This window comes from Pollicipes pollicipes, unplaced genomic scaffold, assembly GCF_011947565.3.
Source record: "Pollicipes pollicipes isolate AB1234 unplaced genomic scaffold, Ppol_2.1 Scaffold_5724;HRSCAF=6776_pilon_pilon_pilon, whole genome shotgun sequence".
Classification (NCBI taxonomy): Eukaryota; Metazoa; Arthropoda; class Thecostraca; order Pollicipedomorpha; family Pollicipedidae; genus Pollicipes; species Pollicipes pollicipes.
Genome location: NW_023596746.1, coordinates 36,265,189 through 36,319,085, shown reverse-complemented (window position 1 = coordinate 36,319,085; position 53,897 = coordinate 36,265,189). Strand labels below are relative to the sequence as shown.

The window sequence follows — 53,897 nt, the reverse complement described above, 5'->3', positions numbered from 1 at the left end:
GCGTGCGACACCAGAACACCATACACCGTGCGTGCGACACCAGAACACCGTGCGTGCGACACCATGACGCCGTACTTGCTTGGTGCGTGGACAGACAACGTCACCGTATATCCTCTCGGTCGCCGGAAGCCGTTTGCGGGCATTGGGAAATAGCGGAGCCATCCTGGTCTCGGCTGCAGCGTGCCATGCCGCGGGACGGGCGCGCTGGATGTTGCTCGCCACATCAGCGTGCCACGCTACGGGACGGTCGCGCTGGATGTTGCTCGCCACGTCAGCGTGACGCGCTACGGGACTGTCGCGCTGGATATTGCTCGCCACATCAGCGTGCCACGCTACGGGACGGTCGCGCTGGATGTTGCTCGCCACGTCAGCGTGACGCGCGTGTCTAAATCGAGAGCCTTATTAACGGCTATTGTCCAGATTGCTGCCTTCCTGCTGCGCGTCTGCCTGCGCGCCCTGTCCTGCGGATTGGTGCTGACCCACCGGAGCCCTCGCGGTGTCCAACAGCGGTAACTGATGACTGGCACATGCTCCTATCAGTTTTCCACGGCAACTCTGCGCCCAGGGTAAAGGCCACTTATGGCAAAAAGATGATACAAGTGGGGTCACTTGCTGGCTGCGTATGTCTGAATGCTCCAACCTTTATGTTTTGACATTCGACCCGCATCACAGTTTTTTTCCAAGCCGAACCGCCGAGGCCTGTCCCGTATTTGCGTCGAGTTTTTGGCGGCCGGCTGCGCACCGAGCTCCGGCCGGCCGAACTCTTCGCCCCGGCTCACCATCAGCGCCCGCCAGAGCCGGGCTCTGGCCGCGCCCCTGTGCATGGAGCCCCGCCGACCCGCCGCGCCAGTGCGTCCAGAGGCCGGATCACACCACGGCGGCGGGATGAACGCTGGCGCGCGCGACGACCGACACGTGAACTGTCAGTCAGTGTCAGTGTCAGTGAACCGTGGCCGGCTCTCAGGCCATCCCGGCGGTCGCTAGGTTCGAGAAGAAGGTGTGGGCGCGAATGTGGCCCCCATCCCCACCTCCATCCCTACCCCCGAAACCGGAAGCCGACGCCGGCAGACGAGAGTGAACGCCAGCAGTGCGGCGGCAGCGTGGAAGGCGTCCGCAGCGAAGTGCTGAAGAGAAGTCACCTGGGCGAGCTGTGTGTCGCATTTGGCTGGTGCTTGCAGAGATGGCCATACTGAAAACCTCTGGCATGGTGGCTTGCGGCACGAGAATCTGAGAATGAGTGTCGCAGTGGAAAGGAGGTCTAGACCCTATTTGAAACTCTTCGGCTATTGACACCATTTGGCAGGAACCAATGCTACTGCGTCGAGGGCAGAACTCTAACTTCTAGGCTAGTGAGTGAAGCCTAGCGTCCTTTCTGCGATTTGCCCAGCCAAGCGTGCACTGAAAGGCCTCCAGCAAACTGTGAAAACGCTACGAGGACTGCCCAGATGGATACCGTAAGGCTGCTTAGCTCCGCAGGCGAGCTGAACACGTCAGACAACGGTGAGACCAGTGAGAGGTGGCTTAGTGTGATACATCTAAGAACGATCCATACCGCAGGCGAGCTGAACACGTCAGACAACGGTGAGACCAGTGAGAGGTGGCTTAGTGTGATACATCTAAGAACGATCCATACCGCAGGCGAGCTGAACACGTCAGACAACGGTGAGACCAGTGAGAGGTGGCTTAGTGTGATACATCTAAGAACAATCCATGCCGCAGGCGAGCTGAACACGTCAGACAACGGTGAGACCAGTGAGAGGTGGCTTAGTGTGATACATCTAAAAACGATCCATGCCGCAGGCGAGCTGAACACGTCAGACAACGGTGAGACCAGTGAGAGGTGGCTTAGTGTGATACATCTAAGAACGATCCATACACTACTTCGAAATATCGGAATTTAAGAAGCAGCGTCAGCCAGGTCGAAGGATAATGGCCGAGACGTTGCACGGGAACGAATCGACACACCAGACGAGGACGACACTTCGGACAGTTATTCCATGCGTGACACTAGTACACTACCTCAATCTTCCCGTCAAACTTGAAATGAAACATCTCGTGTTACAGTGGGATTCATTGCAAAATTGTCTCAATGATCTCCCAGGAAAGATGTCATTTAGCGACTTAAACGCACTTGTGACCTGAAGATAAACGCTTCGGTCCTCTGGTTTCTTTTGTGATTTGTATCAACCACGCCTGCAAATATAATTGCATTATATCACTCAATTGACACAGAACTTAATGGCAGAAATGGCTTCAGGACGTGTAACTACAACATTTTTACCCATTTGAGCCAAATCAGCCTCACCAAAATGACCTAAGCTCATCAGATTTACACACAAGAAAGCTCGTCGTAGTCTGACCTTCGCTGTCAGCATTATGTTTCTAGCATTTATCTATGCTGAGGTAGTTGGAAAAGGGTGGGGATTGTCAGTTCTTTTCCAGAGCGGCTGTTTTCCGAGGACTTTAGAGCCCGCGTTTTGCTCTTTAGAACTTCGTTTTGCGAACAGTAATGTGGAGATTCAAGCAAGTCAAAAGCCTAGTTTGAGGAGGTCCATGCAACTTGACTTGTGAGTGCTAACAGTAGGTAATGATATCACCGTCTCATCGCATTACTGGCTCAGTCCACCATAAGGCAACTCAAACTTCCAAAAAACCTAACTCTTATTCTTCTTATCTCCTAATAATGGATATGTAGCGCTGTCGTAGGCCCGGATCCGTGACAACAAAAAATCCAAGAAACGATTCCCAGGATATAGCCTCACGTAGCTTGCAAAGGCAACATTATCAGTACTTTTTTGGCATTCCGTCATTAAATTTATATATTTTACACCTATACCTTGAAATTAAAATGGGCCGAGACACATTAAAGCTGTCCTGGAATTCTACTTTTCAAAATTTGATCACGTGGCTTTGTAACTTAATTTTCAAAGTGTGGCCTTGGCCTGATGGCAGACGAAAGCTGGATTTTTGTTTGGAGGCGATTTAAGCTTTACCGATGTCTTTTCAGATAAGGAAGCTAAAGAACATGGCTTTCTCCCTTAAAAAATTATTCCTGAGCCTCACAAAATAGGTTGTAGGTAGTGCTGGGGTCACCTGATGGCATATATTCGACTTGGAGGAAGGTGCCGAGATGCAGTCTGGGCTAGACAATGATTCACGATATTTTAGGTGTAAATTGAGGCTTTTTTGAGTACCTTAAGACTTTTTCATGTCAGGTCAAGATGAAATTAGAGTTTTTCTGTTTGGAAGCATTTGATGAATACTCTGTTCTCGACCCTTGCAATAAACACTGCGATCTTTCCGCGTTCTAGCGCGGCACACACAGAACCTTGGGTTAACAACAGTACAAAATGAAGAGTCGCGTCACTTGCTATCAGTAAAAACAAACACACAAAGTGCCCAGATGTTCTACACCTAAGGTATCTGGTATTTAGGTTTCATATACGCATTGTTAATTGAATAATATTTTCTTTGCACTTGGTAAGACAGCGAGAAATAGGCCAAATCAAAGCCTCATCCGGGGAGATACAACGAAGACCGAAAAATGCGGTGAAACCGAAAAGTGAGGAACTTTCAACGGCTTGTACTAGGAGGAAATCTTCCGTGCCGGAGGGACATGCCCTTTAAGATCACAACCTCAAACTGGCTTATTTTGCACCATAGCCCACAGAAGTATTTTCGTAATAGGTATTTTGTGGGTATAATGTGCTTAAAAACCTGTCTTTCAGTGGGTCAACACCAAAACGTTGCAAACAAAACGAAATGCAGCCCAGATCACCACGGCAGTGCACATACTGACACCGAGCCTCAGCCCCAATAACATATGCAGACCGCACTGATTTGCATTCCTCCGACACGCAACACAACAGAGCTGTGTTACCCGAATACAACTTCACCAGCAGCCTTATTAAGCTGATTTTTAAGTAATCTCGCCAACACAGCTTTCAGTAGCGCCACCGGTGACCCTGACCCTTTACCACTTTGACCTCCCTGCTTTCGCGATCTTTCGACAGCTGATGCACTCAGGTTGGGGTCCGGTCCACCAGGCAGAATTGGTGGTATCTCAGTGGTATCAGTGGTATTCGTCGTATCCCTCTTACGGTCGCCGCGTTGGCGAAGGGACCGCTGAGGTCTGTCGCGGCCTTTGCAACATCTTTGACACGCACATGAATTTTATCGCGGTTGCAAACTCGCCATTCAAAACGTGGACTTTACTTACAGACTGCTTCCTCGGAAGTGAGAGGCAGGTTTGATGCGGCGCGCGCGCCGGAGGCTTTACGGCAACGTGGCACGCTTTTTCGCCACCCCAATCCCATCGCATGCACCCTTTCGGTGTGAAGTAGCGCGAAGGAAGTTCCACTTCGTATTGTTCACACCTGAGAAGTCAGCGCTATGACGTCACCACTCGTATGTCACACCTGACGAAGTCAACGCTTATGACTGTACACACTCACGAGTCCCACACCGAACATGTCAGCGCTATGGCCGCGCATATTTGTTATGTTAGAAGTGCTTTTGTTACTGAAACCTGCACACCATCGCCAAAATAATAGATTTGTCCAACGCTTGCACTTGGTTCGGTTGATCGCCGGCATCAAGCGTCGTGGAACGCACGCACCGTAATAATTGCGTCCAGTTTTATATGTTACAGAAGTTATAATGGTTGCTCCTCGCCGTCCTTCCTCTAGCACAGTTCCGGAACGGGTGCACTGTGCACTGATTTGCGTCCCTGGAGAGTTTTGCACAGCACGAACGAAATTGATCCAATAGATCTCCCTGTACCAACACTTAACCCTCCTACACCGTCTGAGATGAGCAGAATGTGCTGACTGCACTTTAGGCTGATAGTGGAGGCGAGTAGGCTTAAGAGTCCGCTGACTGGGCTTTCTGAGGCCTTCACTCCAAACCCACCATCGCATCCTGAAGAGTACATCGATCGGTGCTCTCGAACCGTTTGCATCGAATCTCAACGGCGTCATTGTCATCCTCACCTGCATTGGCATGCGTCAGCATCGACAGAAAACCCGTCACTCCCTCCTCATCGGGACACCGGTTACATTCCCCATCATACAATCTCGGCTATCCAAGTCGCAAACCACCACATCAATAAAATATTCGCACTTAAGGCCAGGCAAGTCCAGGGCGGTGACGGGGATGGCGGAGTTCTGGTGAAGAGCATTTCTTTCGTTGACAACTATGTGGTCCTTGCTGGCTGTACTTCTGCACTGGTCACAGAATAGTTGGACGTTCCCGACACCAGCCTGCCCGTGCCGCACCCCGGTCCGCTCCCCGTCTTTGCGGCCCGGCGGGCCCCGTTGCTGCACTCGCCTGTCACGTGACCCGACTTAGCTCAAGTATCTGAACACTCTGGACTGGAGTGCGGGAGACCGCTGCCGGACATCCGTTCAACACCCGGCACGTCTGGCGATGATCAAAACGCGGCCCACCTCACAAAACCTGGGGTGGATGAAGTCGATAGTGTTGTCGGGATGCCATTTCGGTAGGTATGTGCGCTCCACGGAAAACCTCGCCGGTGAAAAATTTGGGATAAATATGGTCACGACCCCGATGTCACGTGACCTTAAGTAAAATAAATTTACATATGCAATACCTAAGGCCTACTAAATTTTGTTGACCGCGTCTCTTAAGTTAGTCTTCAGTTCGGGGAACTGCTACTGGTAGTCATCAATGCTGCTTACAGTAATTTTTTTTAAGCTCAAAAATACGTTTGCCGTGCGAAAGCCATTTTTGCATTTTTTAGCTTGAAGGACATTAGTAAAACGTAAACCACTTTTCAGCCAAAAGTCCAACGTTCACTTCTCAAGCGGTCACGATGTGTTAAAGCTAGTTCACAAAGTAAGGTCATAAATGCTTGAAAAGTGGAATTCCAAGAAAACCAACATGCTCCTTGATCAAATAGGATTGCGATGAATTGCGGACTTATTTCGGTCAGGCTTATAGTTTGTGAATGATAGACAGCCAAACAGGTGCTTTTAGTGTGACCTACGCTAATTGTTCGAGACTATATCTCGGAAAACATTGCTCGGGTTTCTTTCCGTTGTCACAGCTGGCTTCTGCGCATGTGGTTAACCCACCGGCCGATTCGCGTGCGATCAAAAGATTTGAGGTTTTTAAGTCATAGATGTCTTATGGCGGAATGCCCCTACTGCACTAATACTTGAAAACAACGGGGATCGCTAAGCGTACAGTCATTGGTGGTAGGTTGCAAAAGTCATGCCTTTCTATTTTCTCATTGACATATATCCGCTAATACTGATGGAGTGACCGCTAAGGGAGTAACCTTACATCTAAGCAGCCTTACACATCTTATTAGAAATTCGTCAGCAGGTAAAGAAACGATCAGCATCTAGCTTTAAGCGACATTTAAACTTTAAACAAACAAAGCCCTCAAAAGTGGTGGTGTCGTTAACGTCAAACTAATCGTGAAATTTTAACTGTTGCATCGATGAAACGGTCAGAAGGGATATCAAAAGCCATGTTCATTTACATCGACGCCTTACCTTAACACGTGCTCGAGTGGGGGTCAAATTACCCCCCCCCCCAAAGGTTTTTTCAGAATAGTTTCCGAACGGCATGACGAAGCCGCGCCCAATTTTGGATAGCTGTAGACAATTTAATTGCAGACCGTCTGACATCGAACATTTAGATGTACCTAGTAAGGACACTGACCTATGACAGGTCAAAGTCAGGCTATGGTTTCAGCAAGGGCGATTTCTAGAGAATCGCCAATCTGATACCACACCGGAGTGTTTGTCAAAGCCTTACATCTCTGAGATGCTTTCTTAGGCAACAAAAATATTAAATAAGCAAATTACGTTGACCCAAGGTCAGGTATGAATGTCAGACCAAGGTCAAAGCCAGCCTGATTTATTACTCTAGGGCTTGCTGTACGGGGTATTTTCTGGTGCTCATTTCGAATTTATTGACAGCAGGAATTGCATTACACATCTTTCCATTGACTTCTTAGAGGTCATAACATGTCATTGACCTAAGATGACCCGGGTCGACATTTTGCTTTAGGAACATACTGCTTAGCGTAATCTTTGTCCTTTATTCAAATACAAAGCTCAGAACAGTCTTGTATCATTTTGGTCACTATGACCTTCAAAAGGTCAAACAAGTTTACTGACCTCAAATGGGCTTGTGACCTTTTGCTCAGAGACAGTTGCCTTGGTTCTGGGGCACTTTGGAGGTCATCCTGGAACTTGACTATGTTTGACCTTATTAACCTGAAGTTCATAACCTACGACGCTCAAATTTTGGCCTAAGTGAGCTTACGTACAGGTTAAGACACCCTGTAAATTTGGTGTCTCTACCTTTCTTAGTTCCCGAGATCTCAGGGGGTTCAAATGGACCCCTCACCCGAGTGAAGGGTATCTAGCCGGCCACCCGGGCGCGTGTTAACACTCACGTAGTACCCATTTAAAGAAGCGTCCTGAGGCAAACAGAAATATCCTTTTTGAGAAGTATTCAATCTAAGCCATTCCGTGCCCGCCAAAAGAGACATGCTAATGCTAACTAAATGTTGCATTAACACAGTGAAAATGACACGCTTAAACGTCGGGCATGACTGTATGAAATAGAGGCACCCAACGTGAGCGCAGCGCAACACCAGCCAGAAGCTACCAAATGCATCCGTGACATGGGAGGGTGCACGGTGCCTTCATAGCAGTTGTGCACATGATGAAGTGTGCCATATTTGGCGGCTCCAGCTCGATGTCCAGCTCTGCTCAGCTCTATGCTCAGCTCAGCTAAGCTTACTTACCTCAGCCCAGCGGCGGCGCTACCGATTTTTGACATCCGGACCAGGTCGTGAATCCATCACGACACTTGAATAAAAGAAATGAATGACAAATCATGGGTGTAATAACTGACGTCGTCGTAAACGATCATACCTATACAAAGTCCTCATGTATCTTGAATTGCGCCACCGCAAGACATGACGCAGGAACCGGAGACAACGGCAGGGGCTGACTCACAAGTTTCTAAAACTAAATTTAGCACTGGCGCTCGGACGTTGACCCGAAAAATGATTCAAATGGCCACCATCCCATCGCACTCTCAACGTGGGCGGACGCCCGTGCCGGCGGAGATCGCACAGGCGTAGTTTTTACTCAGCACAGTGCATATCACGGACACCAGCTAGCCATATAATGTATCGTTGTATAAACGTGTTTACGTACAGTTGCAAAATTTTTGCGTGTGCTGTTTCGTGCATTCTGTACCCCGCAGCTGCGTTTGTGGTTTGGGAGCCTCCCGATTCCAGAACTGTTTTGTGTGTTACGGGAACAATGACACATAATAAATCTAAATCATTAATGCGGTGTCGGAAAAGACAACATCCCGACAATAAATCAGCTTGAGGATCACCGAGCTCCACACATTTCTTTAGCTTTGCTCACGCCCTTTTGTGGTGCGAAGCTCCAGCGAACCCAATTTTATTTGATTTCATTTGTTTAAGCGGCAAAGGGCCTGTGGCATGAAATGGATTAATTTGATCCCGGAGAAGGGAAACTGGGTGGATATTCTGCTGCTACGTTGATCCTCCTCTGTGCGTGTCATTAACAGGGAATGTTTGATAGTCAAAAATACTGAAGCAAGTGTCAGATATGATGACACAAGCTCACTGATAATTAGTGGTACCCTTTTCGAGTGAAAAACACTGCTCTAGACAGCACAGTTCTATGTTAAGGAAATATGCTCCTCAACTTGTCATGGTTTGATTACGTCATCGTGCCTTGCATATTATTGAGAGCTAGGGGACGGCCGCTATATCTGGGAACCACACTCACGAACGCTAGATATGAACGCCTCGACCATTATATTTGTCTTGGCCCTGATCGTCGCACGACTTATGGAATGACAGCATTTGAGTGACAGAATTATGACGTTATGAATGTCAAGGTCAATTTGAAACGCTCTCCCCAATATACCTAATTAGAGGGGCTTAGCTCGTAAGATGGGCTGGATTGTTGACAGCACCGGAAGTTTTTCAAGAAGGCTTTTTCAGTTCAAAACCCCATATAGATGTGGAACGCCCCTTTAAACCCATCACACTGCAAATGTTAACATGATGGAATCTTAAAGATTAAACAAATCCAGTAAATACAAATGTAACACATAAAAGGGCACATCTGCATCATTCACCAAATATGTCCATACCTAGCCAAATAATGAGAGTTCTAACTGTAATATTTGAACCTGTCTAATCTAGTCTCGGACACCAATCTAATCTAATCTCGGCTCGGCTAATCTCGGCCAGCGCAGTGACTTGCTTTAAGCTTCAAAATTTTCTCCGAGTACAACACGGATGATAATAAAACAGGTATGCAAGATTTAACGTTGCTCCGTTCTACCTTCGAGTGTGTGCGATTTTGTATTGCTTAGCCCCAAAAAACTTTGAAAGGAAGGGTTACTGCCCCCCCCCCCCCTCCCTCTCCTCCTTCTTTTCCGCCTTCGTCGTCGTCATTGGCACTCAACGAGGCACTCAGCTTCTGGGGCTGTACGGCTTCGCCTGCCTCTCACCCTGGTAGGAATAGCTAACACCGCGGGGACGTCCCTCGGCCAAGCCTGGCTGAGACCTTGTCTTCATTTCAAATAGAAACTTAATCACACCAGCACTGATGAAGAGACGATTATTCAAAGATACGATAATATTGGATAAAAGTGCACTTTAAACAGCCAAATTAACTCTAGTCCCTCTAGCTTCTGAGCTATGCGTTCACGAAATTGTGGAAAGGAAAATCTGGGAGAGCATATCAGAGACACCTTGGCATTCATGACATCGTAATGACGTCATTCAAATCTTGACATTCCATGAGCCATGCGGCGCTCAAAACAAAAAGAAAATTGTCGAGGCGTTCCTATCTATCGTTCATGAGCGTGATTTCCAGATATAAGGGCCGTTGACTGACTCTCAATTAATACTGTGCAAGGTGCAATGGCGTAATCATACCATGACGCATTGAGGAGCATATTTACTGAGCAGAAAATTATACTGCTTAGAGCAGCATTTTCCACGTGAAAAGTATACCAATAGTTATGAATGAGCTTATTTCATCATATCTGATGCTTGCTTCATATCTCCAAATATGAAACATTCCCTTTAACGTGCCGTAGTGCTCGGCACAATCCGTCCTGCCCTTTATCATCTGATCTTTAGCGCCACCGCTGCCAGCGGCCGCAGGCCATATCTGCCCAGGAGAAATAGCGAGGACCTGGAGCGGCTCGGGCACACCCCGCTACGAGTGGGTGGGTGGGAAGTCAGGCGCTTGACCAATTTAGCCAAAAACTGCAGGGCTGTATCTATTTGTTTTCTAAAGCTTCTGCAAAAACGCGACGCTGGAAGTGGTAATAACACGTCATGTTCATTGACGGAGCGTACGGAAATAGCAGTAGCACCTGGGGAATTAATTAGCCCGCACCCAGCCGGCGGCCTGAGACAACCGCACACGGCCGGGGGAAGTTGACGTCACCCCTGGAATTTTCAACTTTCAGACGCTGTATGAGAAAGACAAAGGTCCCATTCCAAAGATTTCGTCAAATTATGAAGAATGGACACCAAATGTTCGACCTTAGGTCAAATATGAAGTCCCCAGAGGTCACGAAAGGTCAAAAACAGTCGTTCCAAAAGGTTTAAAACCTGTGTAAACGCACGCTCGGGTGGGGGCAAATTAAACCCTCAAAGGTTTTCCGCGATTGTTTCCGAACGGCGCGGAGTAGCCGCGTCAAATATTGCATAGCTGTAAACAATTTAATAGCAAGTTGTTTGGCATCAAACATTTAGATGCACCTTGTAAGGTCGTCGACCTATGACTGGTCAAAGTCATGTCATGGTTTCAGCGAAGACAATTTTGATGGAATCGTTCAACTTGATCCAACAACTGGTTGTTAGACGAAGCCATACATCTCTGAGCTGCTTTCTTAGGCAGCAAAACAATTGAAAAAACCAACTACATTAAACTAATGTCAGGCATGACGGTTAGACCAAGGTCAAAACCAGCCTGTTTTATCACTCCATGGCTTGGTGTGTGGGGTAGTTCCTGGTGCTCATTTAACATTAATTAATAACAGGAACTGCATGAAACACTTTACATGAACTTCTCAATGGTCAGAATAGGTCACAGACCTAGAACAATCCAAGTCACCATTCTGCTTTTAGGTACATCCTGCGTAGCGTAATCTTCGTCGCTTATCCGAATGCAAAGCTCGGAGCAACAGAACAGCAGCCTTGTGTTATTTCGATCACAATGACCTTTAAAAGATCAAACAAGGTCACTGACCTTAAGTGAGAATGTGACTTTTTGCTCAGACCAATTATCGAGGTTCTGGGAGCCCTTTGGAGGCCATCCTGAAATTTGACTTGTTGGATCTTATTTGACAAAAGGTAATGATCTATGAACTGCAAACTTTAACCTGTGTGAGTTCACGTACAGGTCAATACACCCTGTAAAATTGGTGTCTCTAGCTCTCTTAGTTCCTGAAATCGCACGGGAGTGTAAAACTGACTCCCCGCCCCCACCGAGAGAAGGGTATTCAGCAGGCCACCCGGGCGCGTGTTAACACGTCAAGACGGGTATTGAGGGCACGAAAATAAGCGTTAAGACTGTAAAGAATATATTCCGACCATTTCTGTTTACCAGATGTGTCAGGTCCGCTCAGGTTAGCGTTCAAAACTGCTGTACCTGCAGTCAACAGAAATTATATTTTTCTTCACAATTGTGCGCCTAAACTTAAGATGCAGCTGTTGGGAAAAGTATTCCAGACACAAAAGATAACATTTTAGGGTGACGTAGAGGTCATCTGAGGTCAAATTAGGTCCACTCAAAAAGTTGAAGTGATAGCGGGTGTGAGTGACCGGTGCAATGTTTTGCTGTAGTCATTATCGTGTATTGCACATCTACAGGTACTCAGGATCGCATAGCAGTTGTCTACATTATGCGTAGTGTCTTCGACGCTTGGCAATGTATTTGTAACAAGCTGAGAACAGGTATGTCGGCGTATAAAATTAGACGTCATCAACTTCAAAAACACTATAATGAGGCTCCCACACGTCGCACTCGTTTATATACGCACTCGGTCCGTACATGGCCTGTTGTGACCTCATTGTGCATAGAGTGGTATAACAAGAATGTTCCAGCGGAGCATTCGAATTCTGCATCCAAAGCTATCCAATCCAACTGCCTATTTTGAGCCCAGCGTGTGTTTTGAGGAGGCTACCCACAGAGAAGGGTTACGACCTGGCCGAGGCTCTGTGCTTTGTGGCCATATGATGGTTGTGCATGTGATTTAGTGTTTTTTCGTCATATACAACACCAAAACTACTCAAGAAAACGTACACTTTTGCATTATTTACAAAAACAGCAAAAGCTGACCTGACTTCCGGTCACTGACATCGAATTTGCCGAAAGAAATGAATAAACGAGCTGTATATACTACCATGTTTTATTACCGTAAGAACTTTGAACACAAGCAAATGATCCACAAAATAGTTATGTGCGGTCAAAGTTTTTTATAGGATGACCTCTTTGGCTTGACCTAGGTTAATAAGCTTGCTAGATCAAAGGTCTTAAATCTGCACAAATGATATCAACTTGATACGTAAGCAGCCACTGAAAATTTCGTGATGTCGCGAGCGTTCGTGTTTGACCCGTCCTCGTAAACCGTTAACTAACCCCGGCCATGTGCGGATTAAATATCTGACACTGTGGCACGTGCGCTATAATTCAATGTTAGTTGTTTCTTTTAAAAAGTGTTTAATATCCATAGACTACAGACACGTGATAATCCAACTACTTCCTAATCCAGCCTTCAACTCCAGGCACGGAAGTCATTTGGTGTGCTCGATCAGTATAAGGGAATATCCCCGAGCGGTCTGTTGAAGTCCTAGAGCATCGCACCAGATTTGTACCGATGTAGTCCTACCAATGTGAGGTAAATTCATTATGGTAATTGTGAATATTGTGATGTCCTCCCTCCCCCCCCCCCCCTCACAACTGAGATAAAATTAGACGTGTCTCTCCCCTCCCCTCCTTCCCCTCTCCCCACGGTGGCGTTGACACTGTATCAGCCTCAGCGATGCGTGAGATGAGCAAGTTTGGGCGTGTAGCTGCCAGCCCTGTTGTCGACGGGATGTATACGAAATAGGTGGATCGACGGCGTTCAGATGCCTGAAGAACCCGACGTACTGAGTTTCAGGTGTGGAACAATACCGCTTCAAAGACAATTGCGTAGGGTCACGGAGCACTTGTCAATCACTAATCGGCACCATCCCTAATCAAATGTAAATGTATGGACATTCACCCACAATTTAAGTCTACATTGAAGTACTTGAAACTAAGGTTCGAGGAAGGCACTTGAGATTAAATGGGTTGCAAACAGGTAATACATTTATACGCACCGAAAAGATATTGCCGCGATGCACTAACATGGTTCTTCAGTCACAGCTTCTGAGTTTTGTCACTCACATTGCGAAATCATGCATGCAACCCTTCTCGGCATCCGGCGTGGCTATCTAACAAAAATGTGCCAACTTATGCATCTGTTATAAAGATCAAGCACTATAGAACTTGTACAGTTTAACGCCTTCCGTTTTCGGCATAGCATCCCAATTAGGGGAGGGGTATGTCTGTGTCTGCGGCTCGCAACACTGGATCTGGCCGTACTCGGCCAATTATGCCTATTCACGACATTCAAATCCTCCATGGACCCATTGTGTTACCTTAATGCGCGGGACACCAACCGTTCAGAAACGATGGCCTAAGGACACGAATCACTTGCACGTGCAGCGCAGGCTCAATGGCAACGTGCACTTGAGACCTGCCTGAGCGGGATTTGCTGGCACCCTGCTGTGTCACCAAGAACACCCTTGTGATCCCGCTGTGTCGCCAAGAGCACGGGGATACACAACTCAGACGTGAGTGTCAGGCCATCTATATAATGGCGGCACTAAATATGCACGGCCCCCCGATCATCACTGAGAGCCAGGATGTTTTGAATTTTGACGGTATCAGATTTGTAGAGGGGCCCCTTACCCACGTGTCAAGTTTGGCGGTCACAGCTCGACGCGTTGATGACCCGGCGGCGCACCAGTCGGCGGCGGTGTGCGCACCTGACGGGTATAACCGATGCTTCTTGAGAACAACATCCAAAAGAGCCTAATTCACGTCGGTAACAACATTCTTGTTAGCGGCAGACCCGTGCGACCGCCAGTTCGGCATGCACCGTGGCACGCCATTTTTACAGACTGCCGCGGACTGGCACGTGGCACAAGCCAGCCGGCACCGGTCGGTTCAAGACCGGCACCATGGTCTGTCCGACGGGGCGTGGCACACGAGGCTGAACACGATTTTTGCGGACAGGCACTCTGTTTTTTGAGCGCTTAGAAGTGGTCTGCATCTGTGACTCCTTTGGCGTCTTCGAAACGACGGGCGCTTACTTTTGTTTCTTCTGTCCCGGAGAGTGTTGAGGTGGATGACTCCGTCATTGTGAATTAAGATTTGAAATAGCTGGTGCGGATCTGTGTCCGCCCTGCAAACGATCTGCAAAAGTGGTTAGCTGCTTCTAAGTTCCAATACAGCAAGGCATGCACGCACACGTGATCCTGCACGGGCAGGCACTCCTGGCTCGTCAGGGCACTCCTGGCTTGGCCGCCGGAGTGCCTTGACCGGCTCGTCTAACCGGATCTAGCGCGGCGCAAACCTCGTCAATTGGCGAGGTCCGTCAATTGGTGCTGCCGGCCTTCGCTTCTCGGCGCCGGGACGCAGCCGTCGCATCGCCGGATGCTTTTTGCCCGCCTCGTTTTGCAATACATTCGGGGGTGTTGACTGGGCGGTCGAGAAGGCGGCGGGATCGTGAGATAGCGAACAGGGCGATAAGGAGCGACGGCGTGTGGACCTGCGCCAGCTCAAGGCAGTGCGGATCGTTAGTTTGCTGCGATTATCTGTTCGGGGCGCAGCGTCCGAACTCTGCGTCCGACACTGGCAGACCGGCCCAACTGACTCCTGAGCGGCGCCCGAGAGCGCTCGACTGCGCGATCACGCTCTAAAGCCTGCAATTGGGTAAGTCGAGCCATGACTACGGTAAAATCACCCGCCGCGACGAGTGCTTGGGGTTACACTTGTGTACAACCCTTCAGGAAAATGTTTCTTACGTGGCAGTTTTGCAGTCTTCAGCCATTATGCTAGATATTTTACAAGAAGTCGCACTTATGCGACAAACGCTTATGCGACAGATTACGTTTATACAGCATGCTGCATTAGGAGGGGACCGATATTGGAATGTTGATTGCGAATTTAAAAAGAAAGCTTTTAAGAATGACTTTTGTCTCCCAGCGATGATGAGTGGCCCTAATTTTTTCACATGCTCCCGGGTGGCCGGTTGAATACCACACGCTCGGGTGGGTGTCAATTTAACCTCAATGAGATCTCAAAGACTAAGAGAGCTACAAGCATCGAATTGTGATGATTGGCTAACCTGATTTGAACTCGATTGTGTCAACAATTGAAGTCTCTAGACCAGACTTTTGGTTCAAATAAGGTCAAACACGTCCTACAAGATGTTTGTCCAAAGTGCCCTGGACCTCATACAAACGTCTTGTACCTAGATGGCTATTAAAATAAAAAGATCAGTGATGTTCGTTTTCGGTCAATGACATTTTCTGCCATTTGAAAAGTCATGGTGACCAGAAACCCTACCCTCGAGATTGTTTTGGTTTTTGGAATTTCAATAAGCGTCTAGGATTACGTTAGGTGGTGTGTTCCTGAAGCAAACCGTTGGTATGGATAAATGAAAGTCAGTGACCTTCTCTAACCATTAAAAAGACCATAAAAGGTGTCGCTTGCGTATCCTGTTATCGAAAAATTACATGTAAGCACCAAAAACTGCCCCAGAAACAGACTCTCCAGTACAGGTACCAGATGGTTTTCACCTGGGTTTAACCTCTCTATCTAGCCTAAGGCCAATGTAACTTGCTGTAATCCTCAATTAAATTGCTTAACTGTCTAGGAAACACTCAGATATACATGGTTTCGTCCAGCACTCTGTTGTCCGATCAGATGAAACAATTTCTTTGAAGTTACCATCGCTGACAGCCACGGCCTGAATTTCTCCTGCCACAGGTTAGCGGCCTTAAAAGGCACTTCTAGGTCCTTATTAAAATATTTGCTGTTCAATTGCCTACAGCTATGCACATTTTAGTGTGGCTGCGTCGCACATCCCAGCAACGATATATCTTGGAAACAAATTTCGGGAGGGATCAATTTGACCCCTACCCGAGCAGGTACTTACAGCTCTATGAAGCATGTCTGATGAAGTTACCGCCATTAACAAACTCAAAGTGAGCACCAGAAACTACCACATACAGCAGGTTCCCGAGTATAAAAGCAGGTTGACTTAGACCGCGATCTGACCTTCATGCCTGACCCTGGGTCAGGGAATTTGTCGTATCCTAAATTAAACTGCTTTGGTGCCTGAGAGACTATCTCAGCGATGCATGGCTTCGTCCAACTCTCTGTCGTCCCATCAAATTAAGCGATTCCCTAGAAACTGCCGTCGCTGACAGCCACGGGCTAACTCTGACCTGCCAGAAGCCAGTGAACTTACACGGGTCGCTGCCGTCGCTGACAGCCACGGCCTAACTTTGACCTGCCATAAGTCAGTGAATTTACACGGCGCATATATTTTGTATACCAAAAGATCTGTAATGCAGTTACCTACAGCTATGCAAAGTTTGGAGCGGCTGCGCCGCACCGTCGGGAACTTATTCCGCCAAAACATCTGTAGGTTAAATTGACCCCACTCGGCTGCGTGTTTCAGGTCAGCAAAGGTCACTGACCTGAAATGACGTCGTCAACATGTTGTTGCAGGAACACCGCTTAGAGCGATTCTTGACGCTTACTCAAATGCAAAAATTAACAGGATGCAACGGACTTTCTACCCAGATTTGGCGTACTTTCTTTTCAGAGTTGCGGGCAGGGGCGTTGTTTCTTAAAATTAGTTCGGGGGGTCTCTAGCCAAAAAAGATGATTAATGAAAATCATGAATAACAAGTGGCAAAGTATATTAGGAAACTATATCACTGGATAGGGGGCATTATCCTGCCTCAACTGTATAGAAAACTACTCGCCACTAAGCATGTTATGTTAAGTATGCCTTTATTTGATAATTTTATTAGTTGAGTCTCAGTCATCATTCCGTGTTTGGAGGCCAGCAAATAATGCTAAATGCAAAGGAACTCCCGAAAACATCTGTTTAATATTTATGCCGCATTACATTTCAGTTGTCTTTATGCTGTAGCTTATCGCATTTACGGTTACACTGCAATGGTTTTCGAGATATTTCTTCCAGGTGACAGTTAAGGCGGCTCCAAATTTCGTCGGTGATAAAAAGGCACCTTTTCGCCCCTAGCCCCCCGTCTCGTCAGCCACGTCGTAATGGGAGCAGCGGTCAGTTGTATCCCGCAATGCGGTCATCACCGGCACTGTCCAGTCCTCCCTCGATACCCCTACCAACAGCGGGTGTGTGATAATCTTCCAGAAGCACAGTGTGTAAAGGCTACCGATCAGCCAGACACCATGTCCACCATCGCAGCGTGCTCGGACGTTTAAAGAACTGGAGGAGTGTGTGTTTGATGTAATCACAGTATATTATTTTACTTACAAGCACAATTACTGTGTGTTGTTCTGACGACCATCACCTTCTGTATGGCAAATGTGGCTCAGTAAAACTATATTCACCCGTGGAATATAGGTGCGTTCGAGTAACCCGATTTTCATTCTCGACCGAAACCCTCGAGTTGTTAGATCACATAGCTATAAAATGCAAACGTATTTGCGTTTTCAAAAGGTTATGGGCACGGTTTGAAAACCGTAAATGCTGTAAGTTGTTCGATTTTATCACTTCATAAATGAGGACGCAAATGTTACACCAAAGGACCAGCGCTGTTAAACTCCTAGCAAAAGCGAACTGTACACCACATAGATCCCATCGTTATGGGTTGGCAGCCCTTGAGTCAGGCCACATTACCTTCGTTTGCTGCGCCAGCCGTCTAATGGCAATCAGTAAGTCCCCACGCCCCTTGTTTCTGTTGTTTCGCGCCACACAGGATGCCTTACCGGCCAATTCATAATAAACACACAAAATAGGCATCGATTTCGTCGCTAATTTACGACTGGCATTACAATGCTACATCCATTAGCAGGGATAGCGTTTTGATGTCCTAATTATGTCGCACGACGATATAGAATTTCTGATCAAAATGCAAAACGCCTACCGATCGCCTTTTGAATCAGCAAAGTCGGTTTTGGTTTGGGTTTCGTTCGGATTTTGAACAGTAACGGCCACCTCACGGTTATGGGATGAAGGAGAGTGACTGATGGCCTGGTAGTTTCTTGCATCTGAGGTTCATCCGACCAGACATAGCCCGCACAGGGACCACCATGCGGGGTATATGTCCAGCGCTCGGAAGGGGCTCCCGACAGTGGTCACCTCGCCCGCCCGTGGATCGCGCGTGCAGCTCGCCCCGCACGAGCGGGGCGATGCCAGGGCGTAGGATAAAGTGAGCATGAGGGAAGGAGGGATGTGCAATCGGTGGATTGGTTGTGAATATGGAGGTCTGGACGAACAGCTTCCCTCCGTGTCGGGAGTGGGAAAATAACCCAGTAACTGCCGCAGTCATGTATACATAATCCAACATACGTATTACATAAGGGCGTATATAGCTGACCGGGTGCTTCACTGGCGATTGACACCTGGAACAGCCAGTGATTTCGGACGGCAAACCGATACTTCCGGCCAAACTGTTGCCAATAGAACATCGCCGCCGCTAGGGCCCACGCAAGAGCCGGGACGTGGATCCGTCAGGTCACTGACTACAAATGGCGTTTGCCGATTTTACAACATGACCCTCGGGTAATTGTACTACATCCCCTGCTGTTAATCCCGTATTATCTCTATGCATCTCAACTAAATATGTCTTTCCACTTGCATACGTAGACAGATATAAAGAGATGCATATATGTCATCTACATGCATGCATCTCCTTATATGTCTGGAAATGTTGGTGTAACCGTACGCCTCTGTCCGAGCGGAGTTTCAACTAACATGTACTGAGAAAAACATAACAGGGGACGAATCAGTCGTTTCGAGAGAAAAACGTTTTTTATTCTCCGCCATAACAGGCAATATTTATTGTCTGAGGGCTACAAACCACAATTAATATTTGATCTTTACCTTAGTGCTCTTAAAGACTGCCTACATGTCCAAGCCTTGAAAACGCAAGTCGCTTCATACACCAGAGGCTTAAGAGGTGGATTCTGCGGGAACCCACATATGGACACTGCCCTGCCACTGCTACATATTGACATGTGTCACTGTCACTGTTGCACGCGTTCGGGTTTTCGATCGCAGAAGCTCAGACGCTCCTGTGGCTGCTTTCTTCCTCGAAATGTTTCGAACGAGTGCAAACGAGAGCACAATTCCATTCAGTCGTGTACCACGCATCGCCGCTCGCAATCTCACGCCGTTCCATCTGAATGCACGCATTCTCAAGCTCACATCAGCACATTCCAGCATGTGTTGCACGTCCACTCTCGGCTATAGGCGCAACTCTGCGTCCACATGCGACAGCGGCTTGTCTTTGTATTTTCCCTCCGCTCCGCACTCCCCTGCGCGTTCACTCGCCGAAACGATTCGGTTTCCCGCGCGGTTGGACCGTCACCATGGCAACCCGGGACGGCCGGGCGGATTGTTGCCATGATTGTTTGAGTTAGCGCTACTAAAATACAAACGGAGACACCGCCTTTTGCATTTCATTGCAAACGTCGCCATTAACAGTATCATAAAACTGGCATTGGACTGTGAGTCAGTCGTGAGATAAAGATACTTGTTCATTATACCTAGCAGGCCCTCGTCCTGTCCACTCTGTGTCGTGCAAACAACGCTCGTGTGCCCCAAACCTGTGTTGTTGTGTTGAGTTTAATTCTTGCAGTTGCACCACCGTCGGGCGCAGTGCTGGCGTTTTCATCCCGACATGTTCCCGTAGCGTAGCTACGTGTTTTATGGCGTTTTCATCCCGCCATGTTCCCGTGATACAGCGCTGGTGTTTTCATCCCGACATGTTCCCGTGGTACAGTGCTGGTGTTTTCATCCCAACAAGTTCTCAGTGTGCTGCGCTGTTGCTGCTGCTGCTGCACTGAGACATTTCCGAACATCTCAGGCTGTCAGTGGGTCGGCGGTACCTCCCATGTCCCTCCTCCCCCCCCCCCAGGCCGTCAGCGGGTCGGCGGTACCTCCCATGTCCCTCCCCCCCCCCCAGGCCGTCAGCGGGTCGGCGGTACCTCCCCGACCCCTCGCACAGGACCGGCCACTGCGTGCGGCCGCGTGCCCGGTCGGCCTTATGACGTGCCTTTCTCGGCCTACTGCAGAGATGGCCGGTACCACGGCGGGCGGCAAGAGCAGGCTGCCGGCGCTGGGGCAGGGCGCTGGGTATCGGGCGGCCGCCCAGCGGGAGGGCCAGGCGCCGCAAGATGGCGACTGCGGCCTCTTCTGCCTGAGGCCGCGCTGGATGCGCCCGCTAGCCAACAGGCGAGTATGCAGAAGCCATCCCCGCCGCGCCGACGCACGGTGATCCTCGTGTTGCACATAGTCCCAACGGCTGGACACGAATACGGACGTGGAAACGTTAGCAGTCATAAACGTTTTGTCATTAGCATTCGATTTGACTGTGGAGATCAGAGACACCTTTGTTTTGCTTTGTTTTCATCAGGCAGAGTTTTGAAACGATCAAGCTCAACAGCTTTTTGCCGCCAGTTGCTTCTTTGGTGAGGTGTCGATGATGTTGGCCCAGGAACCAGCGATCAGGCAACCAATGAATGGGTAAATAACAACTGCAGTCATTGCGAAACCAAAGTAACCGAAACCCACGGGTCTATTACTCCAGCCTCTAAGGATGCGTACACGCGCGTACTGCACGCATGCGCACATGTGCCGTGTGCGTGTATCACGAGAATTGCATGCCAGATAAACCTCGCGCTCATAAGCTACCAGTGAGGAGAAAGATGCCTGTAGTCTTCAGGACCTGGTTGCCAACCGAACAGCAGCGGTGAACGGCCAACATACGTCTGTACTTTTGTACCCACTCTTTGTAGACAGTACTCACTTTGGAAACAGATTACTAACTTGAGTTTGTCCGCGAACGAAATTCTGTCAGCATCCGCCTTTGCTTTTCCACGCGACTGAATCATTTTTGTTCGCACGGCCCGTGCTGTGAGATGATTTCAACACCTTATGCCAGTTCGTCCGTCGCACCGCGATCATTACCTCCGTGTCGGCCTCGACCTCTTTGTTCAGCAGTCGCCTGTGGCGGCGTTGTGTTACGGAGGCCGCCTGAATGGGGCCGGGCGGCCGTGCGGCTATCTGCTGACCCTCGATGATCTCGCGCTTTGTCGGGGACGCTGTGACACTGCTCCGACCGATAAGAGGTGCTCGAGTGCCCCGCGGCGCCAACGCCGCGACGGGCCAGCCGGCACCCTGAGCCCTGCACCACGGCGTGCCTCTCGAGGGTCACTCCGGCCACGTGACTCTGCGTCAGCTCTGGGCCGTCAGCATGCGCAGTTGTGAGCGCGGCCGTCGGCAGCAGGGCCATCTGGGCCTGCTGGGCGTGCTGCGGCGCCGCTGACGTTAGTGCCGACACTGGATCACAGAGGCCAACTGCAATAACTGGAGGCGTGCGGCTATGCTCTAACGGTGCGGCTAAAAAAAGATGAATTGAGTAAGGGGATTTATTGGTTTTTGCTAGGTCGAGCCACGCGCCGACCAGTTCAGAAAATCATCGGTATGATTTTACCGATTCAAGAGAGGATGAGTGACAACTGTCCCAGCGGACTTTTCACTCAGCTTCATGTGGTGCCTGCTTCTCGCACTGACGCCAGCGTATGTTTCTTTCCGCCAGGCTCACGTACCTGCTGGTGTACTGCTCCTGTGGACTGGTGCAAGGAATGTGGTACACCTACTTTGTGTCCATCCTTACCACAGTAGAGAAAACCTTCAAATTTCCCAGCAGCACAACAGGTTAGCGCAAATCACGTGGATAAAACCACAGCGCCCTGAAAGCATCGAACCACATAGTGACCATAATGAAGCTGGCACATGCACCAGTAAGGCTTGCACATCTACTGCTCGCTTTTCGCCGAACTTCTATCGTCCACGTAGGCCCTTTGCTATCTTGGGTATACTGGAAGTTGCATTGATTTGCAGTATCTACTCAACACTTTACTGGATAAACACATCAAGGTCTGTCTAGAGCAGGATAACACCGCCTAGGGTTACATAAGCAAACTTTAAGTGCGTGTCGCAGATTCGTCGCACCAATTTAACACGCGCCCGGGTGGTCTGTTGCATACCCTTCGCTCGGGTGGGGGTCAGTTTAACCCCCTGAGATCTCCGGAACCACGAGGGTTAGAGGCATTGCCATTTGGTGGGTGAGTTCTCCTGTATGTGAACTCACTTGTGTCAAGTTCGAGGCTGCTAGGTCACGGCCTTCGGGTAAAATCCGGTCAAACAAGGTCAAACTCCAGATTGGGGTCCAAAGTGCCCCCGAACGTCATCGTGCAACCACCGTGAACCTGGATACCTGATCTAAGCAAAACGTCACTGGTGCTCATATTAAGTCATTGACCTTGACTGGCCTTCAGAAGGTTACGGTGACCAATATCATATAACATTGCTTTGAGTTTTGCATCCGAACAAGCGTCAAGGGGGGGGGGGGCGGAGCGCGAAGAATTACACTAGGCGGTATCTTTCTTAAGAGCAAAAAGTTGACCTGGTTCATTTTAGGTTAGTGACCTAGTCTGAGCCTTAAGAAGTCCATGGATGTCTGATGTGGTCTGTGTCAACTAATTCAACCTGAGCACGACAAACTGCCTCACACAGCAAGCTCTGGGGTAAAAAGCAGGTTGGTTTTGAACTTGGTTTGACCTTTATACCTGACCCTAGGTCAATTGAATTTGCTATAATTACTGTTGTATTGTGTTGCGTAAGAAATTATCTCAGAAATGTACGGCTTCGTCAGTACTCAGTTGTCGCTTCAGATTGAACGATTACTTAGGAATTGCCTTCACTGACAGCCATGGCCTGACTTTGACCCGTAAAGATCAGCAGCCTCACGTGGTATATATAAATGTTTGATACCAAAAGATTTGCTTTTCAGTTGTCTACTAATCTGCAAACTTTTGGCGCGGATACGCATGCTGTATGGAAAGGCTTCTGGAAAAAGCTGTGAGCGTCAAATTGACCCCCATCCCAACCGAGCGCGTGTTAAGCGGTGTCTCTGGAATAACGCGTAACAACAAGAGTATTTAACTCATCACTAATCACCCCGACAATTTGATCACATTCGTCTGTCGCCCGGCCTCCCTGTCAGAATGACAGGCAAGCAATTATATGTACCCTCAGCAGGTGAGTGCGTTGTAGGCCTTCAGTCTGTTCTCATGCTCTGAATGTAAGAGCATCGGTAGCGCTCACGTCTTTTTTTAGGCATGCAGCTGCCAATGCATTGATTCAACCAAAGATTTAATTGTCAATATTCGTCTGCTGCCCACATAGCCCAGGTGCTTAGAAGGATCCGTCGGGTTCGGGGTCGGGAGGAGGGGGGGGGGGGGGGGCACTCTTTGCTCCAGCGTGAGTAACTCAGGGGGCAGAACTTGCTCAGTTTCATGCCAAGGATGTAAAGTTGAGCTCGCGCTATCAGAACTCTGTCTTTTCCGCCGCCGTCTCTGCCTCCGTCATGCTTTGCTTACCTGCTCATCGGTTGCCTTTGACATCAAACGTTCACATCCTGACCTGCCCGTCCGATTCGCCTGGTCCAAGTCCCCTAGATGCTGGGTTGACCATTCTTCAACCCGGCACTGACTGACCGATCCCGGGCGAGCAGAGAAGCAACAGGCAGTGAACCACAAGGTGGAGACATTACAACATAAAAGCACATTCGCTTCTTTGGCAACCAAGTGAATACAATTTGCACACTGGTACAGTTCATGCTGCCAAGCCGTTTTCGCTCACCACCCACAACCAATCCGGGTAACACTTAACGAGGGCGATGGCCTGAGTCACAATCACTGACCGCGCAGTGCGACAGTCCAAGCAAGCATGACCTCGTCGTTCTGTTCATGTCAGACCAACAGCAGGCCACTGACCAACAGCGCTTGCCACAGCGTACCCTGACATGCGCGCTCTACCGCGCCGTCAGGCATCGTGCTGGCCGGAAACGACCTGGCGCAGATCTTCTTCGCCGTGTTCATCTCGTACTACGGCGGCCGCGGCCACCGTCCTCGCTGGGTTGGCGCCGGCATGCTGCTGAACGCCATCGGCTGCCTGCTGTCGGTGCTGCCGCAGTTCGTCTGGGGCCCTGACCCGGCCGACGTGGCGGCCGCCATGGCCGGCGCCGCCTCCACCAACGCTTCAGGTGAGGCGGAAGCGCGCTGTCGACCGCTAGTCTCGCGCCAGCAGCGGTGTTTGTTGGCCACTGCAAACCGCTAGTCTCACAGCGGAGCAGTGTTTGTCGGCCGATACGGAGGCGTCGCCGCGGTCCGCTAGTCTCTCGCCGGAGCAATGTTTGTCGGCTCATTCGCGTTTCGCCCGGCCCTGCTGCTACCGTTGGCTGGCGATGATAAAACGGCGCACCGTACATGCTATCGACTGGTCTTGTATTACCCTGTTTACATGCTGAACAACTTGTCTGCCCGCTCCACTTGCCTTCATCTCACAATTCGACTGCACATGTGTTGAGAGTGAATGGGGATGTAATGCGGCCGACCGAACCGGTATCGCCGCGATACTGACGGCACTGACGGCCGTTACTGACGGTCTTTCGTCTTACGCATCAGAACTACGTGGATTTGTCCATGAAATTTTGTCACGGTATCACAACAAAATGGTCCTGACCGTACTAGACATAACCATACCATAGAAACCTCTGTTCTTTCGTGTTTCACTCGGCAGATAGTTGCCGACTAAAAAAGCTGCCAAGCTGGTGCTCTGACATGTCGGCCTGTGTCCCACAGACACCAAGGAATTCGAGTCGGGTCTGTGTCACTTGCCGGAGCTGAGTACGGCGGCGCCTGCCACTGGTGCGCTGCAGCAGTGCGACGCCACCGACGTCTCGCTGGTGCCGGTCGTGCTGCTGTTCCTCTCGCAGTTCGTCTCGGGCGTCGGAGCCACCGCCTACTACACGCTCGGACTCACATATCTGGACGACAGCGTCGACAAGAAGCAGTCGCCCGTCATGTTCGGTCAGTCCCGGGCGGCAGGGAAGGCGCCAGGCGGAAGTGTCATGAAAAGGCTCGGCTGCCGGCCCTCGCCTGGCGGGGTGTCGGCCGAGGGTGAACGATCGCCAGGACCCCGCGCATTCTCTGTATGAAGCGTCTTAGCAAACGTTCTCCGATCAAGATTGACCGCGACCTATTTAAAGTCCCATAAAAGCGATCACTTAAAGACCATTGATTTTTGATATGCGTTTATTCCGCGCATGACGAATCCACCATCGTGCCGCGGTGAGTCAGACGCTGTTGAAGAGACTCTGCTGTCGTCGAAACGAACAGGTTTGTAACAGTCTGTCAATCACGCACATGTCTGTGTTGAGACGCTTTAAAGCGAGGATTGAACAAACGAACGAATGCACCCGGTTACGCATAAGACTGTATATGACCCCAGGTGGTCCCAAGTGGAAGTCTCCTCCCACCACGTCGTGGCCCTGGGAGAGGCTGCCGTAGACCCGCCAGCCCGGCTAAGCCGGTGATGCCGGCTCAGGTGACGGCTGGGCCGGTGACGCCGGCTCAGGTGACGGCTGGACCGGTGACGCCGGCTCAGGTGACGGGTGGGCCGGTGACGCCGGCTCAGGTGACGGCTGGGCCGGTGACGCCGGCTCAGGTGACGGCTGGGCCGGTGACGCCGGCTCAGGTGACGGCTGGGCCGGTGATGCCGGCTCAGGTGACGGCTGGGCCGGTGACGCCGGCTCAGGTGACGGCTGGGCCGGTGACGCCGGCTCAGGTGACGGCTGGGCCGGTGACGCCGGCTCAGGTGACGGCTGGGCCGGTGACGCCGGCTCAGGTGACGGCTGGGCCGGTGACGCCGGCTCAGGTGACGGCTGGGCCGGTGACGCCGGCTCAGGTGACGGCTGGGCCGGTGACGCCGGCTCAGGTGACGGCTGGGCCGGTGACGCCGGCTCAGGTGACGGCTGGGCCGGTGACGCCGGCTCAGGTGACGGCTGGGCCGGTGACGCCGGCTCAGGTGACGGCTGGGCCGGTGACGCCGGCTCAGGTGACGGCTGGGCCGGTAACGCCGGCTCAGGTGACGGCTGGGCGCCGCCCCGCTCATTGCCTGTGTGCCCCTTCCGCTGCAGCCATATCTGCCGGTCTGCGCGTCATGGGCCCCATGCTGGGCTTCTTGCTGGGCTCGTTTTCGCTCAGCCGGTTCGTCATCCCCGGCCTGCATCCCGCAATATCGCAGAAGGACCCGCGCTGGATCGGCGCCTGGTGGCTCGGTGAGGACGCGCCAGTTGGCGGCCGCAGCGACCGGCGGCTACTGGCCCGCAGCTGCTCGCCGGGCTACTGATCATCCTGAGAGAATAGTGCATGTCTGTGCTCATTTCATCCAAGTGTGGTGTTAGTGTTAATATGTGTACTGCCCGCGGGCAGAATGGTTGCACTACGGCTGAATGCACTTGGGCTCTTAAATTACATAGCAAGCATGAACTGAAACGCGTGGCATAATGGCCTGGTGGTGAGCACGTCGGACTGGCTTGCGGGAACCCGAGTTCAAATCCAGGTTGCGTCATGGCCCTGAGGGCTAATATGGCCAATGCAGTCGCTGGGACTTAATCAAAGGGACGTGACGACGTGCATCACATTGCCTACAAAAAAAGAGTTGAAGGGTTTTCGAGTCAATGAGTGAGTACTTGCTGCTGTGCTCACCGAGCGTGTACTTTTCAGGATTCTTTGTGCTGGCCGGTCTTTTAACGGCCGTGTCGGGTCTGATGTGCCTGTTTCCCAAGACATTAACAGTTCACGCGAAAGATCCCGAGCCGGAGGTCAAGGATGACATCATGATGGACAAGATGATGGGCAGCATGGACGAGATGCACACCGGAACCAGACCATCGGAGAAGCTGCCAGACTATGAAGGTTAGTCCCAATGCAGACTGTCTGCCAGGAAGCATGGAGGCGTCGCCTCGCATCTGAATGCAGGCATGGACTCAGGCAACATCGTGTGGGCGCTACAGCGACCGCCCAGCCCCTTGCCGTTTTGCCTGGAGACAGCCGTTCAAGTTCTGGGTCGATCACATTGAACTGTGCAAGGTAGGGGCTGGTGGTGGGGGAGGGGAGAAGAGGTAGTTACTCCACATCACCTGTCCATGTGTAGCAATTCGAGGCACCAGAGAATAATTTCCTATTCAGCTGGGCAGGGAGGAGGGGGGGGGGGGGGGGGGGCTAGAGCCCCTCCCCGCCACACACACATTTTTAGAAGGAAATTGGTCAAATTTGGAGAGAAACCCGTTGAAAGGCTATTTTGAGGTTAGGTTTCGTAATCTCCCGTTGCTCAGCTCCCAACTTCTTTGCGAAACTAAAACTCCCCTTGACACCACTAAGGGTCGCTGCCGCATCCTGCTAGACACCACTAAGGGCCATTGCCGTATCGTGCTAAACACCACTAGGGGCCGTTGCCGTATCCTGCTAGACACCGCTAAGGGCCGTTGCCGTATCGTGCTAAACACCACTAGGGGCCGCTGCCGTGGTACAACGTTGCCAGCGACCGTTGACAAACATGGTGACGACGCGCGAGCGACGGGACCAGTGACAGTCACTGTTGACGTCGCTGAGTTGACACCGTTGGAAGCGCCTCGTCGACTCGTCTGGGTCGCGTCGAAGCTGACTGGGGACCCACGATATAAATGTTTTTGCTATTGCTATAAGCTATGACGTCTCCTAAGACTGGCGGAACCATTTTTACTGCGCGTGGGCGCGACGTCGCTGGAAGGCTGAAACACAAGCCTGAGCAATGGGCACAGCTACACGTGAAAGGGCGATGGGTTGAAACAAAGTGTAAGATCACGGAACAGGGTGTGTATGCCATCCCGAGAGATATTTCTAAAGCCACGTTAAAATGACTACAAACGACGGCAGCTTGTGTTTTGTCGTAGCTGCATTACATGCGTTAAACGTGTTTACATGTTTTTGACACTGACAGTAGAAATAGTTGAATGTCAAGTTATGCGCAGCAGGGTTCCGCCAAAAACACAGGTGAAAACACATATCGGTGCACATCCGCTTCAACTTCATTTGAACGTTAAAGGCAGATCACGATGAAAATACTTCACCCAAGATATCCGTTCCCGAGGGCTTGTGGTTTGTGACTGACTTCAGGCCTCTCTACATATTTTATCTGGCTCCTCGTCGCAGTGCTGGCTCATGTGTCCAACAGGCTTGAAGGCAGCCCTGGTGCGTCTGTTCCGGAACCCGCTGCTGATGGTCTTACTGGTCAACGTGGTGTTCGCCATCATCGGCTTCATCGGCTACTTCACTTTCATGCCCAAGTACCAGCAGGCAGCCTTCAAACAGAGCGCCTCCAAGGCCAGTCTGTTCTCAGGTAATCCCTCCGTCGGCCTTCTTTGTCGTCCCTTGATACGTGGCTCTATTGGCGCTTTCGCACATAACCTGGCTGTTATCTAGATTACGCTTGCGGCGCTTCTCTGATAGACGTAATCGAAGCAATAAAGCATCGTCATATTCGGTCTTAAACTGAATATCTACGCAGTGGATCATGCGTCATTGGCAATCATCTGCTCCAAATGTCAGTTCTGGGCTCGCCGGTTTTTTAGTGTTACGTGAGTCCGAGTCGGAGTCCAATCATTTTCATGGTCTTCCAGCCCGAGGTCAACGATTTTTGCGACCCACGACTTTGATTTGAACTGACCTTTCAAAGTCCTTGAAGACCTTCAATTCTGTGTCTGTCCACGGGTAGCCGTGAGCATCAGTTTCTTTCGCTAATACGAGACTTTGACAGTTCTATAACAGATTTAGAAGGGTATTGGGTATATATTTAAGCATACAACTGTAAACCAACATAACCCGACCTAAAGTAATTTTCAACTTATACAGGGGTGCAATTTTTGTAAATGATTGTTGGACCGAGCCCGGGGCTCGGCAACCTAACCCCGTCCCCCAAATTTGTGTTTTTAGCGGAACTTCCCCGCCACATTTTGGCAAATGGCAAGTAGCATCTACAGTTGTTGTATGTTTCGTATTTACAGTAGACCTCAATTTGGGCAGCATGGCAGCCACGGCTCGTGAATGATTTTCAAAAGCAGAAAGGCGTTGCGTTATTCTCAATTTTTCTCCTCATTTTTGTGGGGAAATATTCTAGTCCAAAATATTAGAGATCCAAGCCAGCCTTATAACTCCACATGGGGATGGGATGAAGGGACGCAAATAAAAGAATACTCCTGAATCACACCCCTAATCTTGTAGGCGTCACTCAACAAATTGGCGTTCATATAGTTGTCGGATTGCGGCCACGTGGCGACTGGTTTTACGAGACGAATATTTATGCTCGGGCTAATTGCGTGGAGTCATGTGTTGTCTTACCACGCTTCTCCCTATACGAATACTTGAAGATATTCATAGCTGGCACCGTTATGGTTAAAAAGGCTGCCTTTCTCTCGTGCACTAACGAAAAGGTTTGGACTCGCACTCAATACTTTGTGGTCAACGTAAATGCGCGGCGGCTTGCGGAGTATTGAAATCTGCTTGGCGGTATTGTTGCCCTTAAACTGCAAAATCTGAAAATGTGTGTGTGTGTGTGTGTGTGTGTGTGTGTGTGTGTGTGTGTGTGTGTGGCGCAAACAGGTGACAGCGTTTAATTTCCAGAACGGGTTATGGAAAGACAAGTTTTCTGCATCGCGTGCAAATGTCTTTAAATTCTGTTCTTTCCCTGCAGTATTGCAAAATTTCGTCTGGTTCCTTTCGATTGTGTCCATGAAAGGAACTTCCAAGCTCTGATCAAATGTTTTAGAGTAAGTGACTTTGGTGTCGAGGGTATCATGAACTGAGGGAGCTCGAACGGAAGCTAAGCCACTAGAGCGCAACAAGAGAACAGTGCAATCACTAAGCACGCGTAAGCTGAGCTGGCGTATGCACATCTAACAACAGACAACGAAACGAAAATCATCGTCATGTTATTTTTCATTTGCGACGTCCCTTGTTGTTTAAATTCTGCTTCCCTTTACTCTCGCCCATTTCTGGTGGCCAGGTGAGCTTGACGTTTGCTAGCCGACGAGCTTTAAGTCGCATAGCTCCTAACTTTACCTAATCGACGTTTTCGTCCTAGCCTATGACCTATAATCTGAGGATTATGATATCTAAGCTTTATTATTCAACATTCCTGAAATCCTTGGACATTTCAACGGGGCAGCGATAGCCAGCACCATATACGGATTCATCGGCAGTACAAACATAAAGGTGAATGTTGCACAAATCAGTTGTACTCCCAACTATTTCACCATAAATACATAAACACACCCATCCCAAGCCAACCAAGTGAACCTGAACGACTCCATCAGGCACAATCCACTAGCAGAGCTTTCGCGTTCCATACCATTGACAACAAAAGTTAAATGGCACAACGCAATGATTTCATGTTTTAACATTGGGTTTGTATTGACGTGTGGTAAAATTTTCCTTAAGAACGCAACACGTCTGTTAAAATCACCGACAAGCATCGTAATTGCTAGGTTTCTGGAATCTTTGCATTCTCGTCCAAGCTTGGCTGGCTTTTGGCTCTCGGCTTGGTTTGGCTCTTGTCGTCAGTCTCAATCCAAGTCCACAATGCTTCAAATTACTGGATCCGAGTCCGATGCATGCATAAAATAAATTGCTTCTCGTTAGTCCGGACCACAAAAGGTCACGAGTTTCTCATGGATCTGAGTTCAACTGACATCCCATTCATGTCAGTGACGGACTGTCTCTTCTTGCCCGAGCGTGGACATGTCAGGCAGTCCGTGCCGGCCGGGGCGAGTGCTTTCACCGATAGCACACGGTCAACAACGCAATATTGACACGTTTTTAAGTGTTCAGACGACTGTGTCCACATATGCAGTCTGTGCTTTAAGTGTGTTGATCACTAAAAATTATTCCTTTTACTGCGGACACAATTATCAGGTGTTTAAGTACAACTTTTGAGACCTAGCAGGGGTGTCAGACGAGCGAGCGTGATGCACCTCCAAGACGGGTTTTGCATATCTAACTTAACGCGACCCGCCCCTCCCAATGCGTCCGTGTGACGTATTGGACATTGCCTCTAGATTTCACTGATTGCTCTGACATTGATTACAAATGCTCGTGTTGACAGGTTGTTAACCCTCCAAGCGAGCAGGACTCACTCAATCCCCACCCCTGCTGCACATGTCGGCCGTTCCTTCCACGGGCAAGCCTGGTGCACTTACAGGCCAGACTCGTGCTATGATGCTCTTATCGGGCGACTGTGACGCCCCTGCAGGCTTATCTGGCGTGCTGGTGACCCTGTTCGGCTACATCGGCTCGGGCGTGGTGATCAAGCTGGTACAGCCGCGCGCCGTGTTCGTCACCGGCTACAGCGCCTTGGTCAGCGGCATACAGACGGCCTGCATGTTCGCCCTGATGGCCATACGCTGCGACGAGGCGCCCATGCACAGCGCCACCGGCCTCGACGGACAGTGAGTGATCTCACGCGTGGGGGAGGGGGCGTGCAAAATTAGGCAACGAGAGGCTCTGGGAGTCCCGGCAGCTAAGGGTGATAGCGAGTGGTGTCGAGCAGATGAGCGTGACGACGAGTGACATCGAGAGTGTCAGCAGGGGACAGTGACGGTAAGTGTGACACCGAGAGTGCCAGCAGGGGACAGCGACGGTAAGTGTGACACCGAGAGTGCCAGCAGGGGACAGCGACGGTAAGTACGGCATCGATAGTGTCAGCAGGGAACAGTGACGGTAAGTGTGACACCGAGAGTGCCAGCAGGGGACAGCAACGGTAAGTGTGACACCGAGAGTGCCAGCAGGGGACAGCGACGGTAAGTACGGCATCGATAGTGTCAGCAGGGAACAGTGACGGTAAGTACGGCATCGATAGTGTCAGCAGGGAACAGTGACGGTAAGTACGGCATCGAGAGTGCCAGCAGGGAACAGTGACGGTAAGTACGGCATCGAGAGTGCCAGCAGGGGACAGCGACGGTAAGTACGGCATCGAGAGTGCCAGCAGAGAACAGTGACGGTAAGTACGGCATCGAGAGTGTCAGCAGGGAACAGTGACGGTAAGTACGGCATCGAGAGTGTCAGCAGAGAACAGTGACGGTAAGTACGGCATCGAGAGTGTCAGCAGGAAACAGTGACGGTAAGTACGGCATCGAGAGTGCCAGCAGGGGACAGCGAAAGTCCGGGAGAGACCTGTGTTGGCTGGGAGCGTGCCGACAGCGAGAGACATGGAAAGCCCAGGGAGGGGATGGCGACAGTAGGTATCCCGACAGTCCAGACAGGAGACTTTCTGAGTGTGTGACCCCTAGAGCACCGACGGGGGGAACAGTAAAGCCCCCTACAGTTTCAGGACAGGAAGGTTTTGGTGAGAGACCCAAGTGTCTCGGCAGGGAAAGAGACCGTGAGCCATCCTGAGTGTTCCGGAAGGACACAGTAGCCGCCTCCGAGAGCCGCGGCAAAGAAGAAGCTTCGTGCGGCACCGCGGCAGCCAAACAGCCTGAAAGCTGCGGGAACTAATAACCAGTCCTATCTAAATCTAGGTTTACGATTTGATTGAATGCGGTCGCCACCCCAGTCTGATGACTGACACATACTGGCATGTCCGCCCTCAGTCCTCGCGCAAAAAAAATGTCCGGACTGATCCCATTACACCTTGCTTATGTCGCCTCTGCTGCTAAGGGCCCCGCAATCAGCAGATCGAGTGGGACCATCCCTGCTGGCCTGACCTGACGAATGAGTAGTGAATAGCGAATAACGAGTGACGAACGAACAAGGTGACCTGACGAATGCTGATCCGCGCCTGCTGTCCAGGCCCCCTTCCAACGGCGCCACGCTTCCGTCCCACAGGTTCATGCTGACCGCCGGCTGTAACGCCGACTGCGGCTGCGACTCCAACATGATGAGTCCGGTGTGCTCGCAGGACGGCATGGCCAGCTTCTTCTCGCCCTGCTTCGCGGGGTGTCAGTCAGTCAGTTCGGTCAACGGGTCCATGGTGAGCCCAAGCACCCCGCAGACCGGCTGAGGCGGATCACGCGCCAGCCGCTCGAGCGGGAGCGAGCGCTTCTCATGAGAGCGCCTCTTGCGCGAAACAGTGGATTGGACTGGCTTCCAAGTTGTAAAGATTCGCCGAGCTGTTCTGCGTACTGAATCTGCTGGGACACGAGGGCCACTCAATGGCACTCCACCTGGTGACACCCTCAAGGCTACCCACTTGTATCACTTGAGGTCCAGGTCACCCTCCGGACTCACATCCCGGCGACCGGCTGTGTGGTGCCTGGTGTCCATCTCACCCAAGGTATCGGACTGGTGTTGGGTAGGATTTGCGGCCGCCGTCCGATGGCCGGTATAATGCGACACCACGCGGAACCCACGCAGCGCGTTCTATCCACCATAGTCTAATCCATTAATCTATTTTTTCTCCGCCAGGTGTACGGCAACTGCAGCTGCATAGTGGACGTCGAGGGCAACAGTCCTCAGGAGGGCGGCGGAATCATGGCGTTCGCAGCCAGCGCCACCAGCGGCCTCTGCGAGCTGCCATGCTCCAACTTTGTCGTCTACATGGTCATCCTCGGGGTCATGAAGTTCGTGGGTTCTACAAACAGGACCGGGAGCATGCTCGTGTTCTTTCGGTGAGCACCACACCGTTACTATGGGTAGTCATCCACCAGTCCACATCCACTCAAATGCATTACACGCCATCCACTCATCAAGCATCTGTGCTCTGTATGTAAGTGTATGTGTATGCTCTGCGTATGTGCTCTGTGAGGGCCCAAAGAGAGCGCAGAGTGATTCACTTGAATCTTGCAATCTCACTGGAATCTTTCGCCAGCCTATTCGTATTCACATCAAATCATCAAGTATATTATGCCATGTTAACGCAGAGTGGCTCATAATACCAAAGACCGTAACATGTTATTTACTGCGACTTCCAGATTGGCTAATGATATTGCCAACGTTTATTAAGCACTGCCGACTCTGCGATCGGCTGGATCTCGGCCCCGATGGTCGTGGAGTGGGGTCCACTGTTGACGCGTCAGATTTGTACTGTCGTCGCCCCCATTCCATTCTGCGGACGTGATTGGTCTCCTCACTCGCGCTCAAACGGTCCGCCTGCAAGAGACCAGTACCACGTGCTAACCCGTCCGCCAGGTGGCACCAGCACAGTGGCGATTTCACCACGTAATGGTTGCTTCATTGCAACTAATCGAGTTTGTACTGACTAACAAGCCACACCTTTTGTGAATCGTACCGTGAGAGCTCCTGGTGTGGTGACATATCAGCTACTCGCAGCAGTCCGGCCACGTTACTGGTGAACGGCAGGCGGCCAAGCCAAGTTGTCCGTGATGCGAGCATTTCCGACGCGCGAGCACAGCGCGTCTCCGCCGCACCTCCGACTATTCCCACCGCACGAACACAGCACGTCTCCTCCGCACCTCCGAACATTCCCACTGCACGAACACAGCGCGTCTCCGCCGCACCCCCGACCATTCCCACCGCACGAACACAGCGCGTCTCCGCCGTATCTCCAAACATTCCCACTGCACGAACACAGCGCGTCTCCGCCGCACCTTCGAACATTCCCATCGCACGCACACAGCACGTCTCCGTCGCACCTCCGAACATTCCCACCGCACGAACACAGCGCGTCTCCGCCGCACCTCCGAATATTCCCACCGCACGCACACAGCGCATCTCCGCCGTACCTCCAAACATTCCCACTGCACGAACACAGCGCGCTTCTGCCGCACCACTCACAACGAAGCCGGCTAGTCCGTGATGCGAGCATTCCCACCTCGCGAACAGCGCGTCTCGGCCGCCCGACTGACGCCGTGCACCGGCCGCAGGGCGGTGGACGACAAGGACAAGTCGCTGGCGATCGGAATGGCCACGGCGCTTATGTCCGTGTTCGCCTTCATCCCGGCGCCGATCATCTTCGGCGCCGTCGTCGACCAGACGTGCCTCGTCTGGGAGGAGAAGCCGTGCGGCGGCCACGGCAACTGCCTCTTCTACGACACGGACAAGCTGCGCGTCTACCTGCACACGGCCGTCATCAGTAAGTGGTAGCTGAACAGGCTGCGCGACGTGTGCTACTGCTCCGCTACTTAGCTATTACTTAGTCGGGGATTTCCGTTGCTACGTTTCATGTCCGTTTAAACTTCCTTGCTTCTGTTGGACTGGCTGGTCACTTATTCAAAATTGGTGGTGCATGATTTGTGGGACATAAGTGGTTTTGAAAATGTTTTACTTTTGCAAAATTTAAACCTTTAGCAACGAAATTACAATGTACAACGCGATACCACCTGTATTATTTTCACGCGGTCTGAAATAGATAAAAAAGCATGCAAACAGTTCGCAAAATTTGCTTTACTTGTCATTTTCCAAAGACGGATCGGAGCATCATTCTATATTTACATTTTGTTTCTACTGGCATAACGATTTACAGTTAGCAATGGTTGCTTGTATTCATGGTACCATGATCATGAATATCGCTGCCGGCGTTACGGCCCACCTGTGACAGTTTGAGTATCAAAAACATGTTGGATGGGTTTGAGCTTTGGAGGCAACACTGAAGAACATTGCAAATCGATGTACCTTTTAAGATTGCTACGGTCCAATGCAAATTCGGCGACAAGCGTGATGACATTAAGGCTATTATGTTCCATTTGTTCAAGGCTTCATCTAATTTTTACTTCTGAATGGTCTTCATAAGCATACAGAGTCGTAATTTTAAACGATTTATATCTTCGACAAGAGCTGCGACATCCATACGTGATTGCCAGTTCCACAACAATTTGGATGCACCGGATTAAAGCTGTAGCCTTTCGCCTTTTTGTAGCTCGTGGCCCGTAATGTCGCATTTCTTAGCGCCAGCCAGAAACGTATGACTTTCCTCAGGTAGGATCACCACCTGACAACCGATTCAGCAAATTTTCCGCTAGAGAAATGCAGCGCACAGTGGAAGACTTCATGACAGGGACTGCGCTGTCTCATTGCCGCCCTGACAGAATTTTGACACGCTGTCGTCCACTTTCAGTTCCATTCGCAATCAGCTTCGTTCTGGACATGGCCGTCATATACTTGAGCAGAAACATCAAGCTTTACGGCGACGACGAAAAGAAGCCGGGTTCGGCACCGAACGGGGGCATGGATATACCGATGTAGGACAGTGAGCGAAGACAGTGACCCGTCAGGTGTCGCCTGCCAGACCGGTCCGTCTCGTGCGGAGTGTCGACAAGCCCAATCCCCACCCAAGACGTTCAGTCAACGAGTGCAGAAGGCAGGACGCGTGCCATCAGTGGGTTGGCCGGGTCCAGAGTAAGCAGCGAACAAGCTAGTCACCTCAGCTTCGGAAGGAAGCTCAGAAGCTCGGCCATGCGGCGGCAGGCTCGCCACCCGTTCAGTACAGAGTGGTGACGCATCTCGTTATATATCCGTGCGGCGTATGACGTTGCGCGTGCCTGGGCGCCCGTGCGCTCCTGTTCAGAATGACCAACGCGGCAGACCGAGGACGTGTGCACGGGACAGATGGGCAGGTGAAGAGTAGCGAACCTAGCGGCGGAGTTAGCCGTCTCCAGTGGCTGTCGTGGCGAGCTGGCGGCAACGGAGTAATACCGAACCCATGATGCAATCCCACTAGCGAACACGTACAGATAACGTAGGGCGGTTTGTCTGTAACGACGTCGAGCGCGTTTGATATTCATGTCCGTGCTCATCCAGTTGATTGTGCAATGTATTGATTATGCTACTGCTACCGATGTCATATATCTGAATAAAATCGAGGACGTGTCCGCATTCCATGTTCTCTGAAACGTGAAACCGCTTCATTGCAGAAGTTGACATCGCTTCAAGGCAGGTGAAAGCGGCGAGCCCAGAATCGGTCACAAATGTGCAGATCGGTCTGGTGACTGATCATGTTGTTTGATATACGTAAGAAAGCGAACGGGCCGTGGCCGGCCTGTGCTTTTGCATCCAAACCTAAGGCATGGAAAAGACGTTGTTAGTAATAAACTCAACGAACAAATCCCTTGGCATTGCAGAGGGTGACGTCATATGTTTTCTCATGAGTGGGATCCCACACAACAGTTACAGGACGATGTCACTGAAGCCCTGGTATTATAGAAAAGCCGCCTTGATTTCTTTATTTTTTCAGCACGGAGATGGGAGTTCTTATTCAGACCGTAACCAGCTTTCAGTATATGTGCGGCGCTGGTTAAACGAGGCTATGCCGCAAGCATTGGCTTTTTGATAATACTGGCAATTGAAGATGTGCTCATGGTCACCAGTGGCCACGGAAAGAAATGGCAGTGAGCATGGGTAGCCAAAAACCTACACTTGAAAACCAAGTTACAGGAATACAGAGAAATGTCCCGACTCTGTACAGACACTACCATAAAAACATATCAAAGTAGCCAATCATTTAAGGTCTGACATGCTAACATCCGGCGCACAATACCACGGATGCACGAAACCCGGGCGGCCAAGCTGTAGGCGGCTAAGCTCACGACTGACATACAGGATAAAGCCGCTAACCTTACATCGAACATGCAGAGTACGAAATTAGAAAATTACCTCTAAAGAATATTAGGCGCCACGAGGGCAGGAATGCACGAACATCTCCGGCATTCACTTTCCCGTCCTGGTACCCAGTGAACGGTACCGCTAGACTCATTACAAAAATCCATGTGGTGGACCCCCTAGCCCTGGACCTTCGAGCATTCTTGTGCAGTTCTGCTAGGGAAGTGTCTGGGATCTGGGATCCAGTTTTTTAAGTCCTGGGCCTTTCCTAAGAAATGTTTATTTCAGATCCAGGATACGTTCTACGGTTTTTCGACGAATAATTTGGCGTATGGGATCACTTCCTTGATCCCGTTATGCAAACATGATCTCACTGAGTCCGCCACACGCTCCCGCCTTGCGCGCGTCCTGCTGTGCCCACTGTAAAAACGCGTCACGCGTTGCAGAATGTTCCTCGCCGTTTGAACTCGCTCGCTGATAGAACGTGACGTCCTTCCACCAACAGCTGCTTGCTTAAGCTGGTACTCGCTCTGGCTTATTTTTACCACAACGCAACTTCGCTTACCCCCTGTGGAAGCACGCTTCTTGCCCCGCCTCCCGCGGAACGCACGAGGTTTTCTTTCCAAAGCGTTCTTTTCGTAAATGTTTTATTGTCTCCATGAAACATCCCACCCATATGATTAGAAATCAACGAGCCGTGAGAGCGGTGACGCCGTCTGCATTGACATGCTTTTGAATGCACGGAGGAAGGAGGCCGATGCGAAGGCAGAGACCGCGCCATGCAACGCCATCCAATGGAATGCCGGATTAGAAAGCCGTGTTATATCACGACTGGAATTCAATGAATGCACAATATGCTAACAGCAAAAGCTAACATCCAAACAACGGATATTAGTACAGTAATGTAATGACGCTTTGTACGCGTCCAACTCAAGCTCATCGCATCAACTGAAACCTTCCAGAAAACCCCATAACCGCCGGCAGATTCCACCAACGCAACGCCCGCGAGCTGCTACATCGCGCAGCCACGCGAGATGTGCCGCCCCCTCCTCCTCCCTTATCCCTCTCAGCTGTCGTAGCTGAACGACTGGCCGTTTTCCACGGCACAATGCCACTCCGATCCCGCCAGGTGTTTACATCTCGTCCTTGGCACTCCTGCCAAAGTACTCCAGTTTTTTGCTGGGGTCCGGGATGATCTGAAAAGAGGCAAACACAACATTATGCTTGTTCATTACCGTTACATCGATCGGACGGAACTACAACTTACGAATAAGTGCATAAGTACACAAACATACACACATACACACGTACACGCACGTACTCGCAAAGCCCCCGAAAATATGAAAACGCATAGCAATGAAATGCAAGTGGCCATGAAAGAGTCGCATTGTTGCAACACACATGTACGAATGCCAAACCAGTGCTACGCTGCGTGGCGGACGACCCGGCACAGTGCGAGGTGACAAGACCGACTACCTCCGGCATACCGCGTACTGGACAGCCCACGACAAACTTGCTCCCTCATCCTCGGAACCGGTTCCAAATGCGGCAAACCCGCCGCATCTAATCCTAGGCACAGAGTCTGACGTCGCGGTTTTTTCGGAGACCACCCAGTCCCCTGTTATCCCATGTCTTCATCAGGCATATTCTCCAAAGTCTTCGGTTCTCAGTAATTAAATAGCGACTTCCACAGACTTCTATTTACAGTTGCACACGTCGAATGTCGTACCCTACAGCTCGCAAGATATTTCCACGGATGCGGTGCCTTTTGAGTCCTAGCAGGCAGGGGATGAGTTATTGAAGCTCCTGAATTTGAGAGCACATATGCAACACAGTTAAAATGGAAATAATACCACAGGGGCGTGTCCCGTTTCGGAAATACGTCGGCTATCTCACTGATGCTACCATTTCCATCACTACAAACTTATTGCGGTAAAGTTCGACTGCCGCGGTGTCAGTCGATAGAGCAATAGGTCCATTCTGCACGCCCAAGGCATGAGACGGTGGTGACAATAGGACTCAGCACCTCTCTCACGCTTCCTCCCAGGATCGTCAAACAGGAAGCCCTTTCCCAGCGGTGGCACCGGTGTCATTGTTTCAGCGCGTTTGACTTCCAAAGCCTTTCTTTTATTCCCTGAACATTAGTCCTTTTCCAGCTCGTCCATAGCTTACAAAATCCCGTTAATGCCCCAGCTCCCTCCGGTGACGGTGATTGAGGATCGGACCAATGCTGGGGGAGGGCGGGGGCGGGGGGGGGGGGGGGGGCGTCGCAATGCAACCTCGCACGCTCGCGCCGCTTACTCTCGCGCCTACGCGCGTGAGCGGCGTCCCCGATAGGCCGGCTCACCGTGTCAGCGCCGGGCTTCCAGCCGGCCGGGCAGACCTCGCCGTGGGAGTCAGTGTACTTGAAGGCCTGCACCAGCCGCAGCGTCTCGTCCACGGACCGGCCGACCGGCAGGTCGTTCATGGTGATCTGGCGCAGCGTGCCGGCGCCGTCGATGATGAACAGGCCCCTGGTGAAGAGGGCCGCTATCAGGGCAACGGCCGGCGGCGAAGCGGCCCCGGTGGCCGGCGCAGCTCACGCCGCCAGGCACGCGGCTGAGGAGGGAGCCGCTTCTCAACGGTGACTGGCGCGAACACCCACACAGTTTCCTGATTGATACTGTGTGTCATGTCATTGGGGCTTTATGACGCACCCAGCTGCTGAGACCATATGGCGTCGCCTGCCTCTCACCCTGGAAGGAAGGGCGGGCACCACAACGAATCGCATCCCGTACTTCTGGTTTCCCGGACTGTAGTGGTTAAAGCGGACGCGTTAACCACCACACTACTGGTACCCTTATGATTGATATTGCAACGTCCGTGCCATGGCAGAGGCGGGTGCGACGTCTCACCCAGCCCCAGTGGTCGTGGCGACACGGAAATGCGTTGTGACCCAAAGACGCAAGAGACCCAAAGACGCCCGAAAGAGCTGAAACCCAAAGCTGAATCTCCCCATTCCGATGCATCGTGTCTGTGCACACATTCCAAAAAGCCAACGGTGCGTCCGTAATTTACGCAACGCGCAAAATGCGCAGTCACTGAAGGCCGCATTCGAGTAAGGTCGGTAGAGTGGGTACCAATGGAAGAAAGTGTATATTCAATCACCTTTATCCAACGAAGCTTCGAAGGCACCGAACAACCCCTGGTTGAAGTACGCGCACCGGTGACAATGCGCTCGTCTCCACAATAAAAGGTACGTCTCCGACGGGTACATAACTAACGCAAAATCCAGGACAATACAATCATGTCAAAAATCGCTCGCACTTGATTAGTCTTTCAGCCATAAGATCCGCGGGCGTGCGACTACGCACACGGCACGGCCCCCAGTGCCTCACCTCAGGGAGTGACCCTGGTCCTGCAGGTAGACGCCGTAGTCCTTGGCGATAGTGTGCGTGATGTCGGAGAGCAGCGGGATGTTGAGCTTGCCAAGGCCGCCCTCCTTGCGCGGTGTGTTCACCCAGGCCAGGTGGGTGAATTGCGAGTCCACAGAGCAGGCCACCACCTCAGCTCCCAGCGCGCGGAACTCGCTGACCCGATCATTGAAGGCCAGGATCTCCGTGGGGCAGACGAATGTGCTGGTGGGCAGCAGTGGGGACAATGGGAATCTCAACATCTTTGTTTGAAGGGCATGACCTTTGATGCCACCATGCTTTGTGGGATTGGATTATGAGATTCTGATGCACTGTTTGAGCACATGGCACAATGTCTGCAAGCCACTTCATAAGCACATCATTAACAAACCACTGCATGACCATTGCTTCAGTGACACCATGGTTTTTATCATCATTCCTTTGATGCACAGACCACTTTGCTTAAGACTGGAGGCACTGGGCTGATGCAAAGTTGTATCAACAGCAGCACATGTCAACTTTATTTTCCCAATGCAATGGAAATATGTGTCACATGACTGTCCAAGGAGGTATTTAAACAGTGGACATTTTGCTTGAGATGTGTGCCTTCAGTGTGTTTAATGAACATCTTGCCTTTGACACAGCAGGATGAACAATGTGATGGAGATGCTACATTCATTAAACAATATCCTGTTATTACACATATAATCATCAAATAATACTTACAAGTCCAATGGGTAGAAGAAGAATACAAGGTATTTTCCTTTGTAATCTGACAGTTTCAGTTCTATGAATTCTCCATCAACAACAGCAGTTCCCTCCCAGTAGGGTGCAGGTTTTGAAACTGAAAAACACCAGATTATGATTGCATAGTATGATGCCTGCTAACTAGTATCAAATGCCTCAGCAATTCAAACAAAATGGGCAAGATGGTAGTATAACAACTCTTCCCTTCTATGGTTATCATTAGAGTTGGTAGCTTAAAAGTGTTTATATTACACAGACAGCCCTACCCCAATACCACAATTGAAATTTCAATGACTGCTACACCATGTGCATAGGTACCCCTAATTCCAGGGTGAATGCTTCTGGTTACAGCTCAGCAGCATTGTGACAGAAAATAGCGTTGTGGCACTGAGTACTGCACTGTGGTTAGATTGTCGCACCAGCTGTAACCATATGATGCAGGATAAGCGTATAAGTGGAGAGTAAAGAAAGTGCTAAGGCCACAACACAAACAGTATACAAAACAGTAAATGCAGATCTGCCAAGCAACAAATTGAAGCAGCCAGCTGGCAAGCACAGAATGAGAGCTGCATGCTAGCATGGGTTATAACTGATGAAACAAAGAATGCCTATCAAACTTACTCATTGCCTTCGTCCATTGCAGTGCGTGACCTGACGCTTTTCCAGACTCTTGTGGATAAACTGAACCACCAGCGAATTCGTGGCATGCATCTTCAGATACAGCCAAGCCACAGATAGCCACGAGCGTCAAAGCTAAGAGAGCAGACATAATTAACACGTGTACACTACAGAAGTCAAAGTTCCCAGCCCGCAGTGCGCGTCCTCCCCACCCGCAACCACCCGAGCAACACGACCCGTCCGCCACGTCACATCAGCAAACCGGCCGGCTCCAATACGTATAAGATGCGCCATATTTGGCAACTTTCAATGTGCTGACTGCTGCGCGCATATGGAATATTCATTCAAGCATGAACACATGAAAATACACCACGTGTGTGGTGTAAACAGTCTAGAACTACTACTTGTAGCACTGCGGGTGGATTGTGAACTACGCGCAAGTGCGGAGTCATCAGAGTCCGATTAGACGGGTGTCAAATTGGAACCACATTCAGATTGATATTCGCGGACTTCTTAAATGAGCTTGGACAATGGCCTAGAAATGGATCTTGACTTATTGAGTCTTCTGGCAAAAGTTCACCCGCCATCTTGCCCAAACCACATTGGAAACATTTGCTTCGCGGTAAATGACAGCATCTTATCTTATCATGTATGATAAACGGACATATTCAGGGACATGAGACCCGAGATTTCCGTAGTGCCAAAGCCCCCGTTCTGTATTCTTGTAAAGCCTTGGTTCTTCTGCATGGCTGCTTACAGTCCCCGCAGCATATGTTCATAGAGCTCAAAATATTATGATGCATCCCTCTGAGGGTATTCGAATCGACCAGGGGACCCCGCTCCAGTGTCGCCAAATTGCAGCCGAGATGCACCCCGCCCTGGGACGAGATGGCCCTTCAGCCCCGGATCGGTAATGATAACGTGCCCCTCAGCGTTTTACTCACGGAGCCCCTTGCCCGAGAAGTGTTAGAGGTCTCAGAGGTGTTGAATGGAGAGAAACGAAATGTGGTAAAAAATAAAGCAAGGCCCGCCCGGGTTCGTCTGAACACGTTCATTCTGTTTCAGAATCAACTAGTGAGTAAATAACCCAACCCTGCACGCTTACTCGGAGCAAGCATGTATGGTTGGCTTGCAGTTTTCTCGTGCAGCTCTCTTTCTCTGCAACCACGGCCATCGCCGTTTCAGTTTTCCAAAAAGCAAGCTGCCATGGCCGGCATTGCAGCCTTCGTAAAACAAAATGGCGTTGGCCGCCGCACGCGACACCAGGCAGCGGGTCCTGCGAGTGCGGGAGCGGCCGCCGTGAAATAATGTTTTCGAAAGTCAAAACAATTTGGAGCATTAAAAGACAGGATAAGATTTGGGCTATTTTTGCTTTTTACAATTTAGGGAATGTCTTCAGGATAAATTTATAGTTATAGCAATGCAAAAATAAAGATTTTGCAATTAACATTCGGCAGTTTCACCACCAGATTCCAGCACCAATTTGCGGTACTGTAAAGGCTGGTCCGTCCATTTTATCAATCTCAGAACCCCACAGGAAAATATTAGCCCGAACCATTTTTTAATCGTACAAATCGATGCCTAAAGCGTTCAATGTTACTTACTTTCAGGTGCAGCATCTGGCCGTCTGTCCGTTGGCCACCGCTTAATGTCAGCTTCGGGGCCCTTGCGGCCTGTGGAGACTGACCGGGCGTCGAGGTTACCGCTGCCAGGATTTGCGAGCGCACATGTTCAAGGTCATGTCACTTAACTGTTTTCAGTCATCGATTCTAACTACATGTTGAATAGTTAAGGCGAGCATCGGCTGGCCATGTTCACACAAATCTGAGACCCCTTTTGATCTACAATCTAGGTTCAATGGTCCTGAATATTTCTGAAGAACGCATGAAAATCGGGCAAGGCTTCTGAGCTCTCTATCGGTTTAGAAATAGTCCACTGAATCATTGTAAAACGAGGGGCGACGGTTTTTGCACAGATTTGTGTAACGACTGATTTCCGCAGTTTAACGACTCAAAATATAAACAGGATCGATTTTTCAGTAGCTTCTGGTTTCTGTTTCTTTTCTGGTTACAAGGTACAAATAGTTACAAAACGAAGAAAACCCTGCGCCTGGTTGACACCTGAGCTATATCTGACGATTTTTGGGAGGGGCCTTTCACTATCACGGGGCCTTTGTCATCCCTGTTCCGCCCTGGCAGGGCTCGTTTACAAATGGGTTACGTTGGGTGATTTTGGGGGTCATTATCACGGGGTCTTGTCAACCCTGCGCCCCACCCCTTGTCAAAAATCTGGTTACGTCCTTGTCCGCAAACAAAAGCAGATCAAATCGTCCATGTTGAATGAGCGGCAAACTAACGTTCAGTGGACCAATACGTACCTGAGGGAGGCAAATCCCGAAAGCTTATTCTCTGCTGTGTTGCGGTGTAAGGGAGTACAATTTGGAAACAGATGCTGTACCAGGTGTTTAATGCATGTTTTACACACCAAAGATAGTGATGCGGATCCCTAACATGCAGCAGAGCAGTCGTGCCACCAGTTCGCAGTCATGCGGGATAGCGGGATCACGACAAGGGCCGCCGACGGCGGGCGGGAGCGGGGTTTAAAGAAGTATATCTGAAAGAAAGACCTTCATTATGTAGCTTGGTTCTTATAGGAGAAACTACGTTTTAATTATTTTTGTCGCATGGTCTTTGGCAGTCAGTATCTGAATCGTTCGCATTTGCTCCTGTGTAAACTGCTGGGACAAATCATATCTCATGAAAATCGATCAGCGAAATCTTGGAGCATGAAAGCTCTGGCGTACTGTGCGCCATTGACTTTCATTTAAAATTCTGACGAGCCTTTGCCCAGTTTGTATTTCTGCATCTGCACGGTGGAGGCATATGTCACCCCAATGTCCCAAAGGACCTACCTGTTTGTGGAATGTCACTTTCCCAGCGAAATTAATGTTGAAATGGACAAATAATCTCAGAAAGCTAAATAGCCGCATTTGGCAAATGGCATAGATGAGTCAAAAAGGTAAGGTTGTGCACCAGTGGAAATCAGCTGTAGATGCATATGCAAACACATGCATAGCAAACACCACATTTAACCATTTCCAAGATATGTTATGTGAATCAAAGGCGATGTTCCACAATGAGATTCATCTTTTGAAAAATCGGATATGATAAAATAAGCTAACTTATAACCATTGGTTTACGTTTGGGGAGAAAAGGCTGCGATAAAGAACACAGCTTCCCTGTGCAGTGCATGATATTTTTAATACGCCATTGTTAAATTACGGTATTGTACCTTGCACAACATTTATTGAGAGCCAACTGGCGGCTGTGACATCTGTCCTGCTCACAAGCACCAGACTGATTCAGCAATCATACCTTTATTTGCCTTGATCACTGCACGACCTACGAAATGGCAGGTATTTGATGGCATTGTTGTGGCGCCATGGGTCCCTGAGTGAACTTGAAATAGTCACCCGGAATTTGCCTGTACATCGTCGCGGGCGTGTGTACCAGAAACTCTCTAGACGGGTTTAGGTCTTAAGAAGGGTAGAACTGTGAGTTGCACAGAATGGTCTTCAAGATAACTACTTCAGTTCAAAGCATCATGCAACTATGAAGCATTCTCTCTTAGAGCTGACAATGTCACCCATGTCTACCCTCCACCCCTCCAGTCACCTTTCTCGCTTTCAAGCAAAAGTTATCTAAGTTTACCCTTAGCCTGCCCCCCCCCCCCACACTTTTTGAAATGTTCCTCTGTCTATAAGCCTTCTATATTAGTGTAGGTGTGAAAAACGTTGAGGCAATGCCCCGTTTCTAACCAATGACCCGCTGCTTTCAAAAGACGCCATATACTTCTAGACCATAGCTGTAGCTGTAACCGGTACAGAGGACTTACGCAATAAGACAAACGGTACAAAGCTTTCTTTACTTTTTGTTTAATGTATCAATATTATCATTACACGTGTTTGTTATGCTCTATCCGGAGCTGTCAGCACACATTTCACGAATCAATACAACTTAACAGTGTGCAGCAGGGGCGGATCCAGAGGGGGTCCACGGGGTCATGCCACCCTCCCCCCCATCTTGGGCTCCGAGGGGGCCACTGGCTCCGAGGGGGCCCCATAGCTGGCCGAACTGGTGCAGTTTTTTGAAACACAAAACGCAGCAAAACTGGGCGTCTTTGAACTTGCAGGCAACCAAGAACAGCCGCAAACGAAAGTAAAGGGCCGACGAGTAGACAAAAGCAAAACTTCATTGATTGAAAAAATTTGTTTGGGAATTCTAAGCCTTATTGTGCTTTCCAGGGGGCCTATGCCGTTTCCGGGAGACCTATATGCTCACTTTCAGGGTCATTCTGATCGTTAAACAGCCCTTCACTTTACCTTTGATTTTCAGCATTTCCTCGGGGGGCCCTGCGTTGTTGCTGGGCCCTTCCTGGTAGCGTGTCGGGGCGTTCTTGTCAATGAGGCGTCTTCCACAGATTCTTTCCATTCGCCGGAAAGGTTCTGCACGCTATAGCTGGAGCCCCGTATGTTAACCTGCCGGGATATTTTCAGTTGCTCAGGCACCCTTTATGCCGGTCTCGGTTGACTTATCGACCCACTCACGATATGCTAATGAGCCTTCTTCATTGGTCTAGGGCGCTTCCAATTCTCCGTCACTTGCTTCGGGCCTTTCACTCTCGTCGGGCGCTCATCTGTTAACCTCCTTGCGCACATCGGTCGTTCTGGGCACACCAAATTGGGTCTTGGGAGCTTTCTATTTGAATGGAGAGCCCTACACACTTGTCGGGGCCCCAACTGTTAACTTACTCGGGCACACTGGATTGTTTGGAGGCCCTGCACGTTGGTATCTTAATGCACTGCCCTGCGTTCCTGCCGGAGCCATCTGATAGGGTGCTCGGATACACTCGATCCTTCGCGGGCCTTCCACACTGGGTCTTGGGTATTTCTTATTTGAATGGGGAGCCCTACATTCTTGTCGGGAATCTCTCATAACCTGCTTGGGCATATTCGACCGTTCGGGGGCCCTCTACACTGGGTCTTGGGTGCTTCCTTTTTTAATAGAGGGCCCTACGCGTTTGTGGGGGAGGGGTCTCTGTTCACGTCCTCGGCGGCACTGGATTGTTTGGGGACCCTGTACATTGGGTGTTGGTGTTTGAATTTAGGGCCCTACACTCCTATCGGTGCCATCTGATAACCTGCTCGGATACACTTCATCTTTCGAGGGCTCTCCGCACTGGGTTTTGGATGCTTCTTAGTTGAATGGAAGGCCTTTTGCTCTAATCCGGGCCCCTTTTTTATAAGTTGATCGTACACATTTGATCGTTGGGGGCCTCTACATCGAGTCCTAGGTGCCTCCTATTTAAATGGAGGACCCTACACCCTATCTGTTAACCTGCTCTGGCGCACTCGATCATTCGGGGTCTCTCTATACCGTGTGGTGAGTGTTTCATATTTGAACGGAAGATCCTACTCTCTTGTCGAGGGCTCCATCTGTTGACCTGTTCGAGCACACTCGAGTGTTCGGCGCCATCACATTGAATCTTGGATACCTCCTATTTGAATGGAGGGCCTTACGCACTTGGGGGCCGTTCTCTGTTCGCCTCCTCGGTTACACTGAATTGTTCGGGGGCCCTGTGCATTAGCTCTTGGTGTTTAAATTTAGTGCCCTACGCTCCTGTTGGAGGCCATCTGACAATCCGCTCCGGTGCACTCTCTCTTTCGGTCCTCCATACCGGGTTTTGAGTGCGTCTCATTTGAATGAAGGGCCCAACGCTCATGTCCTGCCCCATCTGATAAGCTGCTCGGGCACATTTTACCGTTAGAGGGCCATTTACATGGTGTTTTAGCTGCTTCTTATTTGAATAGAGGGCCCTACGCTGCTCAGGGGAGCCCTGTCTGTTAACCTGCTTTGGCGCACTCGATCATTCGGGGGCCCTCCATATGGTGTTGTGGATATTTCTTATTTGAATGGAAGCCCCTACCCCCTTATCGAGGGCCCCCATCTGTTAACGGGCTCTGGCGCACTCGATCACTCCGGGCCCTCCATGTTGTCTTGAAAGCTCCTTATCTGAATGGATGTTCTTGGTGGGCCCCATGCATTAAGTTGCCCGGGATTTTGGTGGATACAGAGGGGGGGGGGGGGGGGGCGCACCGGGCCATGCCCCATGGACCATGTAGAGGGGACCCGTAGGCTTCGAAGTGGCCGATAACCGGCTGAACGAACACAGTTTTCAAATAAAAAGAGCACGGGAAAGTTGGACGTGTTTGGGCCTACAGGCGGCCTAGAACGGTTGCAAACGAAAGTTAGGAGTTTATAAGCAAGCAAATTTAAATATTTTCTGATTGAAAGTGTGGTGATTGAGGACATTGTGAGGCTCATTATGTTTTCTAGAGGCTTTAGGCTGTTGCCCGGGCCACATATGTCCACTTGCCTGGTCAATCTGATCGCCAAGGAGTCTTCCACGTTACCCATGATTTATTAACATTTTTCCATTTACCGTGCATGGTTTCAACGCTGCTATTGGGATAATATCTGCTTCCATGCCTGGGCCCTCTTGATCGATCAGTGACCCCCCCACGGATTCTTCCCAGTCAGCCGAAAGGCTCTATACGCCCTTTCCGGGTCCCATACGTCAGGGTACACTCAGCTGCACAGGAGCCCTTCATGTTAGTCTTGGGCTCTTTCCAGCTGCTCGGAGGGCCTTGTGCTGTTGCTGGGGCTCATATAGGGTAAGGCACCGAGACACTCGATGTTCAGGGCCCCTCTTCTTTGATCGAGGGCCTTCTCCCTTTGGTCCCATCCGCGCAGGACTCTTCACTTCTATCGGGCTATTTTTGTTAACCTGCCCGGGCACTTTTGATCGCACAGGGGCATCAGTTCACGGTCTTGAATAATTCTGTTTTGCTCAGAAGGTCCTGTGCTCTGGTCGGGGCCTTATATGTCAGCCTGCCGGGGCACTACCGATCGTTTAGGGGCCCACCAAACTGCTCTTGTTTTTTTTTTTTTTGCTTGTCCCGAGGATCCTAAACTTGCTGACGGGAACCTCTTTGTTGGCCTCGCAGAGCATCCATGACCGATTAGGTTCCGTCCCTATTACCCTTGGTGCCTTAGCCTCAGAGCAGCAGTCGTTAATGCGCCGAAGAATTTTTACGCGTAACTCTCGAAGGGAATTTTACGTGCCTCCGATGTCGCATGTGTCATTTTCCTTGGCGATTGAGTGTGTGACACTTATCAAACTCGTGCATCACGTTCTAACATATTTTGGATGTTAGGATGTGTTGTACTCGTTGATAACAAATAAAAAATTATGCATTAGTTTTTGGTCATCAGCTGATGGCATCGCTCAGCCGGTTAGCCGTAAATGAGCTAGGAATCGAGTCCGTGCTTGGTTTTGATGGTATTTAGCGCCCAAATTGAGCTCATTTTGCCTTTTTTCCGAGACGCTTAGCCTGAAGATCACAGGATTTAACGTGATCTGGAGAAAATGAATAGACTCCATGTATGTGTATGCATATATATATATATATATATATATATATATATATATATATATATATACACAAGACGCGTTAACCACTACGCGTCTGGAAAACCAGAGGTACGGGGTTCGATTCCCCGCGGTGCCCGCCCTTCCCGCTAGGGTGAGAGGCAGGCGACGCCGCATAGCCTCAGCAGCTGAGTGCGTTGCAAAGCCCAATGACACCACACGCATGCATATATACACAATATATATGTACATATACATATATACATATATATATTTATATATATATATATATATACATATATATATATATATATATTAGGATGTGTTGTACTCGTTTATACGCGTCTACGTCGACCAGAGACCACGAACACTGAGCAGTCGACTTCGTGTCAGCCTGAGCCCTGGAGTCCGTTTCGCAAGCAGGGGCAAGGCCGGGGCCCTCGATTTGCATTAGTGTGGCCCCTGAAACAATGATTTGGGCCCCTGTGGCGGTCAGGGGCCCGCAGTGCCTAACAGGTCGTCATTTGTCGGCAAGTGGTCGGCAAATTGGCAAGTCTTGTTGGCAAAATTTGTCTTGCCGGCAAGTCTTGTTGGTAAATTTTCAACAATGCTTTGCAACAGCTACACAGATCAGACCAATAATTGGCGAGTAACGCATGACAATGCCGAAGCAATTTCAATAGCATAATTGAAAAAAACACTGCACACCCTTTATTCCGTGAAAAATCTCTCACAAAGTGCTGGTGTTATAGATTTAGGAGTCTCAAATGGGAATCTTAGGCGACCTTTATTAAAATTATGATGCAATGAGGGCAGCATATAACACCCGCTTTGGGGAAGGTGCGGTGCACACACATAGCAGCCGTGCAACATAGCACGCACGTAGCAGCCCCTGCGGGAAGGTGCCTCCCTGGCGTTCATTTCTACCCGCGGACAAGCGGCGTCACATTTGAAAATCCGTTTGAGTGCTGGCTTAGACGATAGGATTGATGTTTACTTTAGACGGAAGCCTGAACTCTCCCCGAACTTCAGCTACTTAAATCTGCATTTCCGGTGCCGTGGATTGTTTTAAAATGTCGCTGATAGACATTTGTTTACGAAAAAAAACTACTTAACAATTCAGGACCATCTGCAAATGAAGCTTTTTTTAGGTTACAATTGAATGGAATTCATAGAACATCTTATGAGACGGTCCGATTTATTCATAGAAAATAGGTCACTTTTGCCGTTTATTGAAGATGGTTGAGGCCAAAAAGGCGGTTTTAAACAGAAAGGCGTAGCATGCGACGGGCAGACCAGAGAAGAGTATGTACAATGCGGTCTTCTGATCGCATTGTAAGCAAAAGGTAAGAATAGCACGCAACTTCCTGTGAGTTCTGCTCCCATTACCGACGAGGAAAATTGTAGTGGATCCAATGCCGTATCGTCTTATAACAGAATCCTTGATTTTCACAAAAAAAATGCTCGTGAAAAAATGAATATTGACCTCCACATCACAAGCAAAATTACTGACACCAGCAAGACCTAGGGCGGGACCAACAGGAGTTCAAAATCGCCAGCGTCTATCTGAATATGAATCTGAATCTGTTCCCGACTTCACGAGCGTACGGCGAGGGGTTTCCTCTTGACCGAATCCTGGATCCGCCCCCTGGGTGAATGGCAATGGCAAATACCTATGTCTATGTCTTGTCTCCCATGTGGTGCTTGTGTTGTGCACGCCGATGATGATTTATACGCTTAAATATCAGCAAAATAAGGCACAAGCTATGGATCGTTAACAACGTATCACTTGAAAACCGCAAAGCAATAATCTTTTACCAAACCGCAGCGCTGTATCTATCTTGCTGAAGAGGGTAGCATCTGCATGAAGGAAAATGCGCAAAAATTAGAAGAGCAGAAGGCTGTACTGAGGCCTGTGAAAAATGACCGGCATTTATGTTTCTACGACTTTCTGCGAAAAATAACTTAGTTTGGGGTATGAAAACCCTAAAATAAGCTCGGTCAAAGTTCGGAGAGGGGGGGGGGGGATGGAAGGTCGCCCGCCAATCCAAAAATGGGCGAGCAGCCAAGCACCCCTCCTCCTCCACCCCCTGCCCCTGTGACCCTGTTAATGACTGGCATATGAGAAGTAAATGCACAAGTCATGGCATGACTGCAACCATTCCAATTACAAAATTAATTTTAGTGGTTGCGTGTAGTTGCATTCATTTATGCATTCATGTACCCATTAGTGCATTTTGAGCCCATACATCAATGAGACGAATTCAGGCCGGCAGTACGCATACAGAAGTGCTACTACAAGTTGTGCCATAATTTTACACGCTTTGATCCAGCGCAAAACCACGAAGGACAAAAGTTCTGAACTCCACGCGAGGGACACGACAATGAAGCTCAAAAAAGTAGGGCATGTATTTTCGCCATCTTGAGAGGGGTGAGGGCCGCGTATCCTTTAAACTGTAAAGTTGCATGGCATATACGTGGATCATGAGCCTGTTATAGCAATGCCAGCGCTGAGCAATAGCCTGGTATCTGACGGTCCGTAATGTAAGCCAACCAGAGCAGTAGCGCGTGCTGCTGTCTGATAAGAGGCCTGGACTGAAGCGGGAGTTAGCCCACCGTCTCGCTCTCGATCGCCCACCATCTCGCAGTCCCAGCGTGTCCCACAAACCAGATAAGCTGATGATACAGAAGGCGTTCGCTGTGTTTGCTTCGGTGACAGAGCAATCTGCCAGCACGTGGACTTTGTCCAGAGGCTGCATCGGTGACCACAGGCCCTTTGCTTTAGCAGGCATAATGTCTCGTTCAGCCCCAACTACCTGATGCATAATGTTTATTACACGATTCAAGGGCTGTTTTAACACTTTGAGCATTGGAACAGCTGACAGATAGCACCAGAAGGCAATAGGTCGAGTTGTCCGAGGTAGCGTGCAATAATGGCGAGCGAGAACACTCACGCTTCCACTCTGTTCCGATTGATTATTTCGATTATCTTCCGCCTCGTGTAACTGGCTGCCATGGCATGGTACAGCCTCCCACTCCAATGTAACAAGCTGTCATTGAAAGGTCCAATCTCCCATTCCAATAGGGTAACTTCCTGCCATGGAACGGCGCAGACTTCCACTCACATGTTACTTGCTACCATGGAACAGCACAGAGTCCCGCTTCAAAGTAATTTGCTGCTATAGAACGTTACAACCCTCCAGTCCAATATTGCTCAAAAGACACGACTCAAAGCGAGCATGTTGCCATCTCTTATCTCATCAGCACTTTAAGACCCTTGAGATTGCTGACAACGCATGTGCGAAGTAAACTCAAACGAATAGTCACCTATCTCGGGGCGGTGGATGCCCGGGTAAAAGGTTAGGCGGCACAACGGGGCGTGAGTCCACTGGTATCCCACGCTAGGAGAGGGCAGTTTTCGAGTCCCCGGAATGGGGGGGGGGGGGCAGTAACCTCTCCGCGGTCAGATGGTCCTATCATGCATCACGGTCAGAAAAATGAGAACAGCCAGCATTGCGTTTTTCAAAGTGTTGTTCACGCGCGTGACAGGAGAGACTTGCTCGCATTCTTTGCTGTCATCGGTCACTCGTTCACAGCATCTCAACACATTCGATAAAGACATTCTCTTTTGGGCCGACAGACTGAGTGAGAACAGCAGCCCGGAGCCTGCATAGTTTTTGGTATACATTTTCTGTACCCTCTCTCACGGAATCCACTTTGCAGGCCAACCGTATCACACCAGAACGGTGAGGCGGGCCCACTCACCGCGCCTCAGCGCAGCTACCGCCGCGCCGGAAGGGGCGGGGGGGGGGGGGGGGCGAGGTGGCAGAGACTCGCCGAC

At 50.1% G+C, this 53,897-nt stretch overlaps 2 protein-coding genes across 2 annotated transcripts; one reads left to right on the top strand and one right to left on the bottom strand.

Moving 5' to 3' along the window:
* The first annotated feature begins 14,960 nt into the window (after positions 1-14,960).
* On the top strand, positions 14,961-37,085 carry LOC119103278 (solute carrier organic anion transporter family member 74D). Its single transcript, XM_037226743.1, has 13 exons — positions 14,961-15,080; positions 20,445-20,604; positions 21,971-22,089; positions 24,266-24,481; positions 25,080-25,307; positions 26,417-26,557; positions 27,006-27,197; positions 28,495-28,659; positions 31,567-31,762; positions 33,141-33,285; positions 33,720-33,922; positions 35,138-35,346; positions 36,328-37,085. Exons 2-13 carry the CDS (start codon positions 20,447-20,449, stop codon positions 36,453-36,455), a joined length of 2,100 nt encoding a protein of 699 aa, XP_037082638.1. The 5' UTR covers positions 14,961-15,080; positions 20,445-20,446; the 3' UTR covers positions 36,456-37,085.
* A 1,356-nt stretch (positions 37,086-38,441) lies between these two features.
* On the bottom strand, positions 38,442-42,790 carry Prx4 (Peroxiredoxin 4). Its single transcript, XM_037227302.1, has 5 exons — positions 42,569-42,790; positions 41,927-42,044; positions 41,186-41,425; positions 40,156-40,321; positions 38,442-39,004 (listed from the first exon to the last, which is right to left on the bottom strand). Exons 1-5 carry the CDS (start codon positions 42,714-42,716, stop codon positions 38,942-38,944), a joined length of 735 nt encoding a protein of 244 aa, XP_037083197.1. The 5' UTR covers positions 42,717-42,790; the 3' UTR covers positions 38,442-38,941.
* Between the last annotated feature and the right edge of the window lie 11,107 nt (positions 42,791-53,897).

Excerpts from the sequence above, each read along its gene's own strand:
- LOC119103278 (XM_037226743.1), top strand. The coding sequence starts at position 20,447 with ATGGCCGGTACCACGGCGGGCGGCAAGAGCAGGCTGCCGGCGCTGGGG. Across the intron at positions 33,286-33,719 it reads GTTCGGTCAACGGGTCCATG|GTGTACGGCAACTGCAGCTG; the intron begins GTGAGCCCAAGC and ends TTTCTCCGCCAG. Across the intron at positions 35,347-36,327 it reads CCTGCACACGGCCGTCATCA|TTCCATTCGCAATCAGCTTC; the intron begins GTAAGTGGTAGC and ends GTCCACTTTCAG.
- Prx4 (XM_037227302.1), bottom strand. The coding sequence starts at position 42,716 with ATGTCTGCTCTCTTAGCTTTGACGCTCGTGGCTATCTGTGGCTTGGCT. Across the intron at positions 40,322-41,185 it reads GACCAGGGTCACTCCCTGAG|GGGCCTGTTCATCATCGACG; the intron begins GTGAGGCACTGG and ends CCTCTTCACCAG. Across the intron at positions 39,005-40,155 it reads GGAAGCCCGGCGCTGACACG|ATCATCCCGGACCCCAGCAA; the intron begins GTGAGCCGGCCT and ends GCCTCTTTTCAG.